This window comes from Centroberyx gerrardi, chromosome 22, assembly GCF_048128805.1.
Source record: "Centroberyx gerrardi isolate f3 chromosome 22, fCenGer3.hap1.cur.20231027, whole genome shotgun sequence".
Taxonomy (NCBI): Eukaryota; Metazoa; Chordata; class Actinopteri; order Beryciformes; family Berycidae; genus Centroberyx; species Centroberyx gerrardi.
In genome coordinates, this window is record NC_136018.1 from 13,617,413 (window position 1) to 13,685,798 (window position 68,386).

Consider the following 68,386-nt stretch of genomic DNA (forward strand, 5'->3'; position numbering starts at 1 on the left):
CTTTTTTCCTTTTCCCCAGCTCCCCGTTCCCCCCCTTTTAGTGCAGTGCCCAGTGTCGACTGGAGCATTTGAGCAATTTGAAATTAAAGCAAACAATGGGCAGGCACTCCCAGGGACCTCTCGCTCACCATATTACACGGAGGACGCTCGTGTGCTCTTGCGCATTATTGGCAAGTCATTACGTTTCTCTGGAAACCGAGAGCGGGAGCTCGCTCAGAGGAATCGGTGATGCAAGCAGCAGCTGAGTGCTTGGAATAGCCTCTGTGTGTGTGTGTGTGTGTGTGTGTGTGTGTGTGTGTGTGTGTGTGTGTGTGTGGAGACGACCATCCTTAGCAACAGCAAGGGGATGGTTTCAAATTAAAACTAGATATTGACAGGTCTGTTTTGTAGCCTGATATGAGATTTTCAAATGAATGTCCATATCATATTTTTTAAAAGTTAAAGGTATCATGTTCACAATGAAAGCTTTTCAAAATGCCATCTCATAAGCTGTGAATAAGGTCTCCTGTCAGGCTTTACCCAACCTTGTGCTCAAGACGCCATGTGCGGTCTCCAGAACAATTCTTTATCATGTTGAAATGACTGTCAAACACCAGATATTTCAGTAATTTAAAAATGACAAACTTCCAGCCTTGTCTTTTTGACTGTTCAGAAGTGGCTGAGAAACAACACAACCTGTCTCTACACAGCTGAACACTGTCACCGAACAGCAGCTTGGTTTCTTACATTAGCCCTCACACAGAGTAGAAAAAAAGAATCCAGTGTTTTTGTGTTAAGGCTGCGGGTTGCAGGAATTTCTCTCATAGGGCCACTCTCTAAAAAAGGTTTGGGAACTCCTGCTCTATATGATAATCTAATTAGGCTCTACAAATGTAGTAAATCAATCCGTAGCCAAAACCCAAACGATCTTAAATATCAGCGATTATTATTTCATCACTGCCTATTCATTCTATTTAGAAATATCACTGTATAATCCTTAATGCAAACCTAAACCATGCATTCATTAGAAACCAAAACATTGGATTGCATTTTTTTTCATTATCAAATGAATTGACACTGACAGAACTCCTAAAAATTCAATTCAGCAAAACATCTTGTTGTAGTCTGTTAAAACTGTAAAAACTTTAGAAAGTAATTATTAATGTTTCTTATGGATGCCATATTGCCACACCAAGTGATGACCTGTCATTATGAGCAAGACTTGATAAATAACTTAATGATCATTTGATCATGAGTTATATGGCTTACTGAGCAAATACTGTTGTTTTGAGGACAAAGCAAAAATAATATTGTATATCCACAAACAATCCATCTTTTCAAGACTATGCATAGCCTACTTACAAATAGCCTAGATTAAATCATACAGTCGGAAAACGTTCTGCATTGCAGCTTCAGAATGAATGGTTTGGCCTGGACCTACTCAAGTTTGCAGTATGCTAAGCCTATTACAATAACAGTTGACCTTTGAACCATTTTTAAGTCATTCAAAGAACCACTGTTTTCTGTATGTGTAGATGTGAACATACACAAATTACCCTCAAAACCAAAAAAGGTGTTTAGCAATGCAAACCGTAGGCCTGTTTTTCAAAAGCATCTGCTCAATGCAGCAAAAATCCGTCTTTCTACACCGATTTAAGAACGCCTATACATTTATATTCCAACTTCAATTCCTCTCCACACACACACGCACACACACGCGCGCACACACAGCTATTTTCTGAAAATCTTGCTTTTAATTGCTGCTTCACTTGGTATGTCTTTAGTATGGGTTATACCATTTTTTTTCGCTGCCTACCTCCATGCTGCTGCAATGTTGACAACCAACAGTAAAAATCAAGTGAAACAGCCGCATGGTTCTACAAAGTTTCAAAGCATCTCGGCCATGTGGAACCAAAATGGCAAGGCGCTCTCTGGGAACCAATTGCATCCGTCCTTTACTTGATGTCAGAGGCACGCAAACACACGCGCGTTACGTGTTACGCACTTCCTGTTCCCGACGAGGTCCCTTCTTCTCGCTCGCGCCGAGAAGTGGATGTTTTGGTGAAAAATACGTTGTCGAAAAGAAATGTAAACACGACTAAAACATGACATTTCGACCGAGTGGAACCTAAAGCGGCATAGCAGGGGAGAGGGGGGCGTTTTCCGCAAAGCTTTCGGTTCATCTTTGTCGTACTCCGCATGTCCGCTTTCTTCGTAGATGGTCTCCGGCGAGCGGTGTGTGGCAGCGGACGACGACTTCTCGGTGAATAACATGAAGGAGATGATTGGAGGTTGCTGCGTTTGCTCTGACGAGAGAGGCTGGGCGGAAAACCCGCTGGTGTACTGCGATGGACACGGTTGCAACGTTGCTGTGCACCAAGGTAAAAAAAAAAAAAGTGTTAGCAACTCTAGTTAGCGGCTAGCTTGCAAGCTAACGTTGTCTGGTTGCAAGGTTATGGAGCCCGTCAGGCTTGCCCTGCTTCGCCTCCGCTTGCTCTCATCAAGGCCAGGCTGAGGTCAGGCTTAATTCATGCAGCAGGGCAGTTAGGCGGTTTTGCCTGGCAGTTAACGTTAGTGTATCTGTCCTGATATGTAGCAGCCGCTTTGAGTACAGATTTGAGGCCTGTAACAAAAGAGTGTTTTGTTATTGGCAAATTTACTCGCAAATAATAGGGCTTTATCTTAGCTTCCCGTGGTAGTTTGAAAGCAGGGTTACTAAACTAGTCCTCACTACAAGCTCACTCAGATGACGTCCTGTGTTTACAAATCAAATACCCGTGCATACGCCCATTACGCATACACTGGGCAAATATTTGAATACAAGTCAGCAACTTTGAACCGGTGCAAATGCATGTTTGCACTTGCAGTGACGTTGTTTTGTTTACATGGCTGCAAGTCAATTAGAATGAGTGGACTGTTGAATTAACTAACCTATCTTGTAGGGGCATGTCACCTGTGGCCTAAGCCTGCATAGTATCTTTAAACAAATCTCTAGTCACAGCCACGTTATACAACAAAAAACAATAGGACTGAGATTAAGTTTCAACAAATTGTGACTTTATTTGAAGTTGTTTGTTGTGTGGTTTGTATGTTAACTTCTTCTTTGTAATGAAGTCACAAAACTGTGTTGGCTAGATAGCCTGTCAAGCTACATGACTCTACATGAAACATTGTATCAGTTTCGATAAGGTCAAGTTTGTCTTGAAACTAGTAAGAGTGTTAGACAGGAAAGTTGGTTTTATTGGACGGTGATATTTACAATATCAAACAATGTTTGATATTGTAAATATATAATATATGACAAGGTATGTTTGACAAACATACCTTGTCATATATTTGATCACATACTTCATTATTATAGTGAATGGGACACACAGTGTATGCAGAATACCACAATCAATAGCTGGTTGACACTGTATGTCATTTGTACTGCATGTCCAGCCACCAAGTTCTTCAGTTGAACTCAATAACCTTTGCGTGTTTTGTTCTCAAAAATCTGGATTATAGCTGTTTATTCCATTGGATTATGGGCTCTGGTCAGATCAGAGATAATCTGAAATTGTGTAGAAATAGGCTATTTAAGATAGTACTGCCATATTTAGGGTAGCACTGCCTGTACTGACACTTTTTCTCAACAAGGTTAAGTGAGTTTTGCAAGCATCAGGGTCAGTTCAGGTTATAGCACAAGGTCAGAGGGACTAAACGTGTTTTTGCTACTGGAACTCTAGTCCAGCTCACAAATCTCTTCTGTTGCTAATACAGTGCCAAAACACGAAGAAATGAGAGAATTGAATAAAATATATGAAAATATCATGATGATGATGATGATGAACAAGCCCCGTCTTGCCCTCTGTGGCGCTGTTGGAGAAGACCAGCATTAACAGTCGTTCTGGGTGTGTTATATTATCCCCACTTTGCTACTTTTTCTTGACCTTTCTCATAGAAATTTGCAGGGGAGGTCAAGTAAACATTATTGACTATTTGAACACAGCCTCTCTTTATGTGGTAGAGGAAGCTTGATGACATGACAGAAACACATGCTCTGATAATCTGACCCAGCAGTTATTAAAACAATACATTAGAGCTCGATGATATGTTGTCAGTATTCTGTATTTTTTAAATCTCCTTAATGCTTTTTGATAAAGGATTGATAAAGATTTTGCTTTTCTCATTGATGCCCATACTTGTTTGACATTTGACAATGCATTATCAGTGGTTCTGGTTTTGATCTATGGGCATGAAACATTTTCTAGAGCTGGGGAACTCTGTCAGCTGTCAGTTACAGTGGAAAAACAAAAATGGCAACATTGGAGGCCCAGTGTTTTTACAGGATATTGGCAATATGTTCAACAATCTATCACAAACCCTGTTCAATTCTGCATTCGAGCCGATTTACTTCAAAACATTGTCTTCCATCATGTGTGAAGAAGAGGAGAATAGAGATAAAATGTTGTGATATTTGTAAATAGGTTTGTCAGGATTGGTCTGTGCCTGGCTGTGTTATTATGGTTATTTTATCTTTGGATGTGAATGTACATTGTGGAATAAAATGTGATCTTTTGTTGTGGTTGTGATGTCTGACTGCTTTGTCTCACTTTTCCATCCCTCCCTCTCTCTCTCTCTCTGCAGCCTGCTATGGCATCGTGCAGGTGCCCACTGGTCCGTGGTTCTGCAGAAAGTGTGAATCTCAGGAGAGAGCAGCCCGCGTGGTGAGTCAAACAGTACACCCATTCATCATCTGTGTGTAAACTTCTGGCATAAAAGACCAGGGGCTCACTCTCTGACAAAAACAGTCGACAATATGTCAGAACATACTATTGAACAGCGATCAGAAAAGATGGGCGCGATTGCGGAGCGTGGCGAGGGGGTAGCTGGAGCATGAAATGCAGAAAAAGGGGTCGGCAAGCACCAAATCGGCATGCTCTTGTAGCAAGAGTAAGACCTCGAATTCAAGTGCAAGCAGGAGATGTTTTCCTAACACATGATGTTCAGTAATGTGGTTGATGGACAAATTGTTTTTCCAATTGGTTCTGGATTGTCAGAACAGTTCAGGTAACACTGACCTTACACTAGACGACATTTGAAGTGATTTCACAGTTTTAGACAAATTTCGGAGTCTGAATAAAGTCGGAATAAAATCATGGCAGTTGCTGCATGCTCCCGTCACCACAATCGTTAGGCGGAAAACTCAGTCGGAGCCATCTTAATGCAGTCTTTTTCTCGTCTTGACCGTTACGACAAAATCAAATATGTTTAGCCTAATATTATCTTAAGTCTTTAGTCTTGGCTCAAACAGTGTGTGATTGTCAATGAAGCGATTTATAATGTTACACTGTCAATCGCCAATAGGTGCACTGTCTTTGGCTGACATCAGCACCTGTAGTGACAGGTGATGAGGATCTACAGACAGAGTAGTAAACACGGTGATGCCGGCAGGGAAGCACAAGTCCCGGTTCCGTTGGACCGTTTAATCGGAGGAGAAACTGGTGGAGCTGTGGAGAGAACGAGAGTTGATCTCTCTCTTTATTTCTCTCTCTGCGTGTTGTGTATGTGTGGTTTGCTGTATGTGTGTGTGTGTGTGTGTGTAGATGGTGGCGGAGGGGGATGTTGTAGCTTCATTCACACAAACATCATAGTCCATTATCCGTGTTTGTGAGCCTGTATAATCCTTCACATGCACTGAAAGCCTGGAACTACTACCAAATCTGTGAAAAATCCTGCAGGTGTCTTTTAATGTGTGATGCTGCACGATTCTCAGTCTTAACAGAATCTTAAAATATGAGCAGCTCTAGGACTAAAAACTCATGACTTGAGACAAATTGTTGTTAAATGTGAGTGTGTCAGACTAAATGTCTTCTAATGTATGGCAGGCATACATGTCTTATAAGTTGTCAGTCACAAAATACATTAATTGGGATTTTCTAAATTTAGGAACCTCTGAATGTACAGTGTTGTCTTAAATTACACTGTGTATCACAGAGCATTGTGATTTTATTACTGACTGTAAAGCTCACGCCCATCATTGTGACTTGATTACTTGGATTGATTGGCCTGCTCTGTCCATTCTGAGTGTGATTGGCTGATCACTGATCCAATCACTGATTGAAATTATGCATTTTACCCAGACTTTTTACTAAGAACGGCACATTGTTTACAACAATGTTTAACAGATTGTCCTTATGGCTGCGTGACATAGCTGACCTATCCTTGTGTCATAAAAGCACAGGCTTTATGCAAATATAGTAATTACAACTTAGCGTGTGCCTGATGACTGAGGTGTTTACTTAACTATGGCCACGGCACATGAAAAGTTTGTCATTGCGGCAGCACAGGCTCTGTCTTCTGTCCATTATATTGAAGGCTGTGAAATTCAAAACACAATGTTACGAATGAACTATCAATGCCAGATGTATGACATGCCTATGGTACTAATGTTCTGCTGACTGCCGCAAATACTCTCGCTAACTAACTTGCTCATACTTGTTATGGCATACCTACATTCAACCACTTTTCTGATCCAGCAATTGTAACTTTTTTTTTTTGATTGGGCAGTTGAACTTGGTACAAAATGTTGAAAAGAGCTGAAAGAGCTGGTCTCGCTTGGTGAATTTCAACTGATAATGAGCTGTCAGTCAATTAATCAATCAATCAATAATCAATTTTTATATACCTTTATAAACAAGATTACAGAGTGCTTTACAAGAGATGAAAGAGCAGTAAAAGACCTCAGAGTGGAATCGTAGGACACACCATATCAGGGAATCAATTAACAATTAAAAGTGAGAGAATAAAAGTGAGTCTTCAGACGTTGTTTAAAAATATTAAGGGAATCAGCCGATCTAATACTTAAGGCTGTTTTATGGTTATAAGACAAGTGTCGACAGGTGTCTTACGAAAAGTGTCAGACGACACTGAGGCATTTATGCTCAAACGACGTATCGGGAGACGTCTGCACAAGCTGTATCAAACACGCACACAAACTCCACCATAAAAAAACAACAACATTGTAGCACAGCTTAATTACTGTTAATGCCACATGTAACTGCTACATTTGTTGCCACATAGAGCTACAGTAGCTAATCAAGTTGACATTATAGTAAATTAAATGGACATAATAAGCTCAACGTTACCAGTCACAAAGACCTGTCCAGCACTGTTTTGCTGCCAATACGTCCACACCAAGAGCTGCAGCAATTTTCCCCTAGTTCATTGTTTTTTGTGTGTCTTTAAAATCCCTCCGCGACGAGTCGCGTCACGATCGCCTTTTAGATGTAACCTAGTCCGTGGTATCATCAGCCCTTAGTTTGAGGACCTACAGGATCTCACAGAGTTATGAGGACTCAGCAATTCAGAAATGTACTCTGGAGCTAGAGCATATAGAGCTTTGTAAGTGATTAGCAAGATTTTGTTAACAAGCAAGCAGCTATATTTTGGACTGATTGAAGCCAGGTCACTGCAGATTGGCTAAACCAATCTGTGCTGCAGTAATAAAGTTGCTATGACACAAAGGCATGAATTAGGCTATTCTCTCAGTTTCTTGAAAAGACAAAATCAGTCTGACCATGGCAATATTTCTCAACTGTACAAAACAACACTTAAGAAACTGTTGATGATCTCTTGATGAGAGGCCAACAACAACAACAACATGCTGAAGAAAGTTTTGTGACATCCAGTCCTTAATGGCAAAGAGACAGTCCTTTTAAAATAGCCAATCTATTAAAATAATTTGGTTTCACTGACGAAAGTTGAGTATCGTCTGCGTAACAAGGAAAATAAATGTTTAAACTACAGATGATATGACCCAAGGGTAGCATGTAGAGAAAATAATGTGGGACCAAGAATTGAAGCCTGAGGACCCCGCATGTCAGCAGGGAAGACAAAGAGACAAAATCACCAATAGATACTGAAAATGACCAAGATTAAACAAGAATCAGTCAAGTGCAGTCCCGGATATACCCACCCACTCGCTAAGGTATCAAATGCAGCGCTAAGGCAGAGCAGTGCTAACATGGCGCATACGCCAGCATCAGCATGCATTAAAGTATAATTCGCAACTTGGAACAGAGCAGTTTCTGTACTGTGCTTCTGGCGAAAACCAGATTGGAATTTATCAAATATATTATTATTCTCAAACACCTCTAAGAGTTGGTTGGAGACCACTTTCTCAAGGACTTGGGAGAGAAATGGTATCTTGGAGATGGGTCTATAATAATAATTTTGTAAGGCTGATGGATCAAGGTTAGGTTTTGTTTTAGCAGAGGCTGAACACTAATTTAACCAATTCATAAGCCAATTTGAAATATTCAGGGACACAGCCAGAAGAGAGGGAACTATTCACCATATTAAGTAAGGAAGGGCCAAAAGCACCCATGACCTGCTTAAAGAATTTGGTGGGAATGACATCCAGCGGACTGGGTGACGGCCGCATATGGGACACAATGTCTGTGAGACCCTGAAGAGAAATTGACATAAACTGGCTCAGTATGTATGTATGTAAGTGTGCGATATAGCAACAGCAGAGGTGGAGGGCATACTATCAGATCTGATACCCTTGACTTTGTTGACAAAGAAGGATAGAAAAATCTTTCACAGTCATCAACCGTTAGGTAATACTTTGTTTAGCCAAGGTCTACTGCATGTGGACTTGATTGTACTGGTCTGCTGTTGGACTACTCCCATTTGGCACTTATGTAGCAAGCTTTGATTTTTCTTCGATTTACTCTGCTTTTGTGTGTTGTTGTATGGTATTTGTCTGTACCTTTTGTGTCTGCCTTGATGCTGCTTTCGTGGCCCAGTTGCCTTTGAATGAGATTGTTAATCTCAGTGGGACTACCTTGTTAAATAAAGGTTGAGAAATTCACCCATCGGCACAGAAATAGACTAGAACAAACATTACCGAAGTATAATTTAACCCAGGTCTCTGGGGACATTCAGGAAGTGAAGTTCGCACCTGATTTGGTCTAGGGTATAGACCAGACAGTGTAGTTAACACTAACACATCTCATTGCACCTGTCAGCAGTATTGACACTCTGGGAAGCCAGCATAGGGTTTTAGCTTAGAATATCATCAGTGTTTGTAAAAACAGAAGAAAACTTACACAAAACTCTGACATTTCAGATTCAAATTCAGAAAACCTCATGGTCTATCTCACTGCATGGAATAGAATATTGTCTTCGGTGTCATTTTTCAGTGAATGTGCAAACATTCACAACATCTATCCTTAAAGATATTATAAATATACCCATATACAAATATTTCAAAGGAGCAGATTCTCAAATGGTTAAATTGTGTGCAATTTCATGGTACTATATTGGTAAAGTTAGTGATGTGCAAGAGGGAGACCCAGTTTCAATTCCCACTTGAGCCACTAATTTGCCGCAGGTGGTGTAAGGAATAGGGAGATGGTCCTTCACCCTGGTTGTACCAACATTTAATCTTCAATGACAGCAAGCATCCACCCTGCTGAAGTGTCCTTGAGCAAGGCACTCCTCAATCCCTAAAAGGCTCCAGGGGTGTTGGTCTGTAGCTGACCCTGACCTCTGACCTTCCTGTGGAGGGGGGCAAGAGAAAGGAGAATTTCTCTTTCAGGGATTAACAGAGTAAAAAGTGCTGGTGTCCAGAGAGAGAACATAACCTAAGCAGATGAAGAAGTTACAGTTTGTGCTTCGTTAGACCTGTGCTTATGTCTTTGTCTTTTTTCTTCATTAACATGTTAAACCAGGCTTCATGTATAACCACTGCCTGTTTTCCACCTTGTTAGACAATTAATTTTCATCCAACAATGTAGAGTTATCATTTATTTGTATAGCACTTTTCCAAACAGCGCTTTACAATAATAAATAAATAAGCCAATAAGCCAAAAGTGCCAGACAGAGTTTGAGCAGAATAAATTTAGCAAATGCAACAACAATAAAATGGGTAAAAGCAAAGTATGTGAAAGCCTGTGTTTTAAGCAAGGTATTTGGAGTAAAAACACCCTAATTGTCTTGTAATAGTTTGTTAGAGAGGCCGCAGTCTTTGTCATGTAGGGGAAAAAATTGGCGGGAAGAGGAAGACGGAAAGAAATAAGGGACACATGGAGTTCTAAACTCCATCCAAGGCTCCCCACTGTCAAAGCAAAGAGATGATTGAGTCGGCACTGAGCTCTTAACCTGTTAATTGTAAGGGTGATGATAGATCACATAGCCTACACTATTCTCTTTCTGACACATAGTTTAGGCCTTCAGATGAGGAACACCAGTTGATTCGTGTTTGTGTGTGAAAGAGAGTGTGTGTGTGTGAGAGAGAGGGTGGGTGTGTGTGAGAGAGAGAGAGAGTGTGTGTGCGCACGGCTATGTCAGCCTATCTAGAATTCCAGAGTTTAGGGGGAGTGGAATGGGCCTGGTCCGTTAGGCTGAGGAGAACAGCAGAGATAATTGCCTGACGACATCTATATATTTACACACACGCACACACACAGGGAGAAATAAACAGCCTTAGGTGGCAGATATTGAGGGTGTTTTACAGGAGAGGTTCTGGCCTTCTGCCAAAGTCAGCGCCACATGCCCAAGTTACCTCACATGCCCGCATATTTGACATGCATTTGTATTCGTCTCGACATAAGTGGATATGATCTGTTGTTTCTCACCTGTCGTTTCTTCTTTTGTCCACAGAGGTGTGAGCTGTGTCCACACAAAGATGGAGCCCTCAAGAGGACCGACAACGGAGGTAGAATCCCTCTCAGCCACGCACATGTACATGCACATACATGCACACATGCACACCCACAGATTTGTGGTTGGGCTCTTGCGCATTTTTGTCATTAATTGCATGTCACGGGCAGGTTTAAGGGGTGTGAGCGTGCTGGGAGAGTTATGTTGCTTTTGGTTGTGTGTGTGTGTGTGTGTGTTGCTTCTCTCTGCTGTCCTTGCCAGTCCATATTTTATGAGTGTGAGTGAGTGTGTGTGTGTGTGTGTGTTTATGAGGGGGCGGGCCAGGATGGGTATAGTGCATGGCCTGTGAGGAGTCTCCTCTCTGGGTTCATTGGGAGGTCAGCTTGGTGGAGACTGTAAATATTCTCTGTGTCTGTGTGTGTGTGTGTGTGTTTGAGTCAGTCAGAGAGAGAGGCACAGCTGTGGGATTGTGTCCAGGCCTGCAGGGAGGCATCAGGACAACACTAACACACACCGTTTTACTACTTTCTCTTTCTTTTTACCCTTCCCATGACCCCTCTCTCTCACTCTCTCTTGCCCTCTCCTCTCTTTTTCTTCCCATTTTTCTCTCTCACCCTCTCTTTCCCCTACCCTCTTTTTCTCCGCTCCTGTCTGTTCCTCTTCTCTCGTTGATCTGTGTGGTAGTTGCTGTTATTTCAGGTGGGACAGTAATAAAGCAGGGCAAAGGGATTAGTCTGAAATGGTGACTTGATCCATGATCTCAACATGTGTTTCATACGGCAGAGAAGAGGGAAAGGCATAGAGAGACAGAGAAAACATCCACCGTTTCCCTCTCATGTTATCTTGTTTAGTTGTAGGTGGCCAGTATATAGGAGCTTTTCTAGGACCAGGAGTAATAATTTCATACAAAGATTAAATTATTCCACACACTGAAAGGCTTCAAACCTGTTCTATTACATCTTAAGTAATTCTTCTCTAGTTTGTGGTTGAATACTTTCACCTTTGAAAATATTCTTGTTTGTGCGGATAAGATTTCACTTTCCATGAGCTTCATTACCTGCTACAGTCAATAACATAAGTACTAGGGGGGTGAGCCAAAGTTCGTCTTTTTTCGCTGGTGTTTGTGTCATTGTTTCAACATGGTTTAACATGGACGGCCATAAAAGCCATTATCAAGAGCTGACAGACTTTTTTTCTGCCTCTTTTTCACTTTTTGATTTGAAAACCATGCTACACTGCAAATGAGTTATCAACAAAAGTTAAATTCAGTGCCTCAACACTTGCACTTTGGACCCTGATTAGTTCTCAGAATAAGGGATACTTTGTTAGGTGTTTGGGGGTAAAAGTGTGAGTGCTTGGTTTTAGGAGGAAGGCTGTGCCACTTTTATAGTCCTGTTTTATAGGCCTCTTCCAGATTCTTGGAGGGACTTCAAAACAACAACATGCCCCCATTTCACACCCGCTCCCTCCCCTCCGTCCCGCCCTCTGCCCTCCCTCCCCCTGTCCCACTCACCAGGTCAAAGGCAGGTCAGGGGTTCAACTGTAAGTTTAAGCCTGTTTTTGTTTCCGCTATGGGGAAAAACAGACACCTCCAGCGTGGCAGGAGGCTCCCACCTCCGTTTGACCTCCCGTTCACCTCCTTCAGCTCCTCCTCAACCCCTCGTCAATTCTGCTGCCACTCTACCATGCCCCCCTGTCATTCTACTGCCCCTAGTTTGTCTTCAATGGCAGGCAGCTGTGTGTGTGTGTGTGTGTTAGGGCATCAATAAATGACTATTTTATTATTGATTAATCGACTACTAATGTACAATAAAAAAATTAAAAAAACTTTTGCAGTTGAACATTTCAAAGTTAAACTCAAGTTTTCACGTGGAATGTGCGATTGTAACCAAAACTACAATTCAGCATATTATTTCCCGAGTCCAGACCAAAGTAAGATATTGCATTACAGCTATCACTGGCTACATTTATGTAGACCTGCCGACCTGTACACATTTTGCGTAGAAGCTCAGCATCTTTCTATCAAAGTATGCTGGAATGAGTTGTTACTCTAAATTCCTCAAAAAGATGCTTCTGGTTTTTGTTTTACCCAACTGATAAAATAGGCTATTGTAGCCATGGCATGAAGCTGGAGTGATTGACAATGCGTATGGTAATTTCCTCAGCTAATCAATTCTCTCGACTTTGGTATGTCCCCCCAAATGCTGGTAAAATGTCTTAGGTGGATAAATCAATACGGGTCACCTGCCACACTGGCCAATAAGATTTTGAGACAATAACATTTTGCATGCCTTGATTACATACAACTTTTGGTGTTTGCCTGAAGTGCTTGGTGGATTACATGTATTTCGAGTTGGCAAGTGGTTCCTAACAATTCAGAAAAGGGTTGAGTCTTATTTTATGGGGTATGTACCTTTACTGATAAACAAGGCTATATCAGATTGACAGATTTTTTAATGGAGTTTGACCTGACATTCTTTCCATACGAGAGGGTAGGGTTGACCCCTAAATTAAGACATAGCAGTGCCTATTCATTGTTGCCAACCAGCTATAGTAAATGTAGTTGTCATGAAGAGCTCATGTATATGTATGCAAAGAATGGAGAGTTATAGCAACATCTTGTTTTGAATAGAGGCAACAGCTTCAGGGTCTGAACGCTGTTACTCAAAGTCAAACTGACAAGCTGCAGTTATATGTGTCAGCTCTCTGTTGGAAGGTGTAAAAAGTGGGTCTCAGTCCTGGTCCTTGGCACCCAGAGTGCTGATTTTCTATCCTATTGGGTAGTTAATTGCATTCCCCTTGTATACCAGGTGTAAACAAGTCCCTGATTAAATGGCTAGAATGAAAACCAGCAGGGCTCTGGGTCTGAGGACCAGGATTGAGAACCATTGGTCTAACAGAATGGTATTGCCTGTTGTTCAAAATAATTAAAAAGTGTAATTGTCGATATTTTTCATTGATTGCACAGCTGTTAGTTTGCCTACATATGTACTCTATTCTTTGTTAATTTCGTTTTAATAACTTAGCCTAACTTTTACTGCCAGTTTTGTTGAACTACTGTACTTGGTTAAATATGTATTTGACTGACTGTTCTTCACTGTGTATGTTTGCAGGCTGGGCCCATGTGGTTTGTGCCCTTTACATACCTGAGGTGGAGTTCGCCAATGTCTCAACTATGGAGCCTATAGTACTTCAGTCTGTGCCACATGAGCGCTACAACAAGGTAACAAATTATACATGATACACTGGTAGACATCCCAGAAAACACAATCAAGGCACAGATACATGCATATGCTTTCATTCTGTATATTATTAGAATTGTTTGTCCTTCTCTTAATTAAAATATGTTTGCCTGACTGTGTGTGTGTGTGTGTGTGTGTGTGTGTAGACATGTTACATCTGCGAGGACCAGGGCAGAGAGAGTAAAGCAGCCACTGGAGCCTGTATGACCTGCAACAAGCATGGCTGCAGGCAGGCCTTCCATGTCACATGGTGAGACCCGTTCACATCACAGCAACTTCACTAGCCAGAGATAGTGGTCATTTTATTAAGTTCCTGACTCGGACTCCAGTAAGCAAGTCGCAAATTTACTTGAGTCTTGACTCAGATCTCTATACATCAACTTAAAAAATGACATTGTATTTATAGAGTTGCAGGATGCATTGCAGCTTTGAAATTATTGTAAGCATAAAAATTCAGGGCCCATACAGGACAGTAACTCTTTTCAAATATTAATGCTACCAACACAAGCTTTTACATTTTATTATGTGAACAATATCTTTATGTGAATGTGAATGCAGGGTTGGTAGCTTTAATTTGTGAAAACCATCCCACTATGCATTTTAACGATTATAATGACAACGCAAACTTGAGTAAATGCCAATCTACAAGTAGTTCTCAGTACTTTTGGCTGTGGTGTTGTGATACTTGGTCTGGTATAGTATCATAGGTTACTCTTTTGGTAGCGTGATAACCCAACAAGTTTGAGCTATTAAGATAATTTTCCTTTTCTGTTTCCCACATCCCTTTGGCTTTCGTTACATCACTCCTCACCATCCCTGCTCCAGTGCCCAGTTTGCTGGGTTGTTATGTGAGGAACAAGGATCCGACGCCGACAATGTCAAATACTGTGGATACTGCAAATACCACCACAGCAAACTGGTAAGTGTCCCCTAGCATTCCCATTACATGTGGAATGCCTTGCGCACATATTTAAACATACCAAATCACATAATGCATCAGTAATACATCAGTATCCAGTATCTCATTAATCTCAATTAAAACATTTCCTCATAGTCTTAACCTATTTCTGTACATGTGAAAACTAATTTGATGAAATGGGCCTTGATATGACCCATATTTGTACATTGACCATGGACCTTGACAAAGGGTTAGATTTTTGACTTTTGTACCGTTATGGCATAAGATGACAAATCCTCATTGGCTACACCAGTCATCATATAAGATGTACCTGCTCTTGGCCTGCTGAGGCAGCAGTGCTTTTGCAAAAGAACACTATGAATATACTGGTCAATATTTGTCCCTCACACATGACAAACCTTTCTCAATAGCCTTCATTTGTCAGAGCCATCCATACTCTGTCTTTCCTCAGCATTGACTTCAGTCTAAAACTACTCTGACTGGTGTGTGTATTGAGGGCTTGTCGCAGTCTCTGTGGTTGTTGCTTGTGATTATGTATGCATGAGAGTGTCTTGAATGTGGGCTGTCTGGTAACAATTTGGACTTGGATTTCTCTGGTATTTTTTCATCTTGTTCTCCTAAGTACAAGCAGGGTTGACCATGTAGACATATTAACACACACAAACACACACTCACACACACGTCTACCTGCAACACAGTGGGGAATACCTTTCATCTTGTGAATGACTTGACACTCCTCTGCCACCACTGAGAGGGGAGCCATCATTTAATCTGCTCTTGCTCCCACCATCCCCTCTCCCCTCTCCTCCATCCCTCCCTCCGTCAGCCCCTCTCCTCTCCTTCCTGTCCTTCTCCTCAGTAGCGCTCCTCTCCCTCCCTCCCTCAAATCTCCGACCCAACCACTCCATCTCCTCAATACTTTTTTGAACCATCTCCCTCCTTTCCTGTTCCCTTTCCCCCATCCTCCCCCTCATCCCTCCGTTATCCTTCTCTTTCTTTCCTGCCCCATTCTCTCCCTCCCTCAGTCCCCTTCCTGTCTCCCTCCTGCCCCTTCCCTCTCTCCCTCCCTCTATCTTTCTCTCCCATCTGCTTCCTCTTCCACTAGCCCCACCCAGCCACCCCTCCTTCCACCCCTTCCCTCTCTCCCTCCTGTCCTTTACCCTCCTACAGACCCTTTCCCTCTACCCCTTTCCCCTCTACCATCGTCCTCATCTCCTTCCTCTCTTCCTGATCCGTCTAATCTCTTGGACAGTCAGCGGTGTCTGTCCATTGCACATCGTCCTCTCCACTCCCTTGTGTCTTGGTACTAAGCCAAGACCGGGCGCAGCGGGTTGGGTTGCAGGTGCTGGATTGGGTCCCTTGAGTCTGGTTTTCACTGCAAGGTCAAACAGGGCTAACCAGGGCTTAATCATTATTTATGTCGCTCAGTATCCCTGGAAAAGAACATTTCTGTGTTTATCTCTTTGGTTTCCAATAGAACAGTCCGGTCGATTGGGCTATAATATCGGGTAAACAAATTGTGTTGTAGAAGTGGCTTTAGTGTTGTTTCCCCACAACTAAAGGGATGGTTTCAATGGAAGGTTTTAGTGTCACATGGTATGATGCAGTTTGAGAGGCGTTTGATGATTCTAGGCCTTGGAGCCACACCAGAGTAGACCAGGCACCAGGGGATGTTTTAGTCTGGGGCAAGGAGAAATAGGATAAAGCAACTGGGATAAGGGTACGAAGTAGAGTGATTAGTAGGATTTAGAAGAAAAATATTAACTTACTGAGAATGGAAGTCAGTCTGTCCTGGTCAGTCCTAACCAGGGATTTTCAGTTTTCTATTCAGGTTTTTAGATTTTTGGCATTCATTACTAATGACAGATTATTGGTTTGAGTCCATGATCACATTCTGCCTAGTCTGCTGTGGTCTTTTTGCCTTTTCATTAAGATCACTGGTACCAGACTTGCCCCCCACTATGTAGTAACCAGCATTGTGAAAAACTAATAGCTAAATAATTCCCAAGCAGCATTGAGTCGAAATACGAGAGGAGTGACAGAGAGACACCAAGGAGGTTCTATATTAACTGGAGGATGAACGGAAAAATGGCCGCCCATTCATTTGAACGTAAGCTGCTCACCCAGCGCATACGGCAAAAAAGTTTTTTTCTTCCTGGTTTACTTCGGTGATGTGCGGCCCATGGAGCATACTCAGTAGTGTCTGCTTACGTACCCCCGCCAGAAGTAACGCGCCCACGAGCGAGCCCTGCCGCGTTCTCGCCATCAAGTGAGCAGGTCGGGAGTGAGCGAGCTGCAGGTGGGAGCGTGGGAACGGACAGTTTGGTGGGGGAGGGGCAGCTGTGAGAGCAGAGTAGAGAGAGAAGGAATCTCCTAAAGTTCATATTCGTCTGCCCCTCAATACTTAATGTTCATTCAGCTTCAACATGTAGATCTAACTTAGTTTTTTATTTGTAAATAACCTATTCAACTTTTGTAAGAGGATTTAGAAAGTTATGTACAAGATGGAGCTGTTATCTTCGACTCAAACAGGCGTACGTAATTAATCCAATCGAAAATACATTACATTCTGACATTTAAATGCAGCTTCAGTTCCTTGCTATTTTATTTGAGTTACTTAGCAGAACTAGGTAATGAAAATCATGAGTTGGCCCTGTATCCTTGTTCAAGCATTTACAGCACTTTGCCATGGTAGTTTGACAAGATGTCATCATACAGTTAGTTATCTGTCAAAACTAAATGTCAACCTGGTTCACTTCCCTACACAGCAGCCACAAACGCTTGTGTTTAGAAACACAGTGTAACTCTGACTGGCAGCTAGACTCACAGTCACTACCATGCAAACAGGTTAACCACACAGCACCATACAATACTGTCATGAAACTGAATTAGAAATCGCATACAGGGCAAGTTATTTAATATCGTTTATTTAAAAAAATTAAAAGAACATAAAGTTAATTCACAACGAAATACAAAAGTGATGAATAGCATGACTAGTTGGGTTCCCCAGACAGACCTGTGGAATACATGTCAAGTAGGCTAAAAACAAGACTAATAGTTAGCATGAAGAAGCACAGAAACACACCTAATCCCAAACCTCCGTTTTCGGTGATCTGTTCTTATCTGTACATATTAAATACCAGTGGGCTACTCATGTAAAATACTTAATATCTTAATAAAAGCGAAGCCGGCCTGTACGAACACAGCTGACAGCCGGAGCAGCAGAGGAAGCAGGACGCTCGTCCCCGATGCAGAGCTCAGAGGCGCATGCTTGGCTCGTACCCTGAGGTGACGTCACACACAAAAAACAGCCTTTTATACGGCTCTGAGTGATTTTTAAAAAAAATGGCTTTCATGATTAAAAAATACATAATTGAAAGAGTGTTTTAAGGTCTTGTGTGGTATTGTAGGTATCTTCTTAACAGTTTTAGAGGACAGTCTTTTACAATGGCCGTCTATGGGAAAAACGCTTTTTGGGCCGCAGGTGAATTTTAGGCTGCAGTTCCACCGTTGGCCACCATGCCAAATTGGCAGCAAGGCTGAGACCTGACACCTGGGGGCTGAGAGACACACAAAATCACACAAACACGCAACAACTGGATATGCAAAGGGCATGTGTTTTTTAATACACACATGCTCATACTCTCATTCACTGGAGACCTCCTGTTGTGTCTCAGATTTTCTTCCACCCCTCCATTAGTTAACAACCCATCACACACACATATGTACGTGCACACACACACACACACACACACACACCAGTTGGGGGAGGGAAGCAAATACGTAGAACGCGAGCATGATTGAACTATTAGAATTTTTAGAAGGGTAGTAGGAATGGAAAGAGGGTTTTACAGTATCAACACACAGACACACACACACACGGATGACATTTTGCAATGTTAACAAATGCTGATGGAAAGACTCATGCTGTTATATTGATCGCGTTTGAATGGCTTTGGACGGTGGGGCATAATGTCATTAAGCTGGGATTGTATGGATGACAGGAATGTACGAGAGAGAATCAATGATGAAGAAAGCAATGTTGTTAGCAGAGTGGATTTCATAACATATTACTTGATGAATGTTTATGCCATGTTAGCAACATATGGTATTTGACTGGACTTAGTCACCAGCCAAATCTAATTTCAAGCCTAGATTTTCCCTGTTTAGACTCCACCACAACGAAATTTCTCTTTGGCTAGAGGTTTCGTCGATACTAGGTAAGAAGAATAATTTTTCCCCCATTTCCAAGCAGCATAAATGCACCCGTTGATGCATGAGCATTAGTTTTTCAATCAACTGGACTGGGTGTTCCTGGCACACGACTGTATCTAGTTACGGTCATCTTCCATGACAGATTGATCAGCAATCCTTGTTGCATAATTTTATATTAGTAACTGCTCTTCCACAGTAAACCCAAGTTTACAACTCAGTTAAAAGTACTATTCATTTATTTGAAAGTATAATGAAGCTGTCAGACCATCTCTGTAGGAAACAAGGTGCAAAAATAGTCAACCAAAATTTTGTTTTGAGGCGAGATTGAGTGGTATAAATAACAAGTTAGTCCTGTCCGCCTTTTTGGCAATGTGGTAAAACCACTTTTTTGGACTTTTTCATTTTGTTTTTGGACTGAAATCATAATGTAGATTGTAGGGGTAGGATTTGAGTGTCCCCCAATAGGATTGGTGAATTATCAGCTCTATATTGTGTGTTGAGGACAAAGGGACCAGGGCCTGTATGTAACAAGATTCTCGACATGGAAATCCAGATTTAGAAGTTTTTTAAGGTCAGAGATAGGCATGTGACTAAGATCATGAGCTTGAAGTGAAGCCAAAATATTGCAAGTACACTGTTCCACAGAGTCACCAGTTTGTCTCTGACTCAGTTTTACATGTAAGATCAAAAGAAACCCTGTCTGTGGTCATAGATCAGTACTTTTGAAAGTAGGCTGGATTAACACAGGCCTCGATCTATGGCAGGAAGTAATCTGGCTGTAGCTGTAGCTGTTAGTTGCTATGGTAACAGACACTATGTTGTCTTTTGTGGTGAGCAAGTTGGCTTGTGCCAAGATCGATAGCCAAGGCCCTTCAAAAGTCTCCCAGGGTGCTTCTTTAGATTCTGGCCAGGATTTGGAGTTTTAAAACAACAAAATACAACCTGAAGACGGCTTTTTGTTGTTGTTTTTTTAAGCTGTTGCCCTGCATCCCTTACTGATTTTCCTTATTGTTGATTGAAGACTGTTGTTCCCCACTCAAGTGATGATGATAGGTTAATTTCATAGTTCACCAAATGGCTACATTTGGTCTGTGATGGTTTGAAAAGGAAGGGTTGTTTAAACAGTGGAGGTATTATGCCTTTGGTTTAAATACATACCTGCCACCATGCATTTGTGTGTTTAGTAGAGACCTATATGCTCTATCCTAGAACCACCATTTTTTGTCACCAATGCTCATGACAATGTCTTTCTTTGACTGTCTTTGGATTTTGAGTTCCCTTGAGTTCAGTTGGCTTATTTTAGTTCCTTACGTTTGTTTCATTTTTTTTTTTAAACCAAAGAATTATTTTTTTAGTCTAATTTTTGCTTCTTTCTCTGGACTTCATCCAGTAACTTGGAGTTCCTCTTTACCTTTTAGCGAAGGCGCAGGGGCCGTGGTAGTAGGTCTCAAAGCTTAAGTGACTCTTCCTCTCAGTGTATGGATAGACCCCCAGACAAGGACAAGAAGGTAAGACAGCCCTCAGATCTTACCCTCTCTATGCCTCCCACACTGTAACATGCTCACACAATGGAGGGGGACACACAAATGCACACGAACACCAGGGACGATTAATCATAGCTCAATGGCCCTCATAATGGCTCCATAACTAACATTTATGGAGACGATCTTTGACAATATTTGCGGGTCTTTATTTATGAGTAGTCCAGTCTCTTTTTTTCCAATCTTTTTTTCTTTCAATGAACAAGACGATGCAAAATGAGGTATTTATAAAGGGTTACACCAGTCCTGATTAACTGATGAAGAATTAAGCTCACAACAAAGTAATAATCTTCAGCATCCAGCTATCTTGTTGTGGATTTGGAGGAAATAATAATAGGCATATGCTACCTGTGATCAAAAAAAGCAAAAATTGTTTTGGATGTAATTTTTACAAATCAACCAAAACCCCCAGCTTATTTAGATAAATCTACCAGGGTTCCCATGGTCCTTGAAAATCCTTGAAAGTTTGTGGATTTGAGGGGGGGAAAAAAATAAGGTTTTAAAAGCTTTTGAAAATGAATAGATGACCTCGAAAGTACTTGATTTTGTTTTATATAAAAATTTGGCACCCAAATTCATCAATATGCCTCAGCTCTCTGGACTGCTCTCCACCTCAGGATCAACACTTCACATCCTAAGGAAAGCCCTGTGATGGAGATTTGCTTTGATGTAGCAGCAGTTTTAAAATGAATGATTTCACCAGGATTTCTTGACTTGACTAAATCGAGAGTAAAAAAAAATTAGGTCTCTATGGTGTCTAATTTTGACGAATGTCATGTCTTATGCCAAAACATGCTAATTTTGAGTCCTTGAATTTCAACAAACTAGACCTTAACAGTCATAGAAGAGCCCTTGAATTTGATGTCCAAGTGAGTGTGGGAACCCTTTTCTTGCGTGGCAAAAAATGTGTCTTTTAGACCGGCTTTAAGCACTCAATATGACTGCAGCCCACCTGCCAGCCACCAGTGATCGCAGCCTCTAATGAATGCTACATTAGTGTGAGTTAATCAGTCGCGCCTGTTAGCAGAACGTGTAATCACAGGCTGCGTAAAATCAGAATTTAGAGGAGGCGACAAGTCATCTGTTCCACCTATTTTTTGTCATGTGTGCTGAGCCCTTGTCAGAACGGAGCACAGAGCTCAACCTCAATTTGCCCTGTCGCCTTCAATTGAATTAAGCCCATCAGTCTCAAAAAGCTGCATGTTACAGTAGTCAGTTATGATGCTAGATATCCCACCTCCACCCTGTGCAAGCTTTTATTAGAACATAATTACTGGGCAGGTTAGGAGCCACATATAATATAGTTTGATATAATGTACTAATGTAAACACATCATAGTGTGAGTCCCTTTACGGTGTGAGCTGTTTTAGAGAGAGCATATTGTTTTCTATCCACTGTCATCGATTCCCCCACCCCCACTCTTTACCGACTGTGCCCCTCTTTGGACAACACTTTTACAATGCATCCATCCTCACTCCCTTCTGGGGTACTGCTCACTGAGCAGCGCTGACAGGACTGTAAGACTTAAAGTAATAATCAAATAAAACAAAATATGAAATATCACAATGTTGGCTAATAGTATGCTTGTGTGTGTGTACCAAGTAAGTTAACTTTATTTACTGAGCACTTTAAACAAACAAGATCGTCACTAAATTTGTTACAGCAAATAAAGGACGTAAAAAAAGGATTGAACAAGGGATAAAACAAGTACTTTACAAACTCAAAGTCGTTGTCTTTTGTGTGTGTGTGTGAAAATATTTTAGCAGAGGGAAAGTTGCTGCAGGCCGGCAGAATCCCTGACTGACAAGAGCAAATATTGTACTATTAATCACAGCAAGATCGGATCAGAATAATCAAAAAGAGGAAGTACTAAGCATTAGCATCTGTTTTCTCAAATTATATTTTGTACCTTTCTAAAATTGCTGAAAAAGAAACTTTCAAGCCAGTTTTACAGTTAGTTGTACACTTCAAGTTACCACTGAATTTAGACCCTATATACACCTAGATTTATTTTGTCTTTTGTCATTTAATGGTTTTGATATTTTTTCACTGATAGTATGAAATCTTTTTAGCCCAGTTGTTAAACATCAAGGGAGGGAGAATGAATGGATGCATTTTGAAAGAGTCCCCTGGCCATGCAGTCTACCCTGCCATTATGGCATCAGAGGAAGTCGGCCTCTCCATCAAGCTGTTCTTGTCACCCGATTGGTCCACCAAGTAATTGCTCCACTTCCATTGGATGAAAAGCTCATGCTCTGATTGGATCTTGTGTTATTTTCTTTTATGTGTTTTTAAACCTTTGTTTAAGCAGACAGGTCAATAGAGAAATTATTTAAAATGACGCTGTGCCAAAAAGCCTTTGCTTGAAGTCCACTCTTTTTTTTTTCTAATTTTTCAGTTATAGTTAATTTTCTTTCGCTGGTTGATAGAAAAGCATGAAAGAAAACAATTGATTTTCCTTGTGTTCATCCATAAAGTCATTAGTGTGATCCATAATTGAGCATTCAGCATGTTTTATGTTATTTTGTCAATGTACTTGGTCTTTGTGTCTGACAATGGCAGCTTCAGGATGATGTGGAAGGAAAATGATGGGGTGTGTGTGTGTGTGTGTGTGTGTGTGTGTGTGTGTTCACGCGTGTGTGCGTGCGCACACATGATTCAGTCCAACTGCCCTGGCTTTTGTTACTACTGCCTGATTTGCATTAGCCAGAAAACCCATCCCCCTCACACACACACACACACACACACACACACACCCTCCTTCCACATTCCAGGGTCAGAGGTCAGCTGGCTCAGATGTGTGTGTGTGTGTGTGTGTGTGTGTGTGTGCACGCATGCGTCTGTTATGTGGTTTGGAGGCTCAGATGTATACCTACCTAATGTTAGACCCTGCAGTCAAACTACAGCAGGGGCTAAAAGATTCCCCACACTGGCCGCTTAGAAAAGGCCTGCAGGAAACACACACACACACACACACACAGACATGCATAGACACACATACATACACAATGGCTGGTCAGAAATCCTGCAGGAAACGGCACAGGGGAATTCCTGCCAGGCCAGGGCGGATTATTTTCCCCCTTACTTCCTGTTCCTCCGTTTCTCCCCTTCTTTCCTCGCCTCTCCTCTTCCCCCCTCCCCCCTCCACCCTCTGTCTGTGAAGGCCTCTCCTCTTCCTCCTCGGGCCAGGGGCTTGAATTGTACAACATTTATTCTACATGCTATTCTGAATTATTTAGCAGTGAATGCATTGTCTTTATATTATTGGTATGGACACGTTGTTCAACTGACAACATTGGCTGCATCTGAATTTAGTGACCACAAAACCTGTTATATTATTCCATAGTTCTGAACCTATAGCCCGTACATTTTTACAATATATGCACAAGATAAAAGCCTATCAATTTTGCTGAATTTGAAATTCAGAACAGTCAAAATTACGACCAGCTTGGAAAGGCATGCTACTGTTCCACATCTTATAGTTGAAAAGGCTGCTATTATCTTGGATTTTAAATGTTATCTTGATGGCTTAATTTATTAAGGATGGCACAATATATTGAAATTTAATACATCGCAATGCAAAAATGTGACAAAACATATCATCGGGCAGAAAAATGAATCGCGATATTAGCTCCATTTTATTCTGCTGTAGTAAACAAATGAGGTGGCTTGACCATCACAATTTCACAAGCTCTCCATCCAAATTATATTATTTGCACTTTGTAATGACATTTTTAAATTGTTGTTTACATTCTAGAAAGCCAGTGCCATCACTAGAAAGATTTGTGGCTCAGAAATAGACATAGTTCTGCATTCTTTGTTGTCATTGGACTTTTATTTTTTACATCATATCATGGTTGTAGTGAATCATGAACCCCATATCGCGTATTGAATCGTATCATGAGATAAGCATATCACCCCATCCCTATAATTTATTTATTTCTAGTCTTAGTGACAAAATGCAAAAATCCAGATGCCACTGCTGATTTTGTGTGTGTGTGTGTGTGGGGGGGGGTCTTTCTCTTGTTATTATGAGTTTCCCTGTTCAGAAGTATCATCTGCGTTCGACAAAGACAGAGATGATGTCAGCCCACCGTTGTCATGCTTATTGTTTGGGGGTTTGTTGATAGATAGACTCAGCCCACATCCTCTGCCGCCACTCATATTTACCCCACACAGTCTCAAAGAGCACTTGGACATGTCAAATGATCAGGCTGCTAATGGTCAGTAACAGAGAAATAGGGGAGAGGACGCGATAAAAGGCTTTGTCTGTCCCTGTATAATCAATTGACCTGATTGATAAGGGTGTGTCAGGGTTACATTGTGTGTGTGTTGTGTTTCCCACGCCCAGTGCTCTGGGTCCAGCAGGCATCTGTGTTAGGATGAAGTTTTTTTCTCTGTGTGTGTGTGTGTGTGTGTGTGTGTGTGTGTGTGTGTGTGTGTTATCCGACCCTCTCAGCTCAGCCTCTGTCCATCAACACCTACCTCTGGAATGTTAATGAAAAACAACAAGGGAATCCCAAGGAATTTACCTCTCTCTCTCTGTGTCTCTCTATGTCTCTCCCTCTCTTATGTTTCATCTCTCTTTTTTCTTTAGCCAATTTGTGCGGTAGATACTGTTAAAGTTCTCTTTGTAGATTCACTCCCTGTTTTTTTCCATCTATCCTCTTTCTCTAAACAATTTGTGAGGCAAACACTTGTTTAAAGTTAATTCTCTCTCTGACGTGCTCACACACACACATACACACACTTAAACAGAACTCGGCAGCTTAAGTCCCCTAACCCCAGAGCGTTAGCGGAAGCCAGAGTGCAGAGAGGTTAGAGCGGAGCTGCCATCTCCTGATTTGGCTGGTAAGGTCTGTTAACTGCCACTCATACAGGAAGCCTGGCTAAACTGTCACCAGCCCCCATCCAATCATTCTGCACCAAGACCCTGAGGGGAGAGGAGAGGGAGTGTAGGTGCAAGGGGGGGTTTCTGTGTTTTAGAGTTGTCATGGCACTGAGCATCACGAGCATGTTGAATCCCATGTCGTCTCTCAGGATCGCTGCATATTTTCACAGCCTATCCTTGAGGGGGTGTGTGTCTGTGTAGGTCCTTTGTGTGTATGTGTGTGTACAGTTGTGTGCACATATGCATTTGAGGCTCCATGTAAGAGTGTGTGAGTGAGTGTATGTGCCCTCTCTGCTGACATCCACGTGCAGAGAGGTGTCGGGCGCGGAGCGTGCATGTGAGGTGTAAATTCGCTGGCACCCTGTCGCCCCCTCAGGGGTGCGAGAGGAGGGTGGCGGTGCGTGTGTGTGAGCGAGGGTGTAAATTGAGCTGTGATGGTCCAAGTAGGAGGATATGATTGGATGAAACGATGAGACCTTGCGCGCTCCGACACGAGGCACTTAGGATACACTCTGCTCTAAACTGCTGCATGCTGAATTCCTGCTGCCTCCTGCCCCTTCTTGTTTTGTTTTTTTCTCCTTTCCCCCCCCCACTCATTGTGCTAGGAGATCTCCAACCTTTCATCTCTGACTGAGCCTTTGAAATGAAGTGCCCTTTCTCTCTCTCTCTCTCTCTGACTTTTTCTCTCTCTCTCCCGCTCCCTCTTCTGTTCTTATATCCTAGAAACCCCCTTTGTTTCTTTTATTTGGCCATCTTCCCTAGATGTGGAGAGCGTTCATTACACTCTTACCTTGCTCTCTTCCCCAGAACGATTATATATACTGTATATTCAGTGTTTTTGTACAATGTATTTTTTCTCTTTGTACGTTCACTGTTCTCCCAATGTTCATAAAATATGGTCTGCTACAAGATATACAGGTTGTAGGACATATGTCTGTTTTCCCCTCTCTCTCTCTCTCATCCCTGCACTCATCCCTTCAGTATTTTCACCCATCCGTTTCTCTTTTTCCTCCCCATCTTCAGAAACACAAGGAGCGGGACAGGCACAAACCCAAACACAAGAAGGCCTCCATGGACCTGTCGCCCTCCCTCGTCCTTCCAAACATCATGGTCCCAGACAAGGTGAGGGTACTCCTCCATTCTAATCCCTTTTGTTTTTGAAGAATTTTAACTGGCTTAGTGAAGTATTGGGGTAGGAGTGACTGGCTTTTACCTAGTTTTACCTCTGTTGCTCTTTTTCTGCATCCCTCACACATCCTGACCTCCTTTCTACCCTTCTCCTCTTTTTGGTCCTCCCTCCATTAACTTGCCTTCTTTTTATAATTCTCTTCCCCTGTTCCTCTCCTTATCATGATTCCTCCCTTTCTTTCGTTTTTTTCCCATTGTTCTTCTCATTATCTCCCTCCCTTTTCTCCTTCCTCCAGAGTTACAACAGCAGCAGTTCTGGGGGAGGGGTCACCTCTCTACCCGCGTCTTCGCAGAAGCGATTGGATGACAGCGCCGCCCGTTTCACCAACGCCAACTTTCAGGAAGTGCCGTCGGCCCACTCTGTCGGCAGCTCCAAGGATGGCTTGGCAGTGGATGGAGGGAAGGCAGGGTCGGAGGCGAAGAACAAGAAGAACAGCGGTGGAAATCACCCGGTGGCACAGAGGGGCGGGCGCAAGTCTCTCACCTCCTCAGGGAAACCCCTCCCCTCTGCTGTGGTTACCATGGCAACCTCCTCCACGTCTGCCTCCGCCTCCACCGGTCCATTCCATCAAGGTGAGATGGCCACAAATAATGTGCTACGGTGTTTAGTGTTTTCGTTACCTTCATTCAGCTGCTCAAGCCACAAATGGGAATTTAGTTAGAATAAGGCAAATACAATGAAAAATCATCATCTGGCATTATTGCTCAACCCACCCAACACAAAAATAACAAAATACAATTGCAAATGTGGCACAATTGTCCATATATCATGATGTTAATATCCAAATAAGTGTTATTCTTAAACTGCAACGCCAACTGGAACTGATACTGGCATGGGTCTCAAAACCAAAATTACTCCCACCTCCCCACTTATACTAAAAATTCTACAGGAAATACTCGTGCATGCACGTGTGTGTGTTTAAGTTTGTGATTCATGTCTTTTTATATGTGTGCGTGTGCTTTGTCTCTCTCTGTCTCTGTCTGAGCTTCTGTGTCTTGCGCTATCAGAACCTTGAGGCCCTTGTCAAGTGTGTGTTTGTGTGTGAGGTCTAGTAGAGAAATGGCATGTGTGTCTGTGTATGTGTCCATTTGTGTGCTTGCAAGACCGAGCCTTGGTCACATGGGATGACTGTATGATGAGGGAGGGCTGACTGTTGAGCAGATAGAGAGAGAGAGAAGTGATAAAATGGTTATTTTGGTTATCTTGTCTCTGCTGCTCCCATGATGATGGAAAGGAGGGAAGTATGGAAACTTTACTAATTTCCCTGTGTTGTATCTCTCTTGCTCCTGCTCTGTCGCTCTCTCTCTCTCTCTGTCTTTCAACCTCTACATTTCTCACTTGCTTCCCCTTCTCCCTGTTCGTTTCTTTCTCTCTTCCCCATTCTCCCTCTTTGTCTCTCTCTTGCTTCCACTTCTCTCTCTGTCGACATCTTTCTTCCACTCTTTCACTGTCTCTCTCCCTTCCACCTTCTCTCTCTCTCTCTCTCTTTCTGTCTCTCTCCCAGGCCTCCTGTTGACCAGCGCCAGCAAGACGCCCTCTGCTCCTTCCTCCTCCGACTTTTTGAGTTTCTCTGATTCGTCGTTGCGTCCAGGGGCCGGGACCACGTTCTCCTCCCCGCCGTCTTTCAGCAGCTGCCTTGTGAAGCCGAGCTCGGAGGGCGGAGCTTCGGAGGGAACCACAACACTCTTCAGTTCTCTCATGTCTGCCACTACAGCGTCTGGAGGTGCCGTACTTTTAACACGGATAGCTTATATTCTAATGTGTTATTGTTATTCAGGGATGTGCTTTTTTCAGTGTTACTTTGGTTTGTTTTTGAAGGATTTCAGTTTGGTCCTACCACTTTTATTCATTGTTAATGGGAGGTTACGGCTTTCCTGCTTTTTGGTGTTACTGATCATATTCCTGATCAATACAGTGGTGGCAGAGTTGCATCATGTATTTTAGCAATCAGTCCACAAGCATATGCATATGCAGTACAAGGACAAGTAAATGTTTACTAAAAAAGCAAAAAACAGAAGAAAAAAAAACAATGGCAAGGACATTGTTGAATGTCTAAAAACAAGTTGAATGGTTTAGTCCTCTGATAATTGTTAGAAAAACAATATTGCTAATGCTAAATGAATGTGAGTCACAGGGGCAGTTGTGACAGGTTTCGTTTTTTTCAACATCCCTATTCACCACAGAATAAGGACTTGTTGTGAATGCAAGGGTATTTGACCAAGAATTATGCAACATTTTATAACTGCCACTTATTCTTTTAGCAATATCAGTGGCTCAACTCTGCTAGTGTTTATTTGGCAATTACCTGACAGCCAAAATGTACATTCCTCTTTCACCTGCTTTTTTGACTGCTCTCAGGTCGAAGAACAACTTGAATATCACATGAAGAAATCACAGGCTTTATACTTAAATATTCAATCGTTCTTTTTATCATTGTAGTGGGCGGGAAGCTGTACGAGAACTCGCACAGTCACACAGCTAACGAGACGACGAGCCTGAGCGGAACCGCTGGCTACAAACGACCCCAACCCTCCACCGCAGGACCGGGGATAGGAGGAGGAGCAGCAGGAGGAGGTGATGATGGGGTGAAGAAGAAAAAGAAGGGCAACTGGCGAAACAGATATGGACCTTGCTTCACCACGGACGTGAAGCCGTCAGAGCCGGCACCCTCCCTGACTCTGCCCACCTCTTCCACAGCCAGCACCACCTCCTCTACCGCCTCCCCCTCCTCTTCCTCGTCGTCCTCAGCCCTCACAGGCCGACCAGGCTCGGTCTCCAGCAGTGGAGGAGGAGTAGGAGTAGGAGGAGCAGGAGGAGGAGAGAGGGGGCTGGGGGTCATAGGTGTCAGCAGTGGGATTCAGAAGTCCCCGTCACTCCTCAGGAATGGGAGTCTGCAAAGCCACAGCGGCTCCACAACCACTGGAACAGGTGAGGAGGACACAGCAACTTAACATACACATACACAGCAATGTTTCCATTACCAGTGATGGGATCGGCCGTCCTGCCTTCTGGAAATGGCACCCAACCTAAAATAATTCCACTTGTATTGGTTTCAGAGGCCTCTCCACCCAACCAAGAACAAAACAGCAACAGTTCATACAACAACATATTTCTGCATCTTTCTTATCAATCACGGTGGGAAATTAACTCCAGCCACTAGCCAAATGCTGGCAAATGTTTGCTGTAGCTGGTCATTTTATTTCTACTTTATCAGCCACTTAAGCAGGTAACCAGCCATTGCTTGGATGTCCCATTCTATTCTGAAATTCTCTTTGACAGGTAAATGGTGAAAGTGCCTAGTTAAATTTAGTATTTATCAATCATTTCTGTCCTGGTGACAAAAAAAAGTTGTTTCCTGCCCCACTCATCATTTATAGTGACCTGACTTTCATCAGTAGTGATATGCGGAAAAGGGAAATGGCTTTTCGGAGGTGTTCAGAGACGTCCTTGTAACGTTGTTGGTTCGAGTCCAGCTCATGACTTCACACTTCATCCCCTCTCCTTTCCCAGCTTTCCTGCCATTCTCCACTAAATGCTGTTGAATTAAACAGGAATACCTATGAAGTTCCTGTGTGTGAAGCAAGGTATTAACATCGCTATGCCAGTGCAAATGGCAAGGATTTGACACACCTCTGTAATCAGTGTGTGCGTGCGTGCGCGTGTGTGAGTGTTATTCTCTCACACATGCTGAAGTGGTCTGTCTTTTTTTTTTTTTTTTTATCTGTGTTCAGTTGCTTGGCAACTGTCTTTATGCTTTGGAGTTCCCCTCTGCTGATGGAAATGGTTCAGTAGTACGCCGTTCCCCTCCACCCCCCGCCCCATGTCTCCCCTTTCTTCCAGAAATACCGCCCTTCATTTTTGTTTCTCCCTCCCACCTCCCAGCTGCCATCACCCCCCTCCTCTCACCTGCTTTATCCCCGTTCCTCATACCCTCACCTCACCTGTTGATGCCATCTACATTTGTAGGTGTAACTGTGTTTGCATGTTCTCATGTGCACGTGTGTGTAAAAATCACTGTGATTCATGGCCTCTTGTGGTTTATTGCTTTTATAAAACAGTGGTAACACACCATTGTAATATAAACCAAATGCAAATGTTTGCAAACTTTTATCTATTAATCAGTAATAATTAAATGTTATTTTTCTTCCTAGCAATATAGTTCTTGAACAGTAGCCAAACAACGCGGTTGCTAAGTGACCCATAAGTACAGATATGAGTGGTGATTTTCAGTTAATTTTTAAAGCAACTGTTGTCTAGTCAAAGGAGAGTGTTTATTGGATATTTTGCAGTGACATGAGCTTGAAATGAGCTTGACATGATCAAGACTAAGGATCAAAACTGTAAATTTTATAAATATAGCATTGGTGGTTGGGGATAATTTTGGTTTTCATTCCATGTCCATTCCAGTTTGGGTGCTTGTGCATTTTCTCCAGCAGTGGCGGCAATTTCTGGCTCTGGTGACCATAACTGGTGAAAGAAGATAGAGAAAACAGTGGTGTGTGTGTGTGTGTGTGTGTGTGTGTGTGTGTGTGTGTGTGTGTGTGTGTGTGTGTGTGTGTGTGTGTGTGTGTGTGTGTGTGTGTGTGCGCGCTTATATGTGTGTGTGTTTGTGCCTGTGTCTGTGTGTATCGTGTGTTCTTCCTACTGTAAATATTTAGCCGAGGGTTAATGCAGGGCAGTAATGGGGAGGATCTTGTCGTTTATCTCACCCCCCCATCCTGTCTGCTGTCTTCCACCATGCTGACGGATGGATAGTTAGCCTGATAGATATGTGTTGGTGGGTGGGTAGAGGCAGGGGGTTAGATTTGGGCTAGGTTAATGTTTGATGGCAGGGGGGTCACTGATGGGACGGGTGAGCTGGTAGAGCGTAGTGGGATTGGTGAGTGGGGGAGGAGAGATGTTGGGCGGACGGGGGAACATGATTTCATACAGGCTAGCTGGTGTGTGGGTGTGGGAGATAGTGTGTGTGTGTGTGTGTGTGTGTGTATATGGAAGAGAGAACGAGTGGGAAAAGTGTGTGAGAGAGGGAGAACCAACAAAAGTTAAAAACAAAATAAACTCGGTGTGCTATAATCATTATACATATTAGTCAGTATTGGAACTAAGTGAAAGAGCACTTATTTATTTTATACATAAATTCTAATGGGTTTTTGTTTTTTATTATTAACTGGTCCAGTACAATATAATGTAGGGATGTGCATTTTTTTCCAATATTTGTCAAGAATTCAAGCTTTTTTGGACAAAACACGGATTCTTGTTTTCTTTCTGTGGCGCGCTGTAATCTTTTCTGCGCGCTGTAATTGTATCTTTTTCCGCTTGTCCTGATGACATCTTTCATAATTATCAGGAGCCTAGTGTTAACTAATACAGCAGAGCCTCGCTACTGCAAGACACTTGGGAAGGGAAACTGTTAAAACCTGTGAAATATTCAGATGAGAGAATTTTATGGAAATACCAATTTTTGTATCAAGAAATTAGTTTGAGGTTTATCTGTAGAAATATTCTAGGGATCCATGCAATTTTTCTCTGCATTTTCTGATTTTTCAGTTTTATTTTTCCTCAGATTCCAATTTTCCTACGTTTTTAATTGTTTTACTCTCAATAATGTAATGTATGTAATTTCTTACAATAAGCATACAACACATTTATTTTTCAATGTTTATTAAGAAGTATCTTTAATCATTGTGAGCACTGATATTATGTGGCTGGTTTTTGGTGAATATAACTTAAGAAAAAACATTTCTAACATTGGAAAGATTATTGGATGCCTTAAGCTGTGTCTAAAAGGAGATTGTTAGATAAAGATGCACACACACACACACACGCACCTTATTCAGAAAGCCAACACACAACACATCTCAGCACTGGTGACGGCACTTTGAAGTACATTGGAAAATACGTGTGCGTGTTAGTTGCCTAGCTCTAGACAGTGTGTGTGTTTGTGTGTTATTGATTGAAGAAGTGCATGGTGAAATGGAATATATATCTAGTTGAGTTTAGCAGGCTCACCCCTCAATTAACATGCCTACCTGCACGTACTTGCTGAGGCACTTGAACTTGCTTGTACTGTGGCCTCTACTGTTGATGACTGTTAAACCGACATTTTGGCTTTACCATCCCATAGCGTACCAACATAGATTTTTCTGAGGTACACATACAGACAAGCACACACACACACACACACACACACACACACACTATCCCAGACACAGCTCTGTTCCCTCTACACATTGCCATGATGTTAAAATACATGTTTTTTTAGTGGTAGAAACTACTCAAAATAACACACAATAATATAATAGAATATCACAATTCTCCAGTATTCATGTTTGTCTCTAAATTCCATTTTTAAATCAAGATTCAATGATTCTCAGTGATTTTCACAAAACGGAAACCATAGTGCGGCAATATTAACCCATGTCCTGCTACTTAAAGGGGAATTTTCTTCAAATTCAATTTCCTTCGAAACACAAAAACACAATAGGAGGGAGCAAAACACACTTCAACTGTCTAATATCAGAAGATGATGTGGTTAACTCGGTTTTAGGTGGGACTTCAGCTTTAACCGTCCCTAAATAGAAAAGATGTTGAGAGAGATTGGCTTGAATGGACAGGCCAACTAATCAAGTTATTATATTTGGTAGCTTCCAAACCTATTGAGTGGGAGAGGAAAAGGAACAGGAGGGTCAGACGATGGAGGCAGTTCTGCTTTAGGGGCTTAACGCTGTCGATCACACAGATAGGTTATACGTTTTAAAAGTTCAGGCCTGTGAGTTTTTAACTGATTTGTAGTAGTGGTGGTTGGGGAAAATTTGTTTATCTGTTCTCTGTCCTCTTTAGTGGTCCTGGTTTTGATATTACACTAGGTTTTAATTCCTAATGAAAGCAGGAAGCAGAAGAGTTGGCTGCAGTTTATTCATGAGAAAATACATCTCTAAAATGTCAACTTTTCAGGAACTAAGAAAAACAGCCTTGTTGTTATGTTGAGCGATGCATTTTTGAGTTTATCTAATTGGTTTTGAAAAGGTTTCATAAACCCAAGGGTTGTACAGTTTTCTCCACATATAGAGCATGTAATCCTTCATTCGAAGTTACAACATGAACATCACCAAAATTTAAGTTTTTTTTAGCTGACAACTATGATATTTAAAATAAAATAATTATATATAAATAATATAAAGTCTAAATTGGTAACACCATAAAGCATTAATAGTTCACAATAGTATCAACATTTTAACTTAATTATGAACGTACATAAACTTTTCAGAAAATAGTGGTTTGGTTTAGTCATTTGGTTTGGCACTAATTTTAATTTAAAATTACATTTCAAAGAAATTTAAAAATACATTTCAAAAGTAATTTAAATTTAAAAATACCTTATAGAGCATTTAATCTTTATTCTGAATGCTTATAATCTATGTAGCTGCATCACCATCGTTCTTGGGAATTATTACTATAATAAAGCATTAATAGCCTGGACTAGTAAACAATACAAAACTATCATATAACTAGTTTTAAGTGTTTAAAATCACGTTGTAATGCTCCATAATGCATGTGTAAAGTATAGTTTATAATCTGTCTTTAGGTTTGGGATATTATAAAGTATTAACGTCTGTGTTAATATATTATAAATCCAATATAAAATTATTATAAAACCTCTAACATTTGTCCTTTGTCGTTTACCAGCACTCGCACCGCCCCATTGTGTCTAACCCATTTCATCACTGGCATGAGCTAAATTCTCTGATAAACTGTTTGGTTGGCCTCTAATCCAACTAGCAAAATCTTGAGGGAGCACATGCCCCCTCAGCCATGACAGCACTGCTTTGGGTATCAATCTTACTGGTGCATATTACAAAGCATTATAAATAGTATGTAGGCCCACGTGGTGTGCGTATCTCTCTCTCTCTCCCTCTCCCTCTCTCTCTCTCTCTCTCTCCACCCCTCCCCTCCTGGCACAAAGATCTCTTGTTCCCCTAGTGAATGTGTGCTGCCCTGAGCCATTCAGTCTTTTGTGGGGCTGAGGGGCCCTCTTTCTCCCCCCTCCTCTCCTGGGGTCAAAGGGGGGCAGGGGCAGGGCTTATCCCTGGTTAGTGGGCGAACAGAGGGGTGTGTGAAGGGGGAGAGAGAGAGAGCAAAGAGATAAGAGAATGGAAGAACGTGTGTATGGGTGTGTGTGACTGTGAAAATGGAGCAGTCGGTGTGTGGATGTGATGTATAATCAGCCTATATGTGGAATAGAACTGTAATTTTTAATATGCTATATAAAATTGTATATAATATGTCTGTGAACATGTAAAAGAGAATGAGCGATGCAGCAGTCGGAAGAACAAACATGGAGGGAGAACATGTGATGTATTGGGGCAGGAGGCAGGGTCTGTTCATATTAATGTTTCCGCCCCTCTCCTCCTCCCTCGCAGTATGTGAAATCCTGATGTGAACGATGTGGACGTGGAGGGTTTGTGTCGTCAGATTTTTGCCAGCCACACCGGGTCGCGGCAGGCCACCAATTCAGTGTTTGTGTGTGTTTCTGCACGTTTCAATTTGTGTACACTTTGATGGGTAGAGTTATGACGATGGTATAGGATACGAATTGTATGACTCAATACATGTGCAGGCCTGAGTACTTAATCGTGCGCTACATTTGTTCATTATATGAAAGTCAACACGTCTGCAGCATGTTCAAAACCTCACTTTTCATTGCTGGAAATGTGTCATGTTCTATTGTAGCAATTATCAAATCATTCAATTTTCTCAAATCATTGAAATTTCTCCTATTTCCTTATTAGAAAAAGCCATATGAAAGGTGGAGGTAATGGAGAAAAAATTATTTTCGTTACTGTGATCACATTTAATACTTACCCAAGCAAATTTTTTTAAATGTCTGAACTGAGGATACGGAGAGATGGATATATTATCTCCAGACAAATTTATTTTACAAAGTAACGCATACACGCAAAGCGAAAGTCCAACCTAAATGCCAGAAGCCCAACCAAATATGTTCACATTTATTCCTCTAACCATACACATGTGTGCAAGTGTTATTTGTGAACATCAGGAACTCTCACAAAACAAGAATCCCAGAGAAATAAGAGACAATATGTAGAGCCGCTACATTCCCAGTGACTTGGACACTGAGTTTGTAGACCAATAAAAATATTTGAGCCTTGAAATTCAGATGAGTTTTATTTCAGTGTGGGGTTAACTGGTTTGAACCACATTCCTGTTAAATCATCCTTTTATCGTATCATTCCATTGTAACAGATGAGGATGACCGTAACGCTGTTAACAACTCTGATTCTCCACAGGTGTTTTCTCTGGCGCTGATGTGTCGTCGTCGGGGGCAGGATCTGGCGCTGTGGGCGTAGCCAGTTCTGAGTTGTCACAGCAACAGCAGCCCACACCCTCCCTAGCCCCTCCCTCTCCTTTCACTGCCACCGCACCGCTAACCAGCACAGCCTCTACACATGTGAGTACAAACACACATTTGTACTCAAAACTTTGCCATTCTCACTCTATCACACACATACACGCGAGTACATACGCTCATAAAACACAGTTTTAGTCTTATAGTCCCTCTCTTTCACTCTCACACTCATTCACACACACACACACACACACAGTTCACAGTTCTTTCGCCATCCTCTAAATCTGTCAATTCACCCACATCACTCACATCTTTGAGCTGAAGTGCTGATAAACTGTGGAAACACAAATACACCAAAGCACACTAATTAAACACCTGCAAAGCCAAATTTGTCAACACCGTTATTAATCCACTGCACATTATGTGTGAAACGTGTGTCCTGACCTTGTGCGAATTGTGTTTTCTCAGCGAGCTATTGTCTAGCTGACGGTACGTTGCACCTGTAGAGGGTCCTTGTTTTATTCAGAGTACAAAAAACACATTTTTGTCATTTTTCTGTTAAAATCATTGCAGCAGCTGTGATTTACTGACATCATTCACTAACAGTTTAGCTCAATGGGCTATGTCTGTATTATTACAGTATTAATTGGTGGATACATTTTATTACCACAAATCTTTTCAGGGATGTGATCAGGAAGACAAAGAACAGGAAAAGGCAGGAGAACGGCAATTTCCTTTTAGAAATGAATGGAAATGCTGTGTCCAAAAAACCTGAAATCCTGAAAAATAACACCCTGGGCTAGGTATTATTGTAATACATACTCACCATTACGATTCCCATCCATTCTGTTCATGTGGAGATCAGTGAATGAAAGCATTCTGCTGGGCGGAGCCTGGGGAAGCTCTCATTCACTTTACATCAGGTCAGAAAGTGGATTTTAATACTGAATCCAGAGTCCAGGCTGCACATTTAGGACAGAATCCTTTATATATTGGATTTATTTGGAACATTTGGGAATTATTGGTGGATATTAAATCATTACGTTTTACACCATTATTAAATTTAAACATATTTTGATGTAAACTTTGGTTATAGTAGCACTACTTTATCAGGTTTTACAGCTCAAACAAAAATTGTTAAACCTAAGAATGCAGTTTTCACGATTTCTCTCAAAATGTTGTGGTTTTTGGTGTTATTTAGTGGTTTTTGGTGTGTTTCACTGATCTAAATGCGCTTATATTCAGCAGTGAGGGCGTTGACTAACTTGATCAGTTCAACCCCCTCCAGTAATCAGTCTGCCCCCCCACACATCTTCAGTCCCTGACCCCTGTGTCCGTCCTTTCAGAACCTCCCCAAAGACCCCGCTCTGTCTCTGTCCACCCAACTTCATTTTTCTCCCTATTCCACTCCCCCCCCCCACACACACACACACACACACTCACTCTCTCTCTCTCTCTCTCTCTCTCTCTCTCTCTCTCTCTCACCCTCGACCTTCCTACTCTCTGTCCCCATCCACTCTTCCATTTCTCTTTCTCTCTCAGTTGTGCTGTGATGTAATGACATCTGACAAGCACCACAGTAGGGATGGAGGGATAGATGGAGGGAAGGAGGGGTCGTTGGGAGGGTGGGGGGGGGGGTTCGCACTCATGCCTTGAATTCACCGGCCTGGCCCCCATCTCGCCCCATCCCTCTCTGTTCAGCACATATTATAGAGGACGAGAGGCCCAGGGAAGCACAGGATATCACGCCTATTTGCAGCATGTATAGAGGAGTTAGGGCTGTAGCAAGCTCTCCCTCTTACACTGTGTGTGTGTGTGTGTGTGTGTGTGTGTGTGTGTGTATGTGCAAGCGAGTAAGAAAAAGACGGAAAGAGAGCAGTAGACAGCAGGAGGGAGGGAGAGACAGACATTGAGGGAGAAAGAGAGAGATTGTTTTTTTCCTTCATCTTGTCACTCCAGATTGTCCAAAACGTGTGTGTTAGTTTGTAATGTGTGATCCACGCCTCTGGGCATCTGGGACACACACTCTGAATCAAGTCCGCAGGAATTACGCAACTATAGAAGGATGCCAACAACAGGCTTCCCTCAGTGTGTGTGTGTGTGTGTGTGTGTGTGAGAGAGAGTGACAGAGACCATTTGCTATTTTCAGTCCACCAGCAGACTCTCGGCCTACTGTTATTGGCTATCAGCCCAGTCCAGGAGAGAGAGAGACAGAGAGAGAGAGAGAGAAAGAGCGTTAGAGAGACTTTGAATGAAAAATGAATGTAAATGAAAAATGAATGTTGATGGGAAGGGGGTGGGATTATGGCATTGAGGAGAAAGAGGGGAGGGGGGCCTTGAAAGAGAGCTGAAGTCAATTCAGAGGGGAAAAAAAATGGAAGGGGGGTATGGGAAGGTTCCTTCTTTAAATTAGACGGGGATGTGATTTTTCATTTTATTCCCAGGATTTCAGTGCTTTAGACATACAGCTTCCATTAATTTGAAACAGGAGATTTTGTTTTCTGGATCACATCCTAAATTGAAACAAATTGGTAGAAATCTAGATGGGGCGACCAGACAGTTGAAGCTCCAGTCAGGGCTATAATTTATTCCTTTATTTTTCTCAAGGTTAGTAATTATTTATTTATTTTAGTTGGACACGCAGCTCATTGATTTCCATTGGAAGTTCCTGTTTTTCTGTCCTGATCACAATCCTGCGAAGGGTCAAGTGTAAAATGGAAACCACAATATTTAAACTGTTCAACTTTTCTGGCCAATCCATGATGAACCCTGATAAATAATAATAATAAAAACTGTATTTATAGGGCACTTTTTTTCACACAGTTACAAAGTGCTTTACAATTAAAAGGCAGAGGCCGAAACATGTTGATAGTCTACTCCCAATAAATTGTTTATTTCTTTTGCAAGAGATCAGTCTGCTGTCTGCTACTTTTCTTTTCAATCCATAAAATCAAAATTGTTGTATTTTCTTTTATCCTTATTTTAAAGTTGGGGCGAGACTCCCCAACTCTCCAGTTAGATTAATTTAATGGTCACTTTCATAATCAACTATAAGATAAACATGATGTCAGGCGCTGGCATTACAGCCTGGCCAGAAAGTACCAGCCCACTGTAAAAACTTGCAGTGAAGTGCAGGAGAACGCCTGTGCCTTTGATGAACTTTCTCCAGTGTCACATGGTTTGGTTGTAGCTTTGTCCCGTTTACTCCTCAGCATCGAAAGTAGTCGGCCATTTTGTTCTTTTAGATAGACCTGATTCCACTCCTGATGCTCCGCCTTCGCTCTCCTCCGTCTTACCCCACCCCCGGCCTTATTTGGGAAATGCCTTAATTGGATTAAACTCTATGCATCAGAAACACTTTGTCAGCATGTCAGCGTACTGTAGGGGTGCTGAGGCACTTTCAGCCGTGTGTGTGTGCGTGTTTAACAGAATAATGAGCTGTAGATTTATTATGTTTGGTTGTAGTTTGTACGTTAAAAGGACAGTAAAGTGCTGTCATATTCTCATTCAGATATTTTTTCTCCATTCAAATAGGCTGCATTGGCATGACATACATACATTGGCATTGTTTGACACAGCAGAATCAATAACAGTAGATCAGGGGTTCTTGAACTTCTACCCAGGACCCAGATTGATCAGATTGATTCTTATCCTTGCACCCAGGCTCATGTAGGCAGCCCTGTCCCGTGCTTTAAGAAAAAAAATAACATTATAATGTGGATAGTTGCAGTCCTCAGTTCTGAGTCACATTCAAAGTTATAAAATACCCAATAAATTCACACCAGTTCAATTAATGATGATGATACAAGTTTATATGATTAGAATAAACCCCTTGAGATGAACCATCTCGTTTTCGAGGGGGTCCTAACATATAATACAATAAAAAAAAAACAACATTAAATTAATTATCAATGCACTAACTAAAATCACCGCCCATACATAAAGCACACTGTTTAGCTACTGTTCAAGAAGCAATAATTACATTTAATTATTGTAATTTAATCATAATCAATTAGAATTAAAGATTTATTGAACATTTTTATGTGTTCTTTTAAATACAATGGTGTGTTTTCTAAAAGCAATTAGCCACTTGACAGAGCTTTACATTGATTTTAGAAGAGCTAAAAGGCAATGTTAGGCGCAAAGTGAAGTGCTGATATTAACTGTTATAAAATCCTGTGGCTAATTGTGGCTTATTGCTTAAATTAATTGCTCTTTCTCTCTCTCTGTATCTCTGTCTCTCTCCAGGTGAGTGGTCTGCCAGGGTCGGTCTTCAACCTGGCCCCCTCCCACATGTTTGGGAACAGGCTAAACCCCAACTCGGCCATGGCAGCGCTCATCGCCCAGTCTGAGGCTTCACCAGCAGGTACAGGAGTGTGTGTGTGTGTGTGTGTGTGTGTTTGACAAGAAGCTGTGTGTGTTTGTTTGTGTGTGTGTGTGTGTGTGTGTGTGAGAGAGAAAGAGAGAGGGAGATAATGGACAGGTCACGCCCCCTGGGTCCCTCAGAGAGGTCAAGGGTCACCACTCGTGATATTTTCAAGCTCCTCCCACACAGCTCCAGTTACACGCCGTGATCTCTCTCTCTCTCTCTCTCGCTCACACACACACACACACAAAAGATTTACATGTATAAACATACAACTTTCCATCAAGCTAATGGGCCATGAGCCATGGTCAGTCTAAGAGAAAGAGGAGAATTGTAAAGCAGAGGGGATGAAAGAGGAGCAGAGGAGGGAGGGAGGCGCCTTCAGCCTTCAGGAACTCCTGTTGAGGGAAAGAGGAGAAGGTTCAGTGGTTTATTGTCTGTCCTGTGCAGAAGACATGATAAGGGATCAGAGAGTAGGAGGTGGCGTTAGTAGTCAAAGTAGCCTCTTCCTGATGCAGGACATCTGCTTGAACACAGAGGAGAGTAGTGAGAGAAAAGAGTGGAGAGGAGGAGAAAGTCGAGAATGAGGAGGAGGAAGGGGAGGAAGGTAGCTAGTTCCTGCTGCCGGTCAGCAGTCATCAGAGCCAGATCCACTCTGACCTGCAGGTCAGCTCACTAATCAGCCTGAATGACAAGGGGCCACAGGTGTGTGTGTGTGTGTGTGTGTGTGTGTGTGTGTGTGTGTGTGTGTGTGTGTGTGTGTGTGTGTGTGACTAGGCAGGTTGTGTGTGGGTGCAGATGTAAGCTACCCTTGTGTAATTCTTGAAACAGGTCGATTAACATTGGAAATAAATGAAATTATCTCACTCTATTGGCATGTTTTTTTTTCACTTTACTAAGGAAAATAAGATTTTAACACTCAATACAAGATTAAATGGCCTGTTAACATGGACATTTTTTGCAGTGAAGTTGTTTGTGCGCACAATAATATACTGTATGTGTGTACACACACACAAGCTTGTGAGTTGTGTTTTTGGGCTAGCTAAGGGGTATGCGTGCAAAACATGCAAGGTGTGCGTGTGTGTGTTTGTATGCATGTAGCCTATTTACTTTGGCAGCCGTTTCTCTTTGCTTTTGAGTGGCTGGAGGGTGGTGCCAGGATGGAAAGGGTTACGGAAGAAAAAAGACTTGAAAAAGGAGGAGGGAGTGGGACTAGAGTGGTGACCTGGTGGGGGTAAAAGCTGGGATTGACTGTCTAAGTAGAGGGGAGTTTGTGTGAGTGTGTAGATGCAAAAGTGTGTGTGTGCATGTGTGATTCATTACTCTCACTGAGGAAAATGAAAAGAAGCGTCTGGCCAGGGGCCCAGAGGGAGGTGGAGAGAGAGAGAGACTCTCATTGAAGGTAGAGAGGGAGAGAGAGGAAGCACATGCAGTTTGAATGAGGGCTCGTGTGTAAAAGAGATACAAAGGAAGAGAGTGAGTTAGTAGGTTGCAGAGCCGTCAGTTTTAGATGTGCAATTGATTTTCTGTGTGTATGTGTGTGTGTTTAGATCAGGAGGTGGGAGACGGCAGCAGCGGTGTTGGAGCTCAGGGCTTCTCCATAAGAGCTTCTCCCAAGACCACCCCGCGGTGAGTACACACACACTCACACACAGATGCTCTGCTTTTTCTCTCTCGCTCGCTCTCTCTCCCTCGTGAGCGAGCCCCTATTTACATTCCACACTGCCCCCCCCACCCCCCACCCCAAACCCCTTCACCCATCCCCCTCTCCTCTCTTTCCCTTTGCTGGCCCCTCGTCTCCTCTCTCTTCCTCTCACTCCTCACACACACACACATGCACACTCTCCCTTTCGCTCTTACCCCTACAGGCAATTTTCTCTCTCTCAGCCAACGATAAGTTGTGTTTTTGAAGGTGGTAACCATCCTTCAACTCCACTTTGATTTTTTTTTTTTTTTTATCATCCTGTTTATTTTCATGGAAGGACGGTCTGACGGTTTTCCCCATCTCTTCCACTTGGGAATGTTTGCATGGATCTCTCAAGATGGGAATATTGATGATACAGAGCCTTGTTTGTTTGTTTGTTTGTCCACTACTTTGTGGGACGGATAATTTCACTTGACGAGGTTGGTTACATTTTTGGTATGACAGTTATTCCAATATTTCCACCTGTATTTTTTCATTTTGTATGATTATGGTTTGTAATTCAGACATGGACGGCTGACATTTACCTTTAGAACATTATATTTTATTAAAAAATTTAATGGCAGTGAAAGTGTTACATTCCTTGGTAAAATTAACATGCTGAATTCCATGATAATTCCTTGTGACTTCTCAGTTGAAAACCCTTTAATGTCAGTGTGTAAATTCATGAAATACATTTTTGTTTTTCTCGCATCTAATAAAAAAATTTTTGGATTATGCTATGATGCTACAGCCCAAAAACAAGCATTCAAGAGTGTGTTTACATATGAGGTGGGATGTGATGGGGAAAAATGTTGCCCTTCTCTGTCTTTTTTTTTTACTTTTTTCCCCAAACCACGCACCCCTCTCTCCCTCTGTCCATTTTCCCCTCTCCCCTGCTATCCCTCGGTTTCTCCCCCTTTTTCACACTCAACAGATTGTCTCAGCACACACACTAAGATTTATCGCATCAAGACTGTCCACTTCCCTCTCTCTTTCTCTCTCTCTCTCACTCTCTCTCTCTCTCTCTCTCTCAGAGACCCACACACACAGAAAGCCTGGCCCCTTTTCATTAGCGGCCACTGTAACAACAAATTGATGTAGTTTTATAGCCAGCAGTGTCTATGTTTGTCTGACGTTTATGTTGGGTCGTTAATCTCCCCATTGACCTCTCTATCTCTCCTTTTCTATCCCTGCGCTCTCTCTCTCTCTCTCTGTCTGTCTCTCTCTCCCTCCATCCAGCTCTCCCATTGGTGGCCTGCAGATCCGCTATGACCCCTCGGGGTCGTTGCCGGGGCCAGGGCTGGGGTTGCTAGGGGCGGGGGGAGGCGGCGGGGAGACGCTGCCCCCTGTGGCCACCAGTATAGAGCAGCTTCTGGAGAGGCAGTGGAACGAAGGGCAGAACTTCCTGTTGCAGCAGGGAGCACAGGGAGACGGTGAGAGGGCGCGCGCACACACACACACACACACAAATATACACGCAATACACTCACACACAAACACATTAATTTATCATGAAGATCCCTTCTTCCCCACTCTTCCCTTCCACCCCCAATCGTTATTTCCAGCCTTTCCCTTTTCCCCCCCCGTTTCTCTTTTGATTTCTGTCTGTCTATCAATTGATCCATCTCTCTTTTACTCGCCTCTTCTTGCCGTTTTGCTGTCTCTCCCACCTTTCTATCACTTCCTCACTTTATCGGGCTATCTATTGTTCTGTCTGTCCATCTCTATCTGTCTATATCTACCTATCTGAATTTCCCCATGGGGATCAATAAAATGAAAAGGGGAAAAAAAGGGGGGGTTGCTGCAGAGTGGCCTAGTTGTTAGAGAGATCTTCCTTCAGCTGGACGATTCGGGTTCAAGCCCCAGTGTTGGCAAGCATCCTCCTCGCTGAAGTGTCCTTGAGCAAGACACTGAATCCCTACCAGCTTCTTTAGCTGACCCTGACCTCCGACCTCCCTGTTTTGTCTCTCATTCCCAATTTTCTCTTTCTCTCTGTCTCTCTCAGTGGTGGGGATGTTGAAGTCTCTCCACCAGCTGCAGGTGGAGAACAGGAAGCTGGAGGAGCAGATCAAAACTCTGACTATGAAGAAAGAGAGACTGCAGCTTCTCAGCGCTCAGCTATCAGTGCCTTTCACCCCCACCACGGCCTCCTCAGGTACACACACATACACACACACACATATGCACACACACACTTCTACATCGGTTTCAATCAATTACAGTGAAATAAAGACTCTAGGTGAAGATATTTGCAGCTCTAGTCAGAGATACAAAAGAACACAAATAGGTATCATTAACAGAATACAGATTGTGCTTCACAGATAAACAATAATGAACACATAAACACACATGTACATGCACGCATGCACACAAATACTTCCTGCTGGTTTACCACATACAAACCTAGAACGCTCTCTGCACATACGCCCAGACGTACACCTACACACACACACACACACACACAGGGAGGATCTAAATCGGTGTTAATCTGTGTTGCAGACGTGAAGGGAGCCCAGCTGGGAGGCAGTGACTCCTCATTACCCATGGCAGCTCAGGTAAGGACAAACACCCGTCACATGGTAGAGTCACAGTATAAACCCTGTACCACCCCAGTACCACATGGTCAATACAATACAATACAGTACAGTGCTCTAACAATTAATGTAATAACTCTTAATTAGTTTGGGTAAGGTCAAACAAGCATCAAATTGTAAAGATCACTTGTATTGGTGAATGGTATTATAATAATTTTACATTGTATCACATCACATAAATGCAGTTATGATTAAGTAAAGTGTATTACCATATGATCATATTACCATAAATACATTGACAGAAATGGATTATAAATAGGGGAAAGATTAAGGCATTGTTTATTAATGGTGTACCTTTTCTCTCTCTCTCCTCTTTATCTCTCCTTTTCTCTGCCCTCCCATACCCTCTCTCTCTCTTTGTCTCTCTCTCTCTCTCCCCCTCTCTCTCTCTCCCTCTCTCTCTCAGGACAGTGCGTCATGTGGCGGCCGTAGCAGCAGCAGCTCCACCTCCTCTCTCTCCACCCCTCCCTCCGTCTCCCAGAGCCCCCCCCAGCCGCAGCTCAACGGGGTGGCGGGCGTGGGAGCGACCCCCGCGGGGCTGGGCGGGGTGGCGGGGCTGATGGGTGCTCTGGGCGCGGGGGGTGCGCTGGGCATGGGGGGCATCGTGGGGGCTCTGAACGGGGTGACCCAGACGCCGACGGGCATCGCCAGCCCTCACACACACCCCTCAGCAGCAGCTACCGGCGTCACTCTGCCCGTCAACAACAGGTATCTGTCTGACTGCTGATTTTATCATTCTGCCGCTCTACAAACTGTTGGGTGTTCCTGTTTGTGTTTGTCAGGAATGTGATTTATCAGGTTTCTCCTGCCACATCTCTGCCTTGTGCATCTTACAGGGTTCCCATTAGTCGAGGTGTATTCCAGACAGGGAATTTGATCAATCCTTTGGGCAAATCAGGGATATCAGGGAATTTTTCAAATGGGTCACTCGACAGAATTATACCAGAATGTATTTTACAACTTGTTTCACACATTCACTGCATCAGATGGTGGTTTTTAGCTGTTTTTCTCCCCAGCAAACGCAACTTTAGTGGAAACCAGACTGTTTACTGTTTGCTTAAAAGCAGCGTTTACAAACTAGGAAGGAATCACATTTCTAGGCCATTCCGATGCAAAGTCATGGAATTTGCATCGGGGCCAAGACAGGAACCCTGGTCTTTGGATGTTTATCAGTTTTTATTTGAAGGTTATTTCATCCTCTCTTCTTCCAGTTTTCCAGGCCTCAGAATGTGTGTTCCCATAGCCTTATTTTGTTTACTCTTTGAGACTCGTCAACCCCACTGTCGCGCCGCCAAATCCAAACCAAAGTGAACTGCAAACACCCAAGTCTTTCCAAATGTCAGGGCACATCCTGCTCTGTCATCCCCGTCTCTTTGTTCCATCAGTTGTTAGAATGTGATTTTGATTTGGCCCTTTCCTTTTTTTCTCCTTTTGCTTACGTGTTGGACTGTAGCAACTCAGCACCTGCTAAGAACAGGTGAGGGATCATAAGTTGGTACAACCTCACCACACCCTGTATCTCCATTTCCTTCATGTCCCAGACGTCTGTTGAAGGGGTTTTGTCATTCTGTTTTGGTACCCCACGTACCATTTGTGTGTGTGAATTCATATCCCCTCTCATCAACATCGCATTTTTCTTAATTTCTTGAAAACTGACATACTTGAAGACGTTTGAAAAAACTAATGCAGCTCATTTTGCAGAGTGTAGTTCCTTGATTATCTCTGTCTGACATCTCTCACTCTCTGTGAAACGGTGTGCAGTAGGAATGCATGTAAGCTATCAAAACTTCAGTGTCAATCCATGATTCATCATCGTCACCCCATGTTGTGTTGCATTTCGCTGTTGTCATTATAAACCTCTAAATGCTCTGAGGTGGTTTATTAAAATACTACTAAAGGGCTGACAGTGTGTGTTGTGTATTGTGTTTTCTCTCCTCAGCGCTGCGCGGCTTGGTCTGTTGTCAGAGCAGCAGAGACTTCTGCAACAGCATCAGCTACAACAGCTACAACAGCTACAACAGCTACTATCCTCACAGCCCTCAGCGGTACGACACACACACACACACACACACACACACACACCGACACACAGGCAGCTTCTGTCCTCACAGCCATCAACAGTATCGCACATCGCACACAGTCAAACACAAACACGCAGAGCTACTATTTACCTTTGGACAACAGCCTAAATCATCAAGCTGTTAAAAAAAAAAAAGCTTAACTTTTCTCCCTCTTTCTCTTCCTTCATCCCCCTCTTCCTTCTCTTCCTCCCATCATTCCATCTTTCCCTCCCCCCTCCCACCTTGTCTCTTCCTTTTTCCCTCCCTCTTCCTTCCCTGTCTCCCTTCCTTTTTCCCCTCTCTCCTCTCTACCTTCTCCCTCCCTTTTTTTTCCTGTTCCCTTTTCCTCTCTCCCTACCTCTTCCCTTCCCTCTTCCTCTTCCTCCTGTACCCTCCCTCCCTCCCCTCCTCCTCTCTCTCTCTCTTCTCTCTCTCTCCAGGAGCAGCAGCAGGTGTTGCTCTACCAAGTGATGCAGCTGCAGCAGGACCTCCAGCAGCTGCAGTCCCTCTCCTCCTCCGCCCAGATCCCCTCCATGCCTCTCTCCTCCGCTCAGCTGCCCATCAACAACCTGCTGCCCGGCGCCCACGGCCAGAACCAGGGCCAAGGCGCCATCACCGCCAACCCCTTCCTGGCAATGCAGCACACACACCCCCACCCCGACACACACGCCTCGGGGGCTCAGAAACCGCGGCTGGCCGAGAAGGCCATGGGCGTCACGGGACAGGAGAAGACATGACAGCAGATGCTTTTTTCTCTAAACTAATATGCCACGTTTTTGGGAGACCGGCCCGTTGGTCAACTCACCTGTTAAGTGATGAGAACATGGACACCAAAATCAGCCATGTGTCCCCGTTAGGCCGTTCACTCCGGTGATCCATGCTAACACTATGGTGAGTGGTGGAGTGATAGGAAACTGGCATTATCTGAAATAAGATGACGTTGTTAGTGGTTTTTATTATATGACCTCTAGGTTCAGAAATTTAAAAAATAAAATATTATCTCAATACTGCTGATTTTTTTTTTTTTTGTTGCCAGATTAATTTTTGGAACTATTTCAGGTAAACGATATATTAATCCGCTGCGCAGTGATTCTTAGCTGCACACATCACCCACCATGTTCACTTACTATGGAAACAGGGAAAGAAGTCCCTGCTAGTTCAAACAGTACCAATTATTTTTATACTGTATTGTGTAAATTTTACCGACCTCCTACACAAAATTGCCAGATTTAACTCATTTCTCATTTAAGATTACTTACTGTTTAGCTTTGTAGCTGCTACACGTTCTCATTTTCTCACTTTTGAGATGATGCTAGTCGCCTACCATCACTCAACATAGTGCATGCTAAAGAGTTAGCATGGAGCACCAGAGCAAATGATCTACTGGAACACATGGTTGATTATAGTGTCTCTTTTCTCATCTCTTAACGGGTTAGTTGACTAACGGGCCAATCTCCCCAAAACTTCTAAAAGTATTCCTTTAATGTCTCTTACTTTTTTCTTTTCTCTTTTTTTTTCTCTCATCATTCAACGTCTTGCTCCCCTGTCTCCTTTTCGCTCCCTTCTCTCATGTTGCTTTCTCATGTTCTCGCTCCCATTCCTGTCTCTCTCTTCCTTTCTCTTCACCTGTCTCTCATTGCTTCCCCACACTCATATCGCTCTCTGTCTGGTCTCTCTGCTACTTCACTCTCTCAGGGGCCTCAGCTAACCAGAGTCGTGCACTCCGCACACAAGCTAGCACACACAGAACTACAACCGTTAATAGAGAATAAATAAATAAATAAAAACTACAATCCCGACCACAGGACTCAACAGTAGCGGATGTATGTTTGACATCTGTCTCACTGCGGTCTCAAGGGGAATAATAGGCAAGAGGCTTGTGAAAATATCCCTGCGTGCTATTACTGTTACCTCTCCCTGCATCTCTTTCACCCTGTTTGTGTAGATCCATTACTGTCAGTGAGCCAAGCCTCGTATGGTCACCGCAGAAGCCTTGCTTTGACTGTCTCTTCTCTGGGCCAGATACAGGGGGCTCAGTCAGTGAAGTGAAATGTAAAAAAAAAAAAAAATTGAATTGCAAATTGAATGTTCAGAGGGATGCTTTGTTCCACACGGCACAGAATCACGTAGAGACATTATGCAGAAACGGAGCCGTTGGTTGTCACCCTACGGCTCTGTGCGGAAGGCGTTGCATTGCATCTTCCTGATTGAGCCCCCTGCTGCACCTACCTCTCATGCAGGACCAGCCTATCAGGACCTAAGGGCCGGCAGCGGCGGCCAATAAAAATCCACAACAGTCAGGACTGGCCAATCAGGGTCCAAACCCAAGTGCCTGAGGCCAAGCGGGGAAGGCGGGATTTTCTTTCCTTTTTACCTGTGTCCCTGTCAGTCAGCCCTTTCTCACAACGCTACTGGTAATTAAGCTGCGTTGCTAAGGCAACAGATCACAGAACACTTAGACGCGTCAGACTAGACGTGCCGTTCCTTTAATAAAACCAGGAAATATTATTCTGCTGCATTCTCTAATATCAAAGCCAACTTTGTATTGTGCTCTTTATTTATTTGGAGTTTTGTTTGTGTAATGGGCATGAGATGATATATTTTAAAAGCCCGCTGGTGTTGCAATTTAACATCGTTTTATACTACTACTGTATAAAGTTTTGTTTGTTTTTGTTTTGTTTTGTTTTTTCTTCCCATACAGTCGAATCTTGCTGTAAACCCTTTTGATGACTTAAAATTTATGTCATGTATTTGAAAGCTAGAAACTACTTGAGAGCTGGTTGATGGGGTGGTGTGGCTGTAAATAGCTGTTTGTTTGTAGGAGGGAGTGGGGTGTGGGGGGGTAGGGTGTTCAGTGGCACAGTTTTTACCTCTTTAAGTGTATATAGATCTTTCTCATTGGCCGTTGGTGTACATAAGTGATTGTGATTGGCCGTGCTGGTGTGAAGGATAGCCAATGAAGCCTCAGTTTGTGCGTGTGAATCTTAGGACCAGACAAATAGGTTGACCGTGACTGGACACATAAAGTATTAATTTATTTTTATATGTGCAGGGACATTGTGTTTCTTTTTTAAGTTTTGCACCATTTTCTTGATGAGAAGTCATTTTATACTCTGGGCACCGTGTTTTCATCTGTGCACACATTTGCTTGGATCAATTTTGTACAAGTGGAAAATAAAATGATGGGGGGGTGGGGAATTCTGACATTGTATTTCAAAACACCAAAATAAAGAAACGCTCTGGATAAAGTAACAGGATTGTGCTTTTCACCGCAGGTGGTCTTTGTGTAAATCAGTGGTTTAAAAACATACACATTTGACAGAGATTTTGTACCATCACTTTTAAAGGACAGATATAAAGATTAAAATAATGGATTTGCGTTCCCTTACTTTTCCATCCAAAAGAAATGTATTTGCACAATATGGAGCCATTTACACCTGAATTAGAAGTATAACACAAAAACACAGCAAGAAGTATAACAATAACAGCAAGAAGGGTAACACAATAACACAATAGAAATAGTTTACCAACCCTGTTAAAATTTGTCATCACAAGATAATACAAACATCCAGTTATTTTTTCAGTAATGCAGATTCAATTTGTCTAAAAGCCACACAACATCAGTGACAAAGTCGGTGTCTGCTTTTGGATTTTATAGCAGTGACATTCATCTAAAACACATTTGTTGCTCAACAGATTACATTTTACACATACATGCTGTGTATACATATTGTATATATAGCACAGGCTATATACATTTAACTGTGATAGAAGCTACTTCTGATCACATGTTGGTTTTGTGAAGTGACTGCAAGATAAAATTTGGGTAAATGGAATATTTTAGAATGTATGACAAATTGCCTGCTAAGTGGCTTTTGCCTGTTACAAATCACTCTTAAATGTCATTCTAAGTTAAAAATAGACAAAATATTGGTGTTACTAGTGCTTTGTTTCAATTAGATTATTTGTTCACCTTGCAAAATGTATACCACCATCCTAGTTGCTTAATATCTAATGTGGCAACGTGGAACTAAAGCTGCTCCTTTTTATAACATGAAGAGTTCTGCTTGACAATAGTTTGCTTGAGAGAAAAAATGTTTGGTGCTGTGGTGGAAAGAGCTGAGGATTCAGTCTGTGATTAGCTACTGACAAGATGTAGGAACGACTTACCTGCTTGATATTAATTGATAAGAATTATATTAAAAAAATGTGATGGCATTAACATCTGAGGAGTAGCAACCATAGATGGAAGATAGGATTTATCTCACAGATTAGGGGAGTCAATTGAATTGAATCAATCAATCAATGAACTAAGAAGTGCCAATGTAAACTCAAATTTTAAAAAATCTAACTGTGTGCCACAAGGTCCCTGCCCCAACAAACACACACACACACACACACTCTGAAGATGATGACTTCCAGCTGCCAAGCAACATTGTGTGTGTGTGTGTGTGTGTGTGTGTGTGTGTAGAGGTGGGGGCACCATTCTGCTACATCTGCTTCGGCCCTGGTAATTAAAAGCTCACTTTCCTCCTGCATCCCCCTCCCCAAAATCCCCCCCCCCCCCCCCCCCCCCCCCCCCCCCACCCAAAGGAGTTTTCAATCCCCCTCCCCACATTCACTCACACACACACACACACACCCTATCTAACCTGCATTCAACATCACAACCCCCCTTTTCTCTCTTTCTCTCTCTACCCCAGCACTTGCTCAACCCCACCAAATATCCCTCTCACCGTGACCCCCCCCAACCCACTATCAGCCCTGTCAATCAAACCCAGGCTGTTTAAACAGCCCCCCCACCCCCTCCAGGACCTTCTCTTTTATAAGCCCTCACCATCAGCACTCCCTCCCCTTAATACCAGCCCCCTGCCCTGCCACACACACACACACACACACACACAGGGCAGAACTGCTGTGTCCATCATCGATCACCTCCCGGAAAGTACCCCCCCCCCCCCCCCCCCTTCATTTTCCCCAGGGTGGGGTGGGGGGGTTACCAGCTGATGGAGGACCCCTGTGTGCTGCCCGACCAGGTGCCTGATCACAAAGTCAAAACATTACTAAGCCCCGGTGTTAGGAGACAGGAGACATACTCTCTCTCTCTCTCTCTCTCTCTCTCTCTCTCTCTCTCTCTCTCTCTCGCTCTCTCTCGCTCTCTCCCCCACACACACACACACACACACACACACACATAAAGCAGATAGCAGGCCAACAGAAGGGTTAAGCCCTGGATGATTAGACAAATGTAGGGCAGATAGCTGTGGCTTCAGAGGCGAGCTGAGCTGCTGTCACTGAGGAATGCTCTGCAGCAGCATGGATACCTGCCTCGCACTTAGCTGGGACACAGTTTTAGTGTTTGTTTTTTTGTTTTTAATAAAGAGTTTTATTTCTTTACCACTTTTCATGGTGTTCAGACACTTTGCATTAGGCAACAGAGCTTGAAAATCAAAACTACTGAAATGATGAAGGTTTGCAGGAGAGAAAACTAAATATCTAGAGTGAATACAGAGGAAAACTAGAGTAAAACTTGTTTTTGATTAAGCAATTTTACAGTAAACACACAGTTATTTAGATATTAGGATACAATAAATATATATTTTTTTTTTTTGCCCAAGACACAATGATCTGACTTGTAATAATATTGTTTCAGTTGAGTAGATCTAGTAGGAAAGAACAGAGAATTTAAAAGAGAGAATTTTTTTTTTTCCAAAATAAATTGCTGGATTATAATAAATTCACCTTATTTGGATTGCACAATGGAGAGCTAAGTGAATTGGGATCACAGATAAGGCAAAATCTATTATAAGGAAATAGTTTTAATGTTGACTAAATACAACCAAGGATTTAAATTGTCCAAGGTTTTTTTTTTTGCACACATCACTTCTACTCATTTGTACTGGAAATTTCCTGTTTTCCTTCTTCCAACCTTTACTTCCTGCTTTTTTTCTGTTGTTTCTTCCCATTCCTGGAAACAGATCAGGAGTAATACTTTGTCTCAATACACTGTGAAAATATAACTTAACATTATTGTCATCGTCATTACTATTTGACACAACATAGTGCAGAAAAAACAGGAAAGACGGGAGAAAAGTCTTCTGACAACACAGAATCAAATCCACACCTCTACAGGTTCCCAGTATAACCAATCCGCCCAACCACAGGGCCAGGATGCTTCCAGCATCATTAATTTAGCCGTGTATACTTGACATTGATTTTCATTCCGTCTCATATTTCTTTGTTGCCATAATCTTTTACATCCTGGATAAAATCAATACTTTATGGAGCTCAGACGTCACACTCCGGCGTAGCAGAAACGAAAGCACAACCATAAAACAAGTTAACCAAGTGCCATGAGTAAGTCTTACACAGGTTCAACATATGTTTAGTAATTCAGCTAAATGATTTAATTAGACCTCAGCCTCAGAGAGGGAGAGAGAAGAGCAATAAACCTGAGAGAGGCTACAGTGTAATAAACCATTAGCAGGAGGAGGCGGCCACTGGTGTGTACAGTGATGCAGTGTAAATCATCACAGAATGGCTGCCGTTAGGAGGCTTAAGCCCTGGCCAGGAACCTGCCGTCAGCTGCCAGGGGCCCGGATCCGGTGCCGAGTGGAACCAGATCCGGCGTACAGAGGTGTTTAGGGCCCGGGACAGGAGGGGGGGGGGGGGGGTGGGGGGGTGGGAGGAGGAGGAGGAAAGGGTACGAGGAGAGTGTTGGGGGAACAGCTGAGGAGATTCCCAGGGTATGTAGCCCTGACTCTGTCTCTCTCTCTCTCGCTCTGTGTCTGTGTGTGTGTGTGTGTGTGTGTGTGTGTGTGTGTGTGTGTGTGTGTGGTGTGTGTGTGTGTCCGTGCCCGTGCGCCTGCCTGCCCCCCACAGGTCTCTCTCCTGTAGGATAATGGTGGCGAGGAGAAGCAGCAGGATTCAGCCTCATCCCTCTTCATTCTCAGACAGCCTGTATTCTTCTGCTAAGTGACACTCCTCTGTCACACACCACACACACACACACACACACCCCTCCGTCCTTCCCAGGCCTCTCTCTCTCTCTCTCTCTCTCTCTCTCTCCCTCTCTCTCTTTCTCTCTCTCTGTCTCTCTCTCTCTCCCCCTCCCAGCTGAATGACACCTATAGCTTCTTGATGCCTTGATACACACACAGTGACGGAGAGGTAAATAAAAAGCTGCATGAGTAAACTATGAGGAATGTAAACAATGTAAACAATCCCCAATTTAGTAGTACAGCAGTATTCATTTTTATTTTATTTTGAAATGACCTCATTTTCATTTTGCTTATATGAGTCTTGCATTACTATCATGAATCCTTTGAATTTAGATTATAAAAGGAAAAGGTGGGAAAAACCTCTGCATACACAGGAAAATAGAGAGATGTTGCTATTTACAATAGAGATGAGTATTAGCAGCAGAGACAAAATGAATCTAGATAACATAGTCAATCAATTAACCTTTTAATCTTTATATATATATATATATATATATATATATATATATATATATAAAGTTTTGTATAATGCACTAAGAGTAGGACAAAAAACAGGTAGAAAGCTGGCAGGCTATAATGAAAAAACATATGATGTAGCCTAAATATACATGGCACATTTCATACAAATTAATGCAATTAATTTACTAAAAGTCAAGAAAGGAAGCAATAGGCAATGAGGAACAAACAGATGATATTGGTGAAATTCATATATTATCTTTTGAAATGAATACTCAGTACGCTATAAAAAAAAACAAAAAAACAACAACTTTTAAAACACTAAAAACCTCTTGCATGAGTTTTCCCTCTCTGCTCTCACTGACCACACAGTCCCCAACCTTAACATGCCTACCTTTTACAATGCAAACCCTGTGTGTGTGTGTGTGTGTGTGTGTGTGTGTGTGTGTGTGTGTGTGTGTGTGTGGGTGTGTGTGGGTGTGTGTGGGTGGGTGGGTGGGAGTCCACACACTAATGCAAAGCCCTTATATGAGACCAGCCAAAAACACAATGGTGATATTGAATCCTTCTCTCTCTCTCTCTCTCTCTCTCTCTCTCTCTCTCCCTGTCTTTTCAAACACACACACACACTCTCTCTCTCTGTCACACTCTACAAGCCTTGTTATTGTTATAGGCTGCAACTTGTAGAACAATGTATATCATTTTTAGTTATTTCTTTAATTATGTTAATTATGTTTTTCTATCTATCTATCTATCTATCTATCTATCTATCTATCTATCTATCTGTTTGTTTGTTTTTACTGATACACAGGATATAAACTGGTATCCAAGTAAATAAATAAGAAAGCAATTATTTATTTACCAGGATACCTGTTTATATCCATATTTATTTATTTACATTTATTTTTATTTATTTTCACTGTTTTTCTCCTGTGGGCTTCACGTGATGCCAGGAACAGAGATTTCAAATGAAGATCCCAAAAACGTAAAATAAAAAAATATTGACATAGGCTTCGTCTACTGTTTGTGTATCTTTCTTTGGCCTATATTTTAAGACAAATTCGGAACATTTCTTTTGAAAATTGTGACAGGCTTCTACCGCGGTGTACGATAACTAATAGGTTATCAAACCTGAACAACTGGATAATCAATGAAATAGGTTAAACATGTAATTTGGAGACTATATGAAGTCACGTGGGCATGTAGACCTGTCTAGGTCATGTATAGAAAAATATTGAGACTTCACGGTTTCAATACAAAATGTTTTGTCCGTCGCCCTGACACTCAGCAGCGTCTCTCCCGGGCTCAGCGGCTCCCGGTCCGCCTGCCTGCCGGGCGGAGTGAGGCGCTCTGCGGGGAGCGAGCCTCGCCTGCCCCGCCGCCTCCGGGTCCCACTACCGGCGAGAGGAAAGACCCTCCGAAACCCGCAGCCAGGCGGGTAGGATATCACATCACTTCACTTCACTGTGCGCTAATGAGCAGATTAATTCAGCGGCAGAGCAATGGACGTTTTACTACCCGATCTCCTGTAGCCGTCGCTGCTGCTATTCCCCTCTGATGGGGGAAATGCAGCTCTGCCTTATGGTGCCTTTCTGTGATCAACTACACGGCAGTCCTGCATGGCGCTGCTGCATCCAGCCACGCTTTATTTTTAAGCATTTTATCAAAAGCTACACGTTAGAATTATATTTACTTGGGGTACAGATTAAGAGGTGAAGCAAAATCCAGAATCATTTCAAATTGTAGAATCCAGAATAATTTTCACCCAGTACAGTGAGACTTTGGTGACCTCATCTTACTTTATGGTATCTTTTATCTCCTATAGTATTCCTATAATATTCCTATAATATTCCTAGGTACTTAAAGTTAGTTTCTAGTGATCTCATTGTACCTTATGGTATTTTCTTATCTCCTATAGTATCCCTATAATAATCCTATAATATTCCTATAGGGGCTTGTAGTGAGTCTCTAATGACCTTATCGTGCTTCATGGTATTTTTTTTTTAAATGTCTTATACTATCACTATATCACTATAATATTCCTACAGGATATCATATACAGTTTATGGTTTTTGCTGTGATATTTGTACAGACTAGTGTCTCTGTAAAATGTATAGTAGCCTATCAGTGGTTTAGGCTTCATCTGGGCTGTTTTGTTTTGAACTATCGACCAGAGCAGCCCACTGCAGGGAAGCCACATGACCAGCACAGAATTATACGAAATTAAGTTATGTATAAATTCAGTTAGGCTAATATAGAAAACCTAATTTTTTTGTTGCAATTAGCCTATTTCTTATTGGCATGGCTCTAAGTCAGAATAGGCTAATAGATCATCTGGAAACATGCTTGTTTAACCTGGGTGTGTAGTAGACCAACTGATAAAAAAAAAAAAAAAAAAAATCCTGAATATATGGCTTTCAACTGTAAACAAACTGATCTTACAGTGGAGATTTGTTTAGGTATCCATATTAATCTATTAGGAGAAAGGAAACAGAATAAGACCAGGAATTAATGAATGGATACAGGAAATACATAATGCACTCAACACACACACACACACACACACACGCACACACACACACACACAGGCACACACACAGTCACATATTGCATTTTTGCTCAAATTGCTTACATCCTAGCTACCTGGAAAGAAAAAAAAAACAAGACAATAACCTTACTGTATTTTCCATGTAAAGGGCTTGTATTTACAGTTACAGTGAATGGGCTTTGCTGAAGAATGAAACACCATTACAGAGACAGGTGGCGGTGGCAGAGATGAATGTAATCTTGTGCGGTGATGATGAATGTGACGGGATATAGATCTGAGATGAGATCTGGTCTGATCATCAGGTAAAAATAGATCAGTCAGCAGCAGATCATTACTGGACTCATGATAATTAATTGAAGAATGGTTGGCTATCAGAGGTCTATATTATTAAATAATTCCCCTTAGTGATGTCAGGGTGAGAGATTTAACGTGTGTGTGTGTGTGTGTGTGTACAGTCCATGTATGATAATTACTTTAAAAATGATAACGTACCGGAGAGCCTATCAGGGGTTCAGATTATTAACTATTTCCCATTAGTAAGTGATGTCAGGTTGACAGAGTTGAATTTAGTATCAGTTTTACTCACAGAGGAGAGTGTGTTTAGTGTTGCAGTCAAAAGCTTCCCCACCCATAACAAAAGGTTTGGTTCGATCTCATTGCTCAACAAACTGGAACCACAAGAAGCCAAAGCCTCTGAATTCATCCTTCTTCTCCATCTATATGTTTGTTTGTGTGTCTTTTTGTACATTGAGTTAACCAAGAACCAGTTATTACCTACAGAAAAAGGAGGGAGGGTTACACATAATACACACACACACACACACACACGCACACACACACCTGGGAGCTGCCCAGTAGTCTTGTACTGTTGGCCACTGAGCAGCTTCACCTGCTGGGAGAGAGTGGCTCATTCAGCTCTCCTGGCCAGATTTACTATTACATCCCTCTAATATTCCTATAGAGTCTTCCAGTGAATTTCTAGTGGCCATACTGGAATTTAAACATCAGACTTGGAGAGTTGACACCAGCAGCTGTCCGGCCACTTCTCTAACCGCTAGTCCAGCTGCAATAAATTAGTGAATAGACGTGTAAATGCATGTAATAGAGTCATAGATCCATAGAGGGACTATGTGAGGTGAAAAAGTGGGACTTCTGCAATAGTTGTAACTGTATAGAAGTGGTGTGGACCGAGGATATAGAATGGTACAGGCCGATGTCAGCGTGCGTGTCTGAGCCCTCCCCCTCCCTGCTCCTCCACCTATCAGCAGGCCTCATTTATTATGCAGACTGGAGACCCTGGGGCGGGAGGGGTGGGGGTGGGGGGGGGGGGATATACATGTGGTCCAGTGATCCCAGCACACACACACACACACACACACACACACATACACACACACGCACGTACAGCTGATTCTGTTTCTCTGCTCACAAACACACACTCAGGGAGTAAAGGGGCCGAGAGAGGAATGCAGGCTGAAGAGAGAGAGAGAGAGAAAGAGAGAGAGAGAGAGAGAGAGGGAGACAGAGAGAGAGAGAGAGGGAGAGAGGGAGGGAGAGAAAGAAAGAGAGAGAGAAAGAGTACTTGTTGCCTCAACTTTGATGAATGTTTGAAATATTAGTCCAATAAAACAGGGCTGTGAAGTTTTTAAGGGTTCAGTGCAGGTTAGTGTGTGTGTGTGTGCATGTGTGTGTGTGTGTGTGAAGGGTTGTCCATGCACACATACAGTATATATGTACATGTGTGTCTGCGATCACACATGTAGACCTTGAGAAGCTCAGACACACCAACCGCCTGGTGCGCTGTAGTAACTTGTTATCTTCCTCTGTTTTTTCCCACAGACAGAAAACACAAAAGGCCTCGATTGGAGAACTTTAATTGCATCTTGCCCTCGGCGCTCTGAAAAACATCGGCTGCCTCAGGTAGGCTACGCAGATAACATTTAACTAGTTTTCTTGTCAAAAGGATCACACTTATTTTTAAACCAGCTGTGGCATCTGGGTCTCCAAGAGGATTTGAATTAAGAAAAAAACAAAACAAAACAACAGAACATTGATTGTAAGGTTCATTTAACTGGATAAAAAAACATTTTCACTGCTGCAGACCTGGCAGAACTAATCAGTATAGTGAGTCGGATCTAGGCAGGCAGATTGAGGAGTAGAAAATGTGATTTTTCTCACAGTAAGTTTGCACTTTAATGCTACCAGAGTATCATGATACTAACCCCTTAAATCCTAGGGTATTCTAGTATTACAAGTAAAATAAAAAACGTCTCCTATATGGTACAGCAGCTTGTGTTGATAGCAATGCACCCCAATGTCCCAATTTTAAAGAACACAATGACCAGATAAACTAGTAAAAAACCTGATTAGATTACCACTTAAAAGCCATAGTCTCTTCTTGCATCGAGCACTGCACCAAACATTGAATTCTAATCAACAAGTAGGGTTTTTTATTCTTTAGTGGCGTCGTAATACTGTCATACTATTGTACTGTGATACCATGGACTAGTTGTGGTTTTGTGGCAACCCTACCACTATGTAACTGAACACACACATATCTTTTCATCGCTAGCTGGACACGAGAAACCCATCAGATCTGAGTTACATAGGGATAGGGCTAAATAATCTACCCTGACATATTATACACAATGGCATAGCAGTGTTAGATAAATAGATAACTGAAAATGCTGAAAGTGTGCTCCACAAAACTGGAAACCCAGAGAAGACTATGTGATATGAAGAGGAACTTAAAAGAGGAGTATTCTCCATTAGTTTCCGTCATACCAAGCTGTTGACAGGCATTAGTGGCACAATTATAAAAGCTGCGGTCTAATCTTTTAAAAGTCCCAGGGTAATGTTGGAAACGGAGGGAGCGAGGAGGAGAAAGGGGGATGGAGGAAGGATAAGGGGAGAAAGGGAGGAGGGGGGAGGAGAAAGGGAGGAGAGAAACTCAATCTAAAGCACCAGGTGCACCTTTTGTCAACATAATCTCCCAACCCTTGAGACCGCGCGCACACTGGCCAACATATACAGCCTTTTAGACGTACAAATGCTGTTTCGACCGGGGATTTGAGTCCCGGGTTAGCGCTGGTCGTATGTAAAAGGGACTCTCAGGTCAGGCCCATTGACACCGCGCTGCTGGAACAGGTTTTGGTCCATTGTGCTATAACCACCCTTATGGTAATAATCAATAGAACAAAACATTTACCCTTGAATTTTGGGGACCATAGTGGTTTATCAGCGGTGCATGAAGGTGTTTAGTGTGTCTTTTGGTGTTGATGTGTTGTGGAGAGTTAACATGGTGCAAAAAAAAAAACTTTAAATCATGACATCACCTGCGTTCCTGTTCTAGTTTTATCGTGGTGTGTATGTGTGTGTGTGTGTGTGAGAGAGAGAGAGAGTCTAGTTGTCTTGAGAGCAAATTCTGTCCCTCACACAAAAAACCCACATGTGAATTCAAAGCACATGTGCATTTTGGACACATGTTGGTTTTCATATGTGAACAACACATTTTTTCACTTTGTTTCCTGACATCACATGTGACAGTTTTTACTTCAGATGTGAAAATAACAATTCGCAGATGAAATTTTTTCCACATGTGAACGTTTTCACTTGCCATTATAGGCCTATATGACAATATTTCACATGTGAAAACATAATTTCACATGCAAAGCGGCAAATCACTGATAAAAATTGTCATTTTCACACGGAAAATGGAAAATTTCACATTTACATACGAAAACCAGCATGTGTCCGAAGATCACATGTGCTTTGAATTCACGTGGGTTTTCACATTTTTTAATTGCAGATTGAAGAGGGGATGAATAGGAAACTCATAAACAGACTATAAAGATACACAGAACAGGAATAGCCAGACATACAAAAGTAGAGGATGTGTAGTCGGAGGGAAAATGACTATTGATGTCTGTCAAGCTGTCCGCCACATTGTAGAGGGATTTGATCAGGAACACAGAAAAACAGGACGACAGAGGGAAAACACAGGACCTTCTCCAAAAAAACAGGAGTTGCTTATTCAAAAGCTTGAAATGGTGAAAAACTGTGAAAAACTGCATCTTGGATTGTGCAAAAACACAGCCTTGAATAACATTACAGCCAATGTTAATCAATGGCTCTTACCATAGTGGATTTAAGCAGACTGGGCGCCCCTTGTCCACAATCCCTCACCCGACATCCTTTAAGCTCGACCCCTAAACTCCTGTAAAGCCTCAAGTGGGGACGAAGCCAAGGACAGAGCTGGCTTCTCATTGTGATTTAATCTCTCTCTCTCTCTCTCTCTCTCTCTCTCTCTCTCTCTCTCTCTCGCTAGAACAAACATCAAATATGGCCTTCTTATCAGGCCAGACCTGCTCTATCTATCACCAATCAATATCTCCTTTTCTGTGTGTGTGTGTGTGTGTGTGTGTGTGTGTGTGTGTGTGTGTGTGTGTGTGTGTGTGTTTGTGTGCACGTGTGTGTGTGTGTGTGTGTGTGTGTGTGTGAAACAGGTCTCAGGGGCTGCACTAACTAAGGTCAAAGATCAGGTATAACCCTCCAGCGTGGAATGACAGATGTGGCCCGAGGAAAACAAGATAAAAGAAACGAGAGAAAAAAGGAAGAAAGGGAGAGGTTTAGGCCAGTTGCATGTGTCCTAAACAACAGATCAGAAAAAAAAACAGGAACCGTTGTTATTATTGCTTCTATTTCTTTTTTTTTTTTTTTTTGCAGCAGGTATAACTTTGCCTCAGGCGCAGATACAGGATCAACTTACCTGACTAAATCTCAGCCTTGAACAATGGACTGAGAAGGCCAAACTGACATCACACCAGCGTCTATAGGGATGGCAACATCTAAATCCTACAAAGCTGCAGCATCACCATTATGTTACGGTTCCCTCCGACAGCTCCAACTACCTGTTTAGAAACGCCACAAGCTAAACGAGCAACGACAGTGAACGCAACTCTTCATTAAAGTCAGCAATACTTCCTTCAATCACAGGGAATGGGAATGAATTTCAAAGGCGTCGGCTTCTTGCGCTTCCCGTTTGCGGTGAGGAACGAGAAGCGAACCGTTTGGCGCGTTATGGATGTGGAAGCCTTTGACCACAACATTCAACACACACACACACACACACGCACACACACACAGAGGGGCAAATCGCAAGGCCGCGCACACGCTTCAAACCATTTTCTCCCCAGCTTAGACATGAAATTCAGTGTATAATGTATAAAATGTATATGCATGGAGGCTCCTCGAGTGATATGACACTTTGTCCGCGCCTCTATTCACCATGAAACGGCTCCATAAAGCTGGAAAAATGCTGCCAGGGCTGCAGCAGCCTGCAATGGCCGTTAGAGATAGATGGAGAGAGGGAGAGGGAGAGAGAGAGAGAGAGAGAGAGAGAGAGAGAGAGAGAGAGAGAGAGAGAGAGAGAGAGAGAGAGAGTGCGGGGGGCAATCCTTTGTTCTGTCAAGGACTTAACACAATCAGAGTGTACAGTGTGTCAGGAGCGCACAGGCATATATCAACTTCAATCTCTTTTTAATGAAAAATCCTGCCCTCTCTAATATGTGCAAATTAACCTCCTCTCCTCCCTCCCTCCCTCCTCCCCTCCTACCGCTTCCCCTCCTCTCTCTCCCCCTTGTAGAGGCCCCTCTACTCACACTCCCTCTCTCTCTCTCTCTCCCTCTCTCTCTCTCTCTCCCCACCCTCTTTCCTTTCCCCTTATTCTCCCTTCTCCACTGTTCTCTCTCTCTCTCTCTCTCTGTCCCACCCTTCGCCGAGCTATCTCCCTTTTTCTTCACACGCTTCACTTTCACTTGTGCCCCCTTCGCCGATTTCCCTTCCCTCTTTTCTTCAGAGGCGGGGGGCGAGAGGATGGCGAGAGAGAGAAAGAGAGAGAGAGAGAACTGCTTGCCTTTACCTTGTTGCTTCTCTGGTTCAAATCCCACCCCCCTGTTTGTAAAAGAAATCAGAAAAACAAAACAGAAAAAGAAAAACCATCCTAAAGTCGACGTCCAGCAACCCTTCCTCCTCCTCTTCAATTTTCATTCCTATCTCTCTCTCTCTCTCTCTCTCTCTCTCTCCCCTCTCACACCATATCATGCTATTACCCTGATTATGGTGATGAGTTGGTCAGATCCTCGCCTTCTCATTCTGCCCATGCTGATTGTAATTTGGAAATTACACCTAATGAGGAATTTTTAAAAACATGGCAGCCGTCCGTGTTGCCGGCTCCACGCCGCTCCCTGCCCTAATGGATTTCCTGGTATGGAATCCATTTTTGCCTCATTCTGCCCTGCAGGGGGTCTGGCTAGCTAGTCCCCCCCCCCCCCCCCCCTCCTCTTCCCTCCCTCCCTCCTTGGCTCTCACCCCCTCCTAACCCCCTCCATACCCCCCCCCCCCCCCCCCTCCCCTCCCCTCCTCCAACCCCCTACTCCACTAATTGGGGGCGACTGGTTTTGGTGAAAAGAAGTCATAATCATTGTTTCTGCTGCTAATTTAAGTGGTTAAGTGTACGGGATCGGCTCGCAGACAGGGAAATGAGTATGATTAAATTTACATTTTTAATCTCAAGAGCTAAAGTACTGATTTCCTTTTCCTTTTTCTCTTAATGTCGGAGGTTTTTGAAAGTTAAACTCCACGTGGGAGTTGGCGTCACAGGCTAATGCACATATCGGTGTTTTCGCAGCGTCCCAGAGCATCGGCAACAAATCGGTCAGCAATAACATTCGGTTGTAAGTCATGTTATCGGCTCTGTTTGGTTTAGTTTCTTAGTTTATTTCATTAAAGTGCCGCAGACTTAAGGACATTACTGCGAGTGAGGCAGAGCTAGCCAAAAACAACTACCTCTCATAGGTCCTCATGCTAGAAATAAAGAGAAATATATGTTCAAAGACTGACAGAATAAAAGCCTCAGAGATGGAAGACATACTTAAGCGAAACATACAGTGAACTTAAGTGTTTTTAGGTAACTTTTTTTATTTTGCAATCTAAATGGAGGAGTGTGGTCCATCAAATGTCTATAGATTGTAGTTTTAACCTGTCCAACCCATCTCACCACTGGTAAACACCTGTATGCTCTGTGTGTGTGTGTGTGTGTGTGTGTGTGTGTATGTGTGTGTGTGTGTGTGTGTGTTAGAGAGGATTTCGCAGAACTGGGGGGAACAAACACACACTCACGCACACTCACTCTTACAAACACACACACTCACACACACACACGCATGCAAATCAAAGCCATCAACAGCTTGTGATGAAGTGAGACGTCGTGGCATAAACAGAGTGTGCCGTTACCATGGAAGCCACTTTCACCTCACAAGCCGAGAGAGACAGGCAGAGAGACAGAAAAACACAAAGAGAGAATGAGACAGGGGGGAATGACAGAAAAACAGTAACAGACAGACGCAGAAAGGCTAGAAAAAAGAAAAAAAAAAGAAAGAGAAGGAGAAAGAGAAAGCCGGTGTATCTAAGCATTCCTTCAGCAACATTTCTTAGCTTTTCAAACCCTTCGGAGCTTTTCAGAGTTTTCCCTTCCCTGGGAAAAAAAACTGTATTTGTACAGTAAGTGTTCAAAAGGAAAGGAAAGTTCATTAAAATGTTCTTTGCACACATACACTGGGGCTGTTTAATAGCTGGGTGAACATTCACAAGGTTATTAAGTACATCAGAACCCTACAGAAACAGACAGACTGGACTGGACTGATTATTTTTTTGTCATGGTTGTTGGAGGTTTTTGTGGTTTTGGATCCACATCTGTCCCTGTTTTGGTTCTACTGCAGGTTACAGCCTGAAAACTGCTCGTACTCGGATACTTTGTTTTATTGAAAGTATTGCAGACAGTAGCCATATGTGTGTATGTGTGTGTGTGTGTTTCTGATTTTATTTTTTTACCACATATTCATCTGTAGAAGTTGCCACACTTACAAGCCCTTTCAGAGGTTGACATCATTATACATGCGCTGTGCAGCAACTGATTGAACCCGCTTTGCTCTGGGCTTTTAATTTATTTGAATAACAAGAATGTTTTTAGATTTATTGGTGCTCTTGTCAGAAACCTGTTTGATAATTCACAGGCAAACGCTCCACTCTCCAGTGTTCACATCACACAAGCATTTTGCTTTATGAGGAGGGTCATAAACAAGATTTAAAAATCATTCAGCTGGAACTGGAGCAAATCATTGCCTGCATTTTCTGCATAGCCCGAACGTCCACTCCACTTTGACCAATTTATAACAATCACATCTGTTACAGGAAATCGAACATGGCGACCTGGTCATGTGACATCAGACGGGGCCGTACGATTGGGCGGCGGCGAGCCAGGGTACTCTAGATATCTTCCTTCATTTGGCAGACACACTAATGACAAATTTCCTTCCTTTATACTTCATAAATGAATCATCTTAGCCAAATGAAAACCTTTATGCATTTTACCCAGCCCATGTTCTCTCTGAGAGACGCAGCATAACGCAGGTTACATAACAGCTGCCCGGGCCAGCATAGAGTTTTAATAAGTAGATTGGTTTGAATAAATCAGCTTGGATGTGCCTTCAACATGTTTCACTAATACTAAGAAGTCAAAGTAAAACAAAAAAACGATCATATCTGCTCTTAAAGAAATGTTTCTCTTTGAGTCCATGCATTTTGGACCGAGGTCAGCAGCTCACCATGTTCACAGGCCGCCTTCATGTGACATTTCCTTGTAATCAGTAATTTTATGTCTCAGGATCTTGCTGTTTTGCCGAAGTGCGTCTCCTCGGCCCCCGAAGCTCAAAGAGCCACCGAGCGAGACGTGCGCCCGGACTCCCCGGCTGCTGCAGAGAGGTCGGGCCGAGCGCCGCCGCTCTAGCCATGCTAGCTCTGAAGGTTTCTCAGGAGGCTGCAGGAGGTAATCAGAGGAAAATATGTCCTCTCCTCCTCCTCTTCTTTTAGACCTCCATTAGACCAGCCTGCCTCTGTCTGGGAAAATTGATTTTCTCTCTCCCCTCCTCCTCCTCCTCTCCTCTCCTCTCCTCTTTCTCCTCTCTTTTGCTTCTCAGGTTCCATTTGGGGGTTGTTCATCCACTCTCGAGAGCGGTTTGGAGAGAGACAGACAGACAGAGAGAGAGAGAGAGAGAGAGAGAGAGAGAGAGAGAGAGAGAGAGAGAGAGAGAGAGAGAAAAGGGAATAGTTAGGCCGCGACAGGTTGTTCACACATATAGTTACCCACCCCCGGCTTGGATCTCATCTCTCTCTTTTCAGGTCTGTCATCTGCAGCCCTTCAGACACACAGAGGCCTGGAGCCGCTTGAGCCACTTTCTTTCTCTCCTCTCTCTCTCCTCTCTCTCTCTCTCTCTTTTCCAAGTCCTCCTCTCCTTCTCATCTGCCTAATCCTTTCCTTCCTCTGTCGTTCTTTCTCCATCTCCTCCTCTTTCTGTTGCCTTTCCACCACCGACACCAGTCTTCACACTTGCACCCCCCCCCACACACACACACACACACACACCAACCTCCCCCTCGGTCCCACTCCCCCTTCTCTCTCCCTCTCTTTCTCGGAGCCAAGTCTTGGATCAATGCACCATTGATTTTCCTATCAATGAACATTAGTATGGATCAGACTGCTGCTTGCACTGCCCTGCCCCGCAAAATACACACATGCACACACACACACACACACGCACAGAGAACGCCTGTTGCCACAGGGACCCCAGATTTCATCACTGCTCAGCTACAAGCACAAAAAGGGATGGGCTGGATGTTGTGGACAAAGGAGAAACAGCAAGGAAGAACAGAAAGACAGCAATAGAAATAAAGGACGGTGGGATTGATAAAAGCGAGGTTGTAGCGAAAGCGCAGGAACCAATCAATGAAAGGAGTGACAGAAAGGGTAGGAAATGAAATCAGACTGAGCCGAGTTAGTGTTTGTGTCTGCGTGGAGGAAACAGTCATCGGTCAACTGTCTGCTCGTCGATTCGCCCAGGAATAATTCGCTCTGATTGGCAACCAGCTCAGGCTGTTGATAATGGCTGCTAATCATCGCAGTGAATGGATGTGCGAGGTTTATACACCTTTGGTCTCTCTCTCTTTACCTCTCTCTCTCTCACACACACACACACACACACACACACTTCCATGCACACACACACATCTCTGTCTCCTCTCTCACCCTATAATGGGCTCTGAGTCAGGTGGAGATTGACACTTTTCTTTCTGCTGTGCTCCTTTTGTGTCCGGCATTGTATTCATTCCACACAAGCCAGTGGCAGCCTGTGGGAGAGCTCATTTCTGCACACATCAGCTACATTTTGCATCACCAAACAATGACTCTGTGCATACACTCAGCATTACCATCTTTAATTAACTCTCTGCGTTCGGCAAAGTGTGGGAGGAGGAGGAGGAGAATAGTAAATATGTTCTACTTCTGCTCCTGTAACCACACTGGACTCCTGCAACAGCTGAAATACATTGACTCTGCATCTCTACTCTAATATTTACATGGACAATGAATGCATAAATGTGTTAAGGATGTTTATAATCGACCGTCTTAATGAATGTCTGTATGAGAGGCCTTGTGTGTCTTTGTACATGTGAAGTTCTGGGTGAATAAAGGTGATTGTGATTCTCAAGAGGAGGCGATGATGATGGTGAAAGAGCAACATTTAGGCTCTTAGTATGTGTGTGTGTGTGTGTGTGTGTGTGTGTGTGGTCAGCGGAGGAGGGGGAGGGAGATAACCGTTTGAATAGAACTATTGCCCAAATACTTTTTGACACATTTTGAATTTGACTTGACTGTAGGCAACAACTCACCTAAACTGAGCACATTGATGTAGTTTCACATCGTTTTTCTTCAGATTCTCATTTTCCTCTCATTTGTTATACATTTGATCACATATTTCATACCGCACATACTTCATATTTTTGGGATTATTCTCATATACATGTTGTTATTTTACTTTTCTTTGCCTCGATTAGTTCTACTGCTACCACTGCTGCTACTTTGAACACCCTGCTGTAATCCATACCTTTCTTACTTGAATTCATAGGCTAAATTTCTACCTATAACATCTTGTATTGTTGAAATTCTCTTTTGCTTATATTTTGTTATATTCTCATTTTTCTTTGCTGTCTCCTGTCACTATTTGCTGCTTCATTGCCCCACTTCCCACCGAAGTTTCATCTTATCTAAAATGTTTGGCTGCTGTATTTTACTAATCATTGACTTCAGGGCACGGGAGAGTTTAAATTCTAATCATTCTAATAGCAAAAGTAAATAAATAAATCAAAATGACTGAGGTGGGTGAGGTGAGGTCCAGCAACATCTTATCACATGACTTAAAAACATTTCTATTGCACATTCTATACATGGTGTTTGGGCTTTACTAATGTCATAAAGTCATACGATATCTATTATCAGATGTAGACTTCACACCAATTATATTTTCTCATATTGTTTCCTTCGCTGCTCTAAGAGTCAAACAGAGTCAGTGAACTCCTGCAACAGCTGAAATCCACTGACTCTCTTTTCTCTGTTACAGATGCAGTAACCCCATAGACTACCGCTTACATTCACACTGCATGTATAAATCACACCAATTACATTCTATCATATCTTTTCTTTCACTGATCTAACAGTCAGAGAGAGAGAGAGAGAGAGAGAGAGAGAGAGAGAGAGAGAGAGAGAGAGAGAGGCAGTGCAGACTGCTCGT

General features: G+C 42.7%; 1 protein-coding gene across 2 annotated transcripts; it reads left to right on the forward strand.

The window, feature by feature from the left end:
• The first annotated feature begins 1,995 nt into the window (after positions 1–1,995).
• On the forward strand, positions 1,996–49,933 carry mllt10 (MLLT10 histone lysine methyltransferase DOT1L cofactor). Of its 2 annotated transcripts, XM_078291437.1 has the most exons (19): positions 1,996–2,360; positions 4,609–4,688; positions 10,633–10,687; positions 13,746–13,855; positions 14,021–14,124; positions 14,700–14,793; positions 26,464–26,562; positions 26,865–27,201; positions 28,134–28,352; positions 29,069–29,557; positions 35,938–36,098; positions 40,245–40,362; positions 41,913–41,991; positions 43,286–43,479; positions 44,052–44,201; positions 44,546–44,601; positions 45,047–45,348; positions 46,580–46,685; positions 47,141–49,933. In XM_078291437.1, the coding sequence occupies exons 1-19, from the start codon at positions 2,198–2,200 to the stop codon at positions 47,435–47,437; spliced, it is 3,213 nt and encodes a 1,070-aa protein (XP_078147563.1). In that variant the 5' UTR covers positions 1,996–2,197; the 3' UTR covers positions 47,438–49,933. The 2 variants fall into 2 exon arrangements, with proteins under 2 accessions (XP_078147563.1, XP_078147564.1); XM_078291438.1 differs by lacking the exons at positions 1,996–2,360; positions 4,609–4,688; positions 10,633–10,687; ... (1 more) ...; positions 14,021–14,124; positions 14,700–14,793 and adding an exon at positions 20,479–20,516.
• Positions 49,934–68,386: the final 18,453 nt, after the last annotated feature.

Bases quoted from the DNA above. Each gene is read 5' to 3' on its own strand.
- mllt10 (XM_078291437.1), top strand. From the start codon at position 2,198: ATGGTCTCCGGCGAGCGGTGTGTGGCAGCGGACGACGACTTCTCGGTG. The intron at 13,856-14,020 runs GTAACAAATTAT...GTGTGTGTGTAG, and splicing joins CACATGAGCGCTACAACAAG to ACATGTTACATCTGCGAGGA. The intron at 26,563-26,864 runs GTGAGGGTACTC...TCCTTCCTCCAG, and splicing joins ACATCATGGTCCCAGACAAG to AGTTACAACAGCAGCAGTTC.